General features: G+C 46.2%; 3 protein-coding genes across 3 annotated transcripts; 1 reads left to right on the forward strand and 2 right to left on the reverse strand.

The window, feature by feature from the left end:
- Positions 1-13,157: 13,157 nt before the first annotated feature.
- Positions 13,158-23,746, reverse strand: LOC136334098 (anomalous homeobox protein-like; the record flags this gene model as incomplete). The annotated part of the gene is made up of 7 exons (XM_066273879.1): positions 23,713-23,746; positions 23,431-23,537; positions 20,648-20,836; positions 17,899-18,027; positions 14,651-14,773; positions 13,660-13,843; positions 13,158-13,266 (listed from the first exon to the last, which is right to left on the reverse strand). Coding segments are annotated over exons 1-7 (875 nt in total), but the record flags the coding sequence as incomplete, so codon positions are not given.
- Positions 23,747-27,157: 3,411 nt separating this feature from the next.
- LOC136334100 (disintegrin and metalloproteinase domain-containing protein 20-like) lies at positions 27,158-29,511 on the reverse strand. Its single transcript, XM_066273885.1, is given in 2 exon segments — positions 27,158-29,346; positions 29,349-29,511. Coding segments are annotated over 2 exon segments (2,352 nt in total).
- Positions 29,512-50,423: 20,912 nt separating this feature from the next.
- Positions 50,424-52,791, forward strand: LOC136334102 (disintegrin and metalloproteinase domain-containing protein 20-like). Its single transcript, XM_066273887.1, is given in 3 exon segments — positions 50,424-50,490; positions 50,493-50,591; positions 50,594-52,791. Coding segments are annotated over 3 exon segments (2,364 nt in total).
- The last annotated feature ends 19,298 nt before the right edge of the window (positions 52,792-72,089 follow it).

The following is a 72,089-nucleotide window of genomic DNA, read 5'->3' on the forward strand; positions in this document are numbered from 1 at the left end:
GGGACCCTTTAAAATATCTCTCACACAAGTCACCCCTTGGGACTTCTCTGGCCCCTGTCTCGGAACAGCGGACATTGTCTGGGAAGTGCTGTACTAAATAAAGCTTTTGCTATTCCACACTTTGTGGCTATGCCCCTTCCTTCTTCCTCAGCAGAGAAAAATACCTTACATTTTGGTGCCGAAAACCCGGGAGGAGTTGAAGTCCACAAGGACTTTCCTTCCCCTCCGAGAATGAACCAGGATCTCCGACCTTCTACCCACTTCGGCGCATGGTGCTGAAAGTTCGCTGCCTCCAGCCTTCCCCTCAATTCTTTCCACCGAGATTCCCTGTACAAAACCGTAGCTACATCAGGGACCTCTTTCTGTCCGAGTGTGTGTGTGTGCCTGTGAAGACATCCCGAGCACATCCACTTTCCCTATTTGTCCGTGGCCAGAGCTTGAGTTTTGGGACTCCAATTATCATCTCTGACCACTCCAAGGACTGAGGACAGCCGTGGGGGCACAGGAATCTAAACCTAATCCAAAAACACTCCTGGAGTTGCCTTATCCGAAATCTCTCCCCCTCTCAAGAAGAAGAAATTGTTCTCCACTGTGGCCAGGCCACAGAACCCACTGGATAATCGGACCAGGTAACCTCCTGAAGGGATTTTCAGTTTTAACACCCTCACCAATTTAACTATTGCCAAAAAGGGTGGGAAATAGTTGGAGATCCCTTACATTCAGGGCTTCTAGTATTTGCACTCCTGTCCCAATTTCTGTGCCGCCTGCTACATGGCGCAGGCCTTTTTTTTTTGGCCAGAGAAACCTCAACTAAACCTTCCACTCCTAATCTTTCCTTCTCCGCAGATTCCCAACTCTCTCCCCCTCCTGCCTGACCCCTTGGGGTGCCCCTCTTTTGGGACCCCTTTCTGGTTCCTCTGTGGATGTCTTTCGTTCTTTTGCTAGGGTATCTTCCCTCTAAGAGCCCCCCTCCTCCCTTCGCAGGATCCTGTTTCTTATTCACTTGCAAATACCATTCTCTCTTTCTCCTCCCCTGATGGCCAGGGGCCCTTCCCTTCTCCACTGTGTTCTTAAGCCCCTCCTCCCTCAGGCCATTCTCATCCTGCCATTGGCCCTTATACCTGTTTGCAGGACCCCAAGGCCCAATCCCAATTTTCTTGCGGGAAGTTCTGGCCCTGTCCTGCCTCTGGCTCCAGCGTTTCCAGATGGATCTGGGTGCCGGGCTCCCCACGAGCCCCCTTCCTTTTATTCTCAATCCCCAAACTCCTATCCGGGACCTGTGAACATGGCATTTAAAATTTTCAATAATTGCAACTAGTAGAAAAAGGCCAAGGCTGTTCGCCAGGCCCACATGCAGCAGAAGATAACGCTCCAAACCCAGGCTCTAGTGGCAGCCCTGAGGCCGGCAGAGCAACAGGGGCAAGGCCCAGGAGGTGCCTGACCCAAGTTCAGGCCACAAAGAAAATCCCCACCAGCAGCTTGCTCTAAGTGTGGCAAGGAGGGTCACTGATCCCAGCAGTGCCCCTGCCCGTGGCTGTCCACTGAGCCCTGCCCTAACTGCAAGCAGCCCGGTCACTAGCAGAGCGATTGCCCCTTTGAGCAACAGGCTTTTTCCTCAAAGCCTCTACGTGAAGAACGAGCCAGCCAGGTGGGCACATTGCTCAAACTCCTAGCACACGGCCTGGACTCGGAGGACCCAGGGTATGCTGCAACTGGTGGCTTGCTCCCATGCAGGATCGCTGGCAGTCGGAACCACTGGACTCTACCCATCTCCAGCTCACCAAAAGGCTGGACCCTGCAGATCCCCCTATTACTCCTCTTTTTTTAAATCTTTATAGGACCGCATCTACAAAGTTACTCCAGTTACGGCCAAACAGACACCCCTCAAAGCCGCCGTTCTGATCTCCCCCTCCCCACGACACCCCTAATAGCAGGAAGTAGGCAGACGAATAAGTGGTGCCCCTAATTAACACAAAAGACAGGAATCTGGGGTGGTTGGCAATGGAGGACGGTTATGTGGGGGACCCAGACCTGGGAATTTTGACTAGGACCACCCACAACCAAGTGCACCACAAGAAACTTCCCAAGAGCACTTTAGAAAATAGCGACTGTCTGCCAGGCAGTGAGATTTCACCACATCATATTAGCTCGACCACCCCAGGGACCTTTTAAATATCTCTCACACAGGTAACCCCTTGCGACTTCTCTGGCCCTCATCTTGCGGAACAGAGAACATCATTCAGGAACTGCTATACTAAATAAAGCTTTTGCTATTCCACACTTTGTGGCTATGGCCCCTTCCTTCCTTCTCAGGAGGAAAAAATACCTTACAAGAAAGGCAAAAAAAAAAAAAAAAAAAAGGAAAAGTAAAAAACCCAGATATTTCCTTGGACCATGTTTCTATTTTTCATCTAGAAAAGACTACCTTTTTTTTTACCATCAACAATCTAATTCTGCACCTCAAAGTGTTTCCTGCTCATTTTTGCCTCCCATGGTGCCTCGCCTACAATGGAACCATTTCCCTCTCACTTCCCCAAAACACATGACCAGTACTGCCTTGGAGAAACTCCTCCCAAACTTGAACCAGAGGGCTGGGGGGATGATGGACATCTCAGAACACAATGGATTCCTCTAATGTGCCATTAAGCCTATGAATATTGGAGCCTTCTATCAGATTTGACTAAATGGAACTTTGAGACTACTCCGTGGAGCAGGTATTCTGAGTTTTATAGAATAAAATCTCCCGTTAGCTTTACTCTCTTTCCCCATCCATATCTAGCTTTCTGCGAACATGAACACAACAATCATTACTGAACAGACCCTAAAGTCTTTACATAGAATCAGGGCCCTGTGGACCCTAGATGACTTAAATTGAGCACTGGACAAACTCCCAAACCAAAAGGGAACTTGACACAAAACACAAAACACTGGTCTACAGACCCAACCGAGACTAGCAAACACCAATGCCAGAAACTGACACAGCACCTTGAACACCAGAGTCCATACATCATGCTTTAGAACTGGGGCTCCTTGTGGGCCCCACATTGGAACAAGGATACGAGGCTACATGCAAAGGGACCTCAGACCCCAGATGCACAACAGAATACAAATTCAATGACAAACCCTGGAGACAGTCTCCTTATCTGTAACCAAGAGCCCATAATCAAACTTCAGACATGGAGCCAAATGCCTGAACCCACTTGCTGCATGACAGATGCAGTACTTGAACCTGATACTTACCATGAAAACACAGCCAGGACTCCAAAAAGGAAATCTCATGACTCCCTAAGTCCAAGCAGCAAGCTTGAAAATATATTTCACTACCAATGTAAATGTAGAATAGAGAAACATCACTAGCAGCCCTACCGCATTCTAACAAACCCTACAAAAATAAACCAAGTAACTGACAGAGAGAACAGAAATAATGGTTATCCTTAGCCGACACATGTCCATGATCTCAGCTGCAGGACTCTCCAGGAGTTAGTGCCCCAGCCATTCATGTCACATGCCCCAACACTGTGGGGAATAAAATTTTAAAAAATGTACTTATACTTTAAAAATTCTAGCAACTGGGCTAATAATAAAGTGAAATAACAAGGGATGTTATTTCAATGTATAATAAAGGCTCAAGGGGAAAAGATATTCCCAAGAATACAAGACAATGAGGTTATACTGGGTGTATAGAACATTTCAAAAAACTGAATAACAGAATCGAAACTTTTTGAAAAAAAATATATTGATTGATTTTAGAAAAAAAAGACAGAAGAGATAGAAAGGGGGAAGGAACAGGAAGCATCACCTCAGAGGAGTTGCCTCTAACCTGCGCCCTGACCCAGCAAGCCTCGAGTTTCAAACCAGCAACCTCAGCATTCCACATCAATGCTCCATCCACTGCATCACCACAGGTCAGGCTAGAATCTTAGTTCACAAAGGTGTCATGGATAACATGCAGCTAATTTGAGAACATGTGACACATCTGACAGATTATTTTTGTTGGGAAATCACAAAATCTATTGGACACAAGAAATAAGGTAAGGGGGTCAACAAGCTGCTCCTTGCAGTCTTCCTGTCTAACACTAAGGTGCTTGTACTTAAATTCTCATCTGAAACTGGCATGTGCACAAGGTGACAGAGAAGCACACTTCAAACATATTTAAAGAGACCATAAAGCAACAAAAAACAACCTTAAACAGCTCATGGTTTGAAAGAACATAAAGTGTGTGTCTTGCTGTCATGGCCATGAACCTAAAAAATATTAATAAGAGGGACCTACGAGCTCTTTATGGTCTAAGGTATAAATGACATTTTCTAAATAACCCTCAAATGCATCACATTTGGAAATATAAAGTAACTTCAATTGAATTATAATTAAAATACTACATTAAAAAAACCCTATAGGGCACTGGCCATGTAGCTCAGTGCAGATGCCATTTTCCCAAATGCCAGGTGACTGGTGTGAGCCCCATTGTCGGCACCTAAAAGGAGCAACCAATGAGCACATAACTAAATGGAACAACTAAGTGGAGCAATGAGTGAATGCTTCTCTCTCTCTGTCTCAAATGAATGGATAAATTTGGAAAACCAATGAAAAGTGGAATGATGAATCCACATCGTGGCCACTGTGTTTCTCTCAGCAGGAAGGCAGAATAAAAAGGCCCATATCTCTATTAGGACCATGTTTGTATTCTTCAGCTGGGAAGGATGACCTTTCTTGACCATAAACACTCTGGATTCTGAACCTCAGTGCTTCCCACCCATTTTTTACTCCCATGGTGCCTCTCCTACAATGGAACCTTTTCCCTCTTGTTTCCCCTCGGCAGTGCCTTGGGGAAACTCCTCCCAAACCTGAGCCAGAGGGCTGAAGGGACAATGAACTTCTCAGGACACAATGGATTCCTCTAATATGCCATCAAGCCTATGAATACTGGAGCCTTCCATCAGATTAAACTAAATGGAACCCTGAGCCTTCTCCCTGGAACACAGACTCCATTTTTTGTTTTTTTTTTGTTTGTTGTTTGTTTGTTTCTGAAGTGAGAAGCACTGAGGCAAAGAGACAGACTCCCACATGCCACCTACCAGGATCCACCCGGCATGCCCACTAGGGGGTGATCTGCCATCTGGGGCATTGCTTCATTGTAACTGGAACCATACTCAGCACCCAGGCCAATTTAGCTCCAATGAAGCCTTGGATGTGGGAGAGGAAGAGAGAAATAGAGAAAAAGGAAAGGGTGAAGGATGAAGAAGCAGATGGGCGCTTCTCCTGTGTGCTCTGGCTAGGAATCAAACCCAGGACTTCCACATGTAGAGCTGATGCTCTACTGCCATGGACCAGCGTGGCTCTTAATTCTGGGTTTTGAGAGAGAATGGTGTGGGATTAAGAAAATATACTTATTAAGAAAAAAGGATGGGATCAGGAGGACTCTTCAATGTTGATGGCAATGTCCGAGTGCCCCATAGCCCCAGTTTGCTTTATTATATAGCCATATACAAATCAAGGAAGTTCTTGATACAAAGTTATACATCCAAGGCTAAAACAGGAACTCTCCCAAGGCATAAACAAGAATCCCTCCACCATGCCTAAGTGAAATCAACCAACATCTGAACAAAGAGTAAGAGGAAGGGCATGTAAATTGCTTCCAGCAACTTAAGGAAGCAAGTGAAGTGGGTGCAAATCCTCATAGCCAATATTGAAGTGGTGGGGGTGGGGGGAGAACTTAGCCTTTTGCCTTTTGCTAAGCCTCAAATCTACAATTGTTTTTTGCCATTTATGGTCCACAACAGTCTACCACTGAGCCAAGTGGCCAAGGCCACATATTGTTTTATAGAATAGAATCTCCAACTCACTTTGCTTTCTTTCCCCATCAGTATCTACTTTCCTGCCAATGTGAACATAACAACCATTACTGAACCTTAGACAGAATCAGGACCCCAAAGACTCTAGACAACTGAAGCTGAGCACTGGACCAACTCCCAAAGTAAAGAGTACTCAGCACTGAACACCAAACACTGGTCTACAGAGCCAACTGAGAGTAGGAATCACCAATGCCAGAAACTGACATGGCACCGTGGACACCAGAGTGCCCTAGAACAGGGGTCCCCAAACTTTTTACACAGGGGGCCAGTTCACTGTCCCTCAGACCGTTGGAGGGCTGGACTATAAAAAAAACTATGAACAAATCCCTATGCACACTTCATATATCTTATTTTAAAGTAAAAAAACAAAACAGGAACAAATACAATATTTAAAATAAAGAACAAGTAAATTTAAATCAACAAACCGACCAGTATTTCAATGAAAACTATGCTCCTCTCACTGACCACCAATGAAAGAGGTGCCCCTTCCGGAAGTGCGGCGGGGGCCGGATAAATGGCCTCAGGGGGCTGCATGAGGCCCACGGGCCGTAGTTTGGGGACCCTGCCCTAGAACATGAAGCTGCTCGTGGGCCCCACACTGGAACTCGGATATGAGGCTACATGCAAAGGGACCCCAGACCCCAGATGCACAACAGAATACAGATTCAATCACAGACCCTGGAGATAGACTCCTGATCTGTAACCAAGAGCCCATAACCAAACTTCAGACATAGAGCCAAACGCCTGACCCCACTTGCAGCACAACAGATGCAGGAGCTGAACCTGATATTTACAATGCAAACAGAGCCAGGACTCCATAAAGGAAATCTCATAGCTCCCTAAATTCAAAAAAGAAGCTAAAATATATATTTCACTACCAATGTAAATGTAGAAGAGAGAAACATAACTCACAGCACTACCACATTCTATCAAACCCCACAAAAATAAACCAAGTAACTGACAGACAGAACAGAAATAATGCTTACTCTTAGCTGACATATGTCCATGATCTCAGCTGCAGGACTCCCCAAGAGTTAGTGCCCCAGCCACTCACATCACATGCCAGCTCATCAACACTGTGGGGGATGAAATTTAAAATTTCCTCATACTTTGAAAGTTCTAGCAGGTGGGCTAATAATCAGGTGAAATAATCAGATGGACAAGAGATATTCAACATATAATAAATGCTCAAGGAAAATTCATATTCCTAAGAATACAAGACAATGAGGTTATATTGCATATAATGGATATTTCAAAAACCTGAATAACAGAATCTTAGATTTTGGGGGAAAAATTATAGATTGATTATAGAGAAAAGAGAGGAGACAGTGAGAAAGGGAGAAGAAGTTGAAAGTATCACCTCAGAGTAGTTGCCTCTCATGTGTGCCTTTACCCCGCAACCATAGAGTTTTATACCAGCAACCTCAGTGTTCCAAATAGATACTCTATTCACCATGCTATCACAGGTCAGGCCAGAATCTTGGATTCTTAAAGGTGATATGGACAGGCCCTGGCCGGTTGGCTCAGCAGTAGAGCGTCGGCCGGGCGTGTGGAGGTCCCAAATTCGATTCCAAGTCAAGACACATAGGAGAAGCACTCATCTGCTTCTCTACCCTTCCCCATCTCCTTCCTCTCTGTCTCTCTCTTCCCTTCTCACAGCCAAGGCTCCATTGGAGCAAAGTTGGCCCAGGCTTGAGGATGGCTCCATGGCCTCCACCTCAGGTGTTAGAATGGCTCCAATTGCAGTGCAGCAACACCCCAGATGGGCAGAGCATTGCCCCCTGGTGTGCATGCCGGGTGGATCCCGGTCGGGCGCATGTGGAGGTCTATCTGTCTGCCTCCTCCCTGCTTCTCACTTTGGGAAAAAGGTGACATGGATAACATGCAGCTAATTTGAGAACATGTGACACATCTGACAGATTATTTTTGTTGGAAAATCCAAAACCTACTGGACACAAGAAATAAGGTAAGGGGGTCAACAAGCTGTTCCTTGCAGTCTTCATGTCTAACACTAAGGTACTTGTACTTAACTTCTCTTCTGAACCTGGCATGTGCACAAGGTGACAAAGAGGCACACCTCAAACATATTTAAAGAGGCCACAAAGGCCCTGGCCGGTTGGCTCAGCGGTAGAGCATCGGCCTAGTGTGCGGAGGGCCCGGGTTCGATTCCTGGCCAGGGCACATAGGAGAAGCGCCCATTTGCTTCTCCACCCCTCCACCCCGCGCTTTCCTCTCTGTCTCTCTCTTCCCCTCCCGCAGCCAAGGCTCCATTGGAGCAAAGATGGCCCAGGCGCTGGGGATGGCTCTGTGGCCTCTGCCTCAGGCGCTAGAGTGGCTCTGGTCACAATATGGCGGGCCCAGGATGGGCAGAGCATCACCCCCTGGGGGGCAGAGCATCGCCCCTGGTGGGCGTGCCGGGTGGATCCCGGTAGGGCGGGGAGTCTGTCTGACTGTCTCTCCCTGTTTCCAGCTTCAGAGAAATGAAAAAAAAAAAAAAAAAAGAGGCCACAAAGAAACAGAAAGCAACCTCAACAAGCTTCATGGTTTGAAAGAACATAAAGTGTGTGTCTTGCTGTCATGGCCATGAACATAAAAAATATTAATAAGAAGGACCTACAAGCTCTTCATGGTTTAAGGTATAAATGACATTTTCTAAATAACCCTCCAAATGCATCACAATTGAAAATATAAAATAACTTCAATTGAATTATAATTAAAATACTACATTAAAAAAACCCTATAGGGCACTGGCCATATATTGAATAGCTCAGTGCAGATGCCATTTTCCAAAATGTCTAGGTGACAGATGTGAGCCCCATTGTCAGCACCTAAAAGGAGCAACCAATGAGCACATAACTAAATGGAACAACTAAGTGGAGCAATGAGTGAATGCTTCTCTCTGTCTGGAATGGATAAATTTAGAAAACCAATGAAAAGTAAAGTGATGAATCCACAACGTGGCCACTGCTTCTCTCAGCAAGAGGGCAGAACAAAGTGGCAAAGAAAGACCCAGATCTCTGTTAGGACCGTGTTTCTATTCTTCAGCTGGGAAGGACAACTTTCCTGACCATAAACGCTAGACTCCCAGCCTCAGTGTTTCCCACCCATTTCTGACTCCCAGAGGACTTCTCCTAAATGAAATCATTTCCCTCTCACCTAGCGTGACAGTGTCTTGGGGAAGCTCCAAGGGCTGAGGGGACAATAGACTTCTCAGGACACAATGGATTCCTCTAATGTCCCATCAAGCCTGTGAATACTGGAGCCTTCTATCAGATTAGACTAAATGGAGCCTTGAGGCTTCTCCCTGGAGCAGACATTCTGAGTTTTATAGAATACAATGTCGGATTCCCTTGCTCTCCTTCCCCATCCATATCTAACTTCCTGTCAACATGAAGCTAACAACCATTACTGGACAAACACCAGAGGAAACAGACAGAATCAGGACCCCACAGACTAGTCGACACAACCTGAGCAGTGGACTGACCCAATAAACCAGAAGCGGACTCGACACAGTAGGGAGTCCTGTCACATTGGTTCTGTTTTCTGAGAGCATGGGAAATGGTCCCACCAGAGAGAACAGAAGATCCTGTCTCATTGGCTCTGGGCTCACTGAGATGTGGAAGGGCCCCTCTTTGTGAGAAGAGGGGGTCCTGTCTCATCAGCTCTGGGACCAGGAAGTGTGAAAAGAGGTCCCTCCCTGAGATAATAGGGAGGGTGTTCTATCATTTTTGGATCGTGTGACTGCAAAGAAAGTTATTTCCCTGAGAGCTTGGGCAATTCTGTCACAGCTGCTCTGGGTCTGGTGATTGTGTGGAAGGGTCAAAAACAGAGAGTGGACAGTCCAGTAATGTTGGCTCTGGACTCTGTGATGTAAGAAGGGGGTCCTCCTAAGGACGGTAAGGAGTCCTGGTACATCAGTGCCGGGTCTTATGACTGTGGTGAGGAGGCCCGCCTAAGAGGGGTCACATGACTTTGGATTCTGCCACTATGAAAAGGATTCCCACACGAGAGAGATAGTGTGGGGACAGGTTCCCTCAGGTTACAGTTGGGGACCCTTTCACATAACCTCTGGGCCCATTCATTGTGAAATATGGATCCTCCTGAGAGTATGGGGCACTTTGACATCATTTCTAGGTCATGTGACTGTGGAGAACCCCAACCTGAGAGGTTCAGGGTCCTGTGATGTTCACTTCGAGTCCTGTGAGGGTGGGGAGGGTCCCACATGAGAAGGTGGGGTGTCCTGTCACCACAGCTCTTACTCCTGTGAGAGTAGGGAACGTAGCGGTCCTCCAACATCAGCACTGGACCGGTATGTGGTTGTCTCATCTTTGGTTCTTAGGGCTGAAATGGTTTGGTTTAGTGATAAAACACCTAATCAAAATAATATGATACATAAATATAGTTTAAGATAATGTAGTATCTCTGCTTTATAGGAAGAAAAAATTTCATGTCTTATCTGGTGCTGCACAGCACAGAAAACAAAATGAAATAGACTAGTTTGGGTTCTCACTCCTCCTCCTCTTCTCCCCCAGGGGAGCTCTCCTAAGCTCTATGGGACCCCAGGAGCTGTGCACCCAGGGGACCAGTGGGCAGTGAAAGCTCAGCCAGGGCTGATCCCCTGAACCTGTCTCCAAGGTGCCCTATTGTCTGACTTACCAGTGACCAAAGCTGCCCACATGGGCTCTCCTGTTGCTTCTTCTGTTGTAAGACTTTCCTTCTACCACTGTCCCAGCTTTTATAAACATCCTATAAACATGAACAAATAAATAAAGGCCCTGGACAGGACAGCTCTTGTCAGCTGGAGCATTGCCCCAGGTTACAGGTTCATTCCTGGTCAGGGCACATACAGGAGGCAACCAATGAAAAGCACAATTAAATGAAAAAACAAATGAATGCTTCTCCCCACCCCCAACTCCTCTCGCTGTACCTGTAAAATCAATCAATAAATTAAAAATGAAAACCCTGCTTCTACTCACCCGCATGCCTCAGGCCCACCCTCCACTTAACTAATATCCCCTGAACCATGTTACTGACTTCATCTCGGGACTGTGACATGTGGACAGAGATAGAGCCCATATGAACAAAGAGAGAACACACTCAACACATGAGAAACAGCTGCCACAGTAGCTATTGTATTACAGGCTGGATTTCCTGCCTCTTCCTCTCTTCTCTCACCTCATGCACTGACTAGAAGCAAGAGGAGGAACTGGTGGAAAATTACTTCTTGCTCGGGACAGGCTACACAGGAAAACCAGGACTCCTCGGAGCCCTGCACCTACCTTCTCCATGCTCCCTATCTCACCTGGCCACTAGGGGAGCCACTAAGGAGTCCATGGGGAGGTTTCACATTCAAACAGAGGAAATGGTCATTCTAAAGTTGACTTACTCAACATGTACTGACTATATATAGCCCCCAGAGTGTTAACAAGTATTTTCCCCATAACAATACACTGGAACATGAAGAAGAACCCAGAAAGCACTATGGCCCCACACATTCATCGATGGACACCATTCCACAGTAGTCTTCAATACTCTGTGGATTAACTCCCTACATTTGAGAGGCAGGATTATTCTTCCTCCCCAGGATGATCATTCAGGTTCCAGAAATTATCTGAACTCCAAAGATCAGTGATTCTCACCCTGGGTGAGGGTACCCCCAAGAACATCCCCAATGTATACAGACTCTTTAGATCATTGTGACCCCAGGCTGAGGCCCTAGCTCTTAATGGCTGACGGTAAATGCAGAGAATGGATGCTGATAAACATCTGCAACACACAGGACAATTCTGAAAAGGTAAAATAAAACACAGAAGCGTGCACAAGTAGATACAAACAGGCATTCCATTATGAAGGTACAATCACTGAAACACTGGGGTAATGACATGTGACAAGAGAAAATGATGAAACAGAAAAAAATCCCCAGTAGTATATGCACCTCCATACAAAATTCTTGTCTCAGATATCTTTTTAGTTGTATGAAAACAATATGCATTATCGGCCCTGGCCGGTTGGCTCAATGGTAGAGCGCTGGCACAACGTGTGGAAGTCCCTGGCTCGATTCCCAACCAGGGCACACAGAAGCACCCATCTGCTTCTCCACCCTCTCCCCTCTCCTTCCTCTCTGTCTCTTCCTTTCTCGCAGCCAAGGCTCCATTGGAGCAAAGTTTGCCTGGGTGCGGAGGACGGCACCATGGCTTCCACCTCAGGCACTAATATGGCTCCAGTTGCAGTAGAGCAATGCCCCAGATGGGCCGGCCATCCAGCTTGAGCATGGGCTCAGCAGCTTAAATGGGAGGGTCGCTGGCTTGAGCATAGGATCATAGACATGCCCCCCACTGGCTTGAAGACCAAGGTCACTGCCTTGAGCGAGTGGTCACTCACTCTGCTATAGCCACCTCCCTATCAAGGCACATATGAGAAAGCAATTGATAAACTAAGGAGCCCCAAAGAAGGACTGATGCTTCTCATCTCTCTCCTTCCTGTCTGTCTGTCCCTATTTGACCCTCTTTCTATCAAAATAAAGAAATATGATTACGGAAACCTAAGAAAGTTTAGCACTTAATTTATTTACAAGACCTTCAAGCAATCATTATTCCACAATACTGAAAGCTGGGATTTACTGTGAAGACCCTAATGGTAGATTGATAAAATACTGGTTGATCTTAAAGGAATACTAGGCAATCGATAATGCAAAGTACCATATTCGTTGCTCCATAAGACGTACTATTTTACCCCAAAACTGGAGGGGAAAATGCCCGTGCAATTTATAGAGCAAATGTTCATTTTTTTTTAGCTGCTGCAGGTTTCCGACAACTTTATTTGAACATTAAAGTCTCTTCTCACTTGTTAATAACAGTGCTAATGGTTGTTAATACTGCTGTTGAGTTTACATTGTTGAAATACTATTGTGGTATATTTTATTAAATATTTTAACACCATTTAGTTCAGAATATTTTTTTTCTTATTTTCTTCCTTAAAATTATAGGTGCATCTTATGGTCAGGTGCATCTAAGAAGTGAAAAATTCGGTAATATTCCATAAATGCTTAGTGTCTCAGATGGCTATCCTAGGGTTTTGTCAACAACCCCCTCCAGCCCAGTAATCTATGCAACAATTCACATGGCAGGTCCTACAACTCCCCACTTCACAGGTGAGAAAAGCAAGGCAGGGAGGTCACGGGTGCTTGGCTAAAGAGAGACACCTTTGGGTAGTGGTCTGCAGGTCATGTGCCAGGCCAAGTCTCCCACTGAGGGTGGGAGAGCTGAACAGGGAGAAGATTCTCAGCCATTGGGGGGCGACCGTACCTGGGAGTCAGTGGTTTCCGCACTATCTTATCTCCAGAAAAGTCCGAGGCCATTGCCAGAGGCTTCCAGGGCACCAGGGACAGTGCAGTCTCATCTTCCTCACCTCCTGCTGAAAACCAATCAGACGGGAGAGGAGGCGGGACGAAGCTCAAATCCCAGCCTCCTGCCCAGCAGGTAAACGGCCGCTCACCTGGCTGGCGTCACCCCAATATTTTCTGTCACCTGATCCATCTTTGGTGTGAACTACGACCCCCTCCATTCTCGTGCTGGGCTCATTTCCCAAATCTACTGACTTTTGGCCATGGCCACACAGCGGCCTCTAAACACAAAACGCGGGTCGCAGCCTCACCTGACCCTCAGCGTCCACGTTCTCGAACCACGTTCAAGTCCCGAACGTGCAGATCCCCAGCGCGGCGCGGCGCCCCTGGAACCAGAGTGCCCTACCCAGGCCAGGCCCTGGACACCAGGTGCAGCGACGGGGCCGGGCCCTCGGGCCTCTCACCTGACCACGGAGGCCGCTGCGCACCCCGGAATCCGACGCGGCGGTGGTCTGAGGGCTGCAGGGGCTCCTCAGCCGCGTCCCCAGCCGGCTCCACGCGCTGCAGACCGGCCCCCTGGCGCTGCCAGTAGTTGGCGAACCAGCTGTAGACCTGGTCTGGGGTCAGGCTCTCCGCTTTCGGGGTCTCCTGCCGGAAACGAACGTCAAGCCCCGATTCCATCCGCGCCTAGGGGGCACCGAGCTGGCAGGGCAGCAGGACTCGGGCGGCCGTGCGGAGCCGAAGCCTCCATGTCTGGCACCAGCCGCTGCTCCATGGAGACCACATGAACTCTGACCCGTGCCCTTCCTAACTCAGGAGCAAGCACAAAACCACGCAGTGGAGGAGGGCGCGTAGCTTTGATGACTCGATGGGGTAGATCACATGGACCAAATACAGCAGTGCTTTGTTGGCTAGACATGGAAGAGAATGGGCACAGGATACAGGACCAGATCTCTGAACAGGAGGAAACTCCCTCCCGCCCCATCGCGCCTTCCCCTGCAAAGTTCCCTCCCCTGCCTCCTGCTTCCGGCCTCAGCTGGTACTGGGCTCCACCGGCATGTGCCTCCCCAAATCTGGAAGCTCCAGGAAGGCAGACTCAGCGCGCCTCACCCTGGTACCCCGTGCCTGGCCATCGCGGGTGCTCAGTGACCATCTGTTGAAGCCACACGCGACCCCACGTAAAAAAAAAAAAAAGCCCTGTTAAGTGTGCAGGCTGGACCTTCTGTGGCTGCCAAACATTGAGCTCCAGTACCCAGGATGGTTCAAGGATAGCCGGAGACCACGAGCGCCCTAGCAGAGAAGCCACTGGGAAGACGTGTGTGTGTGTGTGTGTGTGTGTGTGTGTGTGTGTGTGTGTGTGTGTGTGTGTGGCGGGGGGGGGGACCTCTAAGGGCAGGGTGTCACTTAAGGGTGGAGATCAGCTAAGGGGAGGGTTGTCTGATCTAACTTTCTTACCAGCTCAGCTTTGCTGGGGCTGCTGCTTACACCCAAGGCGAAGTCTTGCAACTTCTGGCGAACCTCTCTGGGGAAGTTCCGGCTCTTCAGGCCTTCAGGACACAGGTGGTAGGTTCCTGGATGAGGGCAGTGAGGAAGTGGTTACAGTTATCCCTTCTGCTGGATACACCTCATGTGTTGCAAAATACTAGGCACCCCAGCACTTCCTCTCATCTCACTGGCCGCTTCTTCTCCTCCCTCTCTGTGCTGCAAAGTCACAGGGGCTCATCTCCTGAAAGAAGGACGTGCTTGCCTGGTCCCACACTGCGCTCCACACATGCAGAGGTCTCAATAGATCTTCCAAGTACCACTCAATGAAATGCCAAAGCTGACAAATGCCCATAACTGTTGAGGCTGGATGATGAGACTGAGGTTGGTTATGCTCTACTGTTGTGTGTATTTAATTTTTGCAATAGAAAACAGTGATATATCTTATATATATCCTGTATATCAGTGGTCCCCAACCCCCGGGCCTTGGACCGGTACTGGTCCGTGGGCCATTTGGTACCGGTCCGCAGAGAAATAATAAGTAACTTACATTATTTCCGTTTTATTTATATTTAAGTCTGAACGATGTTTTATTTTTTAAAAATGACCAGATTCCCTCTGTTACATCCATCTAAGACTCACTCTTGACGCTTGTCTTAGTCATGTGATACATTTATCCATCCCACCCTAAAGGCTGGTCCGTGAAAATATTTTCTGACATTAAACCAGCCCATGGCCCAAAAAAGGTTGGGGACCACTGCTGTATATATGCTGTCTCCACAAGATTTGATATCCAAATACCAACTGAACAGATCCCCACAGATGTCAAAAAAATCGCACTCAGGCCCTGGCCGGTTGGCTCAGTGGTAGAGCGTCGGCCTGGCGTGCAGGAGTCCAGGGTTCAATTCCTGGCCAGGGCACACAGGAGAAGTGCCCATCTGCTTCTCCACCCCTCCCCCTCTCCTTCCTCTCTGTCTCTCTCATCCCCTCCAGCAGCTAAGGCTCCATTGGAGCAAAGTTGGCCCAGGCGCTGGGGATTGCTCCATGGCCTCTGCCTCAGGCACTAGAATGGCTCTGGTTGCAACAGAGCAACACCCCAGATAGGCCGAGCATCGCCCCCTGGTGGGCATCCCAGGTGGATCCCGGTCGGACGCATGCGGGAGTCTGACTGCCTCCCCGTTTCCAACTTCAGAAAAATACAAAAAAAAATCCCACTCAGCCCAAATGGAGCTTGATCCCAGCTCTCCAAATCTACCCTCCCACACACACATCCTGTGCAACTCAGTGAAAAACCACCAGATTCCAGCCACTCAGTCCAGGAGCGCTGGAGTCTGGCCTCAGTCTTTCTTTTCCTTCTTCAACACTTTCAAGCCATTAGCAAATCCTCCAAAATCTACCTTCACAAAACCCTTTCTTCAGTCACTTTCAGAGACTTCAAGAACCTACGGCCTCTGCTCCTGCAGTGACCATCTTCTATGGGTCTAACATCACATCATAATGCCCCTGGGGACTGCCATCTGCTTGCTCAGGTCTCTGCTCCCTCCAAAGATTGCAGGGGCCCCCGCAACACAGCAAAAAACAATATATCACATTCCCATTTTGTGTGTGTGTGTGTGTGTGTGTGTGTGTGTGTGTGTGTGTGTGTGACAGAGTGACAGATATGGACAGACAAGAAGGGAGAGATAAGAAGCATCAATTCTTCCTTGTGGCACCTTAGCTGTCCATTGACTGCTTTCTCATATGTGCCTTGACCAGGGAGCTACAGCAGAGCCAGTGACCTCTTGCTCTAGCCAGCAACCTTGGGCTCAAGCCAGAGACCTTGGGCTTCAAGCCAGCAACCTTTGGGCTCAAGCCAGTAACCATGGGTTCTGTGTCTATGATCCCACGCTCAAGCCAGTGACCCTGCACTCAAGCTGGCTACCTCGGGGTTTTGAACCTGGGTCCTCCATGTCCCAGTCTGATGCTCTATCAACTGCGCCACTGCCTGATCAGGCCATGATGATTTTAAAACCCCTACTCCTACTTAGTATCTATTGTGTGCCAGCCAACCTTCTAAGCACTACACACAGCTCATTACTGCTTGTAGCATTCTCTTCTTGCACTCTCTTTAGAGGTCCTGCTGTCCTGAGGGCCAGTGCTAAAACATGAACCACCTGTAGAACCTGACCTGAGGAATGTGTGCTAGGTGACATCCAGAAGAGGGTAGTGAGGTCAGTGGCGTAGCAAACATAACTGGTGCTGAGGGCACAACACTTTATTGGCACCCCCTTCCCCCCTCCAGAAACACATATAATAATATAATATATAGAATTTACTCATAATAAGAATATAATACAAATAATAATAGAACGTAATACCTACCTTAAAATACCTATAATATGGCCCTGCCCGGTTGGCTCAGTGGTAGAGTGTCGGCCTGGCGTGCGGAAGTCCCGGGTTCGATTCCCGGCCAGGGCACACAGGGGAGGCACCCGTCAGCTTCTCCACCCCTCCCCCTCTCCTTCCTCTCTGTCTCTCTCTTCCCCTCCCACAGCCAAGGCTCCATTGGAGCAAAGATGGCCCGGGCGCTGGGGATGGCTCACTGGCCTCTGCCTCAGGTGCTAGAGTGGCTCTGGTCGCAGCAGAGCAACGCCCCGGATGGGCAGAGCATCGCCCCCTGGTGGGCGTGCTGGGAGGATCCCGGTCGGGCGCATGCGGGAGTCTGACTGTCTCTCCCCGTTTCCAGCTTAAGAAAAATACAAAAAAAAATACCTATAATATATTACGAATAGTCACTATCTATGCTTCTACTACGCTTTTCTTGTTTGTCTTGGAGACCACTTGTCGCCCCTCTGCAAGTGGCACCCAGGGCATGATAGATCCCCTTGCCCTTCCCTCGCTGTGCTACGCTACTGACTGAGGTCACATCCCTGCCTGTAGAGCCCTCACTGAGGGCAGTGGCTCTTACTGCAGCTCGAACTTTCTGCCTGGGTCCTGGGAACCACTCCCTCTCCTTGCCTACTGGCAAAGGTGGGAATGCAATCACATAGCAGCTAAGCAGGTGGAGGGTAGACCTGTGTCAGGCACGTTGTCCGATAATAAGCCTATAACCTTTGACCAAGTACTTCATCTGGCTTTTCTTGCCCTTATCACCCTGCCTGTTCCACCTAAGCCTTTCTGTGGTTTTGGTTGGCACAGCCCTCGGGAGCCCCAGGGAGTAAGAACAAATCCCAGTGACCATACCTCTTCCTGCAGCAGAACTTCTGCACCGAGATCAGTTTGGCCACACCGAGCCTCTTCATGACCAGAGGGTAGTGAATGTTGTTCCAGAGCTGCACCAGCTCCTGGCTGCCTCCTGGCACCCGGCATCCCTGCCAAGAAGAACCTGCTGAGACCTCGCCACCCTCTCCCACCCTGGAGCACAGCCATCTAACCCAACCTGATCCCTGGAAGAGCTAGCTGCTCACTGATGTGCCAGGCAGCAAGGACATGACCAGATGGCCAGTGCTTTGATCCCCATCAGCCTAGTACTCTGTCCCCGGTGGTCCAGCTGGCCAATGACGCACATCAGCACTTCAGCCCTCCCACAAAGCACACAGATGAGCAGAGCTCTCAGTGACTCCTTACAGGCAAGGAGCATGAGGCAACAGGATGGCTGATGTCTGGCCAACGGCTACAAGAGGCTGAGCTGTGCTAGGAGTGTCAGCTCTGAGGCTCGGAAGCTTGACTCATGTCTTAGATGAAAGACTTTTCTCCCACCAGCAGGACTGGCTCCTGTCCTCAGCAAGAGCTTTCTGAGCCAAGTGGGATGAAGGGGGCCTGGTCTGTGTCTAGTGTGAGTTTTTCACATAACCAGACTTTGAACATAGCCAAGGACGCCTGACACGGGCCTCCCCTAGACACCATGGTCAGTGTGTGTGTTTCTTGCCTTTAACTCCAGTGTTGTCCTGGCAAGAGAGGTAGTGAGAATCAGAAAAATCCCATTTTGCTGGGCTGTTATTTGTAGTCTCCTGCCAGGATCAGCCATCAGCCTCAGGCACAAGAGTCAGAGAACACACAGGAACCTCCTGCCTGCAGGATGTGGCCCTGGGCAGTAAGTACCCTTTGTTGGTGTGCTAGCCCCATCATTACCTCCCAGATCTCAGCTTCATGTTACTTCCTCAGAGACATTGCTGGTATTTATAATCCCTCCCCTGGGAGTTTTTCTCACTGGTGTCATTCACACATTTCATCACTGCTGTCTTCGTGGTAGTTATTACAACTCTAACTGTGTGCTCCCTTGTTTCTTTACTTCATCCATTTATTTGGACAGATTAAAAAACCATGCCCCTCCCATGTCCCAGGCTTTATGCTGAGTGTCATCGACCCAGTAGTGAGAACAGAGGCAGCCCCTCCCTCACGGGGCCCACAGTCCAGCGAGGGGAGGCAGAGGAACCACAAACTTACAAATAAGAGGATTCTAACTATGACCTGAAGGAGTCACAGGGTGGAAGGTGGGGTTGCACTGGTAGATAAACCTGGGCGGGGTGCCGTTTAAAGCAGAGCCAGAAAGGTAAGAATGCACCAGCCCCTGGCAGAGGGAATGACAAGTGAATAGCTCCGGAACAAATAAGGATCGTAAGAGTTCTAGAAGCAGCTAGGAATCCAGCGTGGCCGTGAGGAAGAAGCTGAAGGGAGCGTGGGGGGTCAAGCAGGAGAACGGGCAGGCTCAGCTCAGTCCTGGGGCACACGTGGACTCACCTGCACTTTTACAACCTCCTCCAGCTGCTGTGTGAAGGCAGATCGAGGGGCCGGAGAATACCCCACAGCTTGGAGGGGAGGGAGTGGAAACACGAAGAACTGAGTACCTTTAAAGAAAACTCAGCATGAATTGTGCATGAACTATACTATGAGGTGAAACTGGACAAAACAGGCCCTCAAGTCCCTTACTGAAACCCTTTGAGCTGTTTGTATTTTAGAATTCAGGATTTCTGAGATTTTCGTCTAGGGCAGGCAGTAACCTACAAACATGTTAATATTTAGGCAGAAAAATGAACCACTGTCACATTAAGTGGATAAATGAAAACCATAAATTCTTTCACATTTACATGGGTCAGGTTTTGATCCCAAACAAGTGGAGGTTCCCAGGACCACCAGAAGAATGAGGGATATTTTTGTGGGGGTTTGTGTGTGTGTGTGTGTGTGTGTTTTTAAATGAGAGGAGGGGAGATAGACAGTCTCCCACATGCACCTTGACCGGGATCCACCCAGCAACCTCCATCTGGGGCCGATGCTTGAATCAACCAAGCTATCCTCAAAGCCTGAGACTGACACTCAGATCAAACGAGCCACTGGCTGCAAGAGGGAAAGAGAGAGAGAACAAGGAAAGGGAGGAGAAGAGAAGCAGATGGTCGCTTCTCAAATGAGCCCTGACTGGGGATAACCCAGGATGTCCGCATGCCAGGCCAACACTCTATCCACTGAGTTGAACAGCGGGGCCTATTTTTGGTTTCAATTGCAGCTTGACCTGTGGTGGCACAGTGGATAAATTGGTGATCAGGAACACTGAGGTTGCCGGTTTGAAACTCTGGCTTCCCTGGTCAAGGCACAAATGGGAGTTGTTGCTTCCTGCTCCTCCCCCTTCTCTCTCTCTCTCTCTTCCCTACAATGAATAAATAAATAAATAATTGAATAAAATAAAAAACTTTTTTAAAAATGTCTCAACTGCTGACCTTGGGCTGAGGGACTGAGGTCATGGGTCTGTTTGACTCACTGATTGGTATGCTGGCCCTCCAAGCCAGGACCACCACCCAATAAGAATCTGATACATGGATCATTTTAAAGTCAGATTTCTGAGCTAGTTAGAAGCTAGTAAAGTGAGAGTGGACCATCCTGGATGGTTTATAGCACCCCTCCCCAGGCTCTGGCTGACTTCTGCACATCCTGTCTTGTTTAGGCTGGTAGTGGCTGTGGCCTCTCTCTCTGCGCTCCCCACCCCCTGACCAGTCCTACCTCCCACAGCCAGCAGAAAGCCTGGTGCTGTCCCTGCTGGGCCAGCACATGGGCACACACCAGGGCCACATCCTTGTTGTCCAGGAGGAACAGGCGGAGCTGGCTGTCCAGCACAGCCATGACCAAGGGCTGCACCTGGGCGGGATCATCCTGGAGGTCTGGGCACAGCCTGCCTGTGAGGGTCACCAGCTATTCCAAGGGGAGGCTGATGCCCCCACTCCCTCAGCAGCTTCAGGAAGCTCTGCATCCTGTGTTAAGTTACACCTTCTACAAACAAGATGACAGTCGTGACCATGGCCAGCGCTGACCACAGGCTGATGATCCATCAATTCTCAGACCAACTCTGAGGCCCCTCTTGCCACAGGCACTTGTAAGATGGCAACAATGAGAACTCACTTGAAAAGGCAGGAGGACCAGACGCCCACTGGATTTCCTTTTACTCCCTCCAAAACACCTTCGTCCTGGGTTGTGCACTCCAACTGAGCTAGGTGCTGTCACTCCTCTGAACATTTCATCTGTTCCCACCCCGCACTGTGCCCCTCACACAGGCACCATCCTGGTACCCTACCCATCCGATTACCACCTGTTTCATAAATGTGGTAATTGTTTCATTTCACTCTCCCTCTGGGCTGCGTGCCATGTGTGGTGAGGTCATCAGAGTTCCCAAGCATTTTCCAGATGGATGCTGAGGCTTCTCCCAGCCCTTAGAACAGGGGTTGGGAACAGGGATGTGGCTCTTTTGATGGCTGCATCTGGCTCACAGACACATCTTTAATAAAAAAATAATAACTTTAAAAATATAAAACATTCTCATGTATTGTAATTCATTCATTTCCTACCGCTCATGTTCATGGTTGCGGGTAGCTGGAGCCAATCACAGCTGTCCTCTGGGACAACACCAAATTTTTATTGGATAATGCGTCACGTACACGGGTCGTTGTATGGCTCTCATGGAATGACATTTTAAAATATGTGGCGTTGCCCTGGCCGGTTGGTTCAGTGGTAGAGCATCGGCCTGGCATGCAGAGGTCCCAGGTTCGATTCCCGGCCAGGGCACACAGGAGAGGCGCCCATCTGCCTCTCCACCCCTACCCCTTTCCTTCCTCTCTGTCTCTCTCTTCCCCTCCCGCAGCGAGGCTCCATTGGAGCAAAGATGGCCCGGGCGCTGGGGATGGCTCCTTGGCCTCTGCCCTAGGCACTAGAGTGGCTCTGGTTGGGGCAGAGTGACACCCCCTGGTGGGCAGAGCGTTGCCCCCTGGTGGGCAGAGCGTTGCCCCCTGATGGGCGTGCGGTGGGGCGCATGCGGGAGTCTGACTGTCTCTCCCCATTTCCAGCTTCAGAAAAATACAAATATATATTTATATATATATATATATATATATATATATATATATATATATATATATATATGGCGTTCATGGCTCTCTCAGCCAAAAAGTTTCCCAACCCCTGTCTTAGAAGGTGCCCTGGGCCAGGGAAGGGCACATGCCATTTACATTGCTGCAAAGAGGAGCCATGGGGCCTACAGAACAGGACTAGTACCATCTGATTTTAACAATTTTGATTTTGAAAAACCCCCCTCAAAATTACTGTTTAAAAAGCACAAAGATTTAAATGTTGCCTTAAATCTCTCTCTCACACACAGAGCCCTACACAACAGAATGCGACCTTGCAGGGCCTTACTCTGGCTCCCTCGCCTTCACAGCTGTTCAGAGTTGGCACTGAGGACAACAGGTGGAGAGACTTGAGGTAACTTGAAAAGGTCCCAGGGTGGAGACCCCAGCAGGCACTGACCCATTACACCCCAAAGCCCACTCTGCCATCACCCAAGTGGTAGCAGGTGGACTTGGAGGATTTATGAAATCTTCTCTTTTATACAAATCTATGTATACATACGCCTATTTTTAACAGCACAGAGACTGCTTATCTGGCTGGTCCCACAGACATCTCCTGGCGCATATGCATGGTCCTGAAAACTATCCCATGAAAGGAGGGGCTGTAACTTGTTCCCTCGCACCCACAGATGTTTACACAACTTGTTAGTGATTGCTTTTAAAAAATTGTGCTTTGTTTCTATGAACCAGACTCTTGGGGGTTAACGGGCGGCGCTGCAGGATGTCTAAGTTTTTATAAGATGATGCCACACTTTCCACTAAGGCCGTGAGACGCTCCATGCGCAGCGCTTGATCCCCTGTCCACGCCCCTCAGTCCTCCCGGCTCCCCGCCCACCCGGGGATGAGCTGTAACCTACACCACCACCGCCACCACTTCACTCCCCCTGACTCGGGCCCAGCGATTCTCCCTGTCGAGGGAACCAAGGCTCCAGGGCTTCGACATGAACGGGAAGAGGAGTGCTCGGCTTGGGACTCCGGTTTCTTCCAGCGCGGACTCCATGGGCTCCAGGAGAGGCAGGAAGGAGGCTAAGTGCTGGCACATGCGGACAGTACCCTAGACACTGAGGAGACCTGGCCATGGGTGGGCATGGAGGGGACAGGAGGAGGGCAGGTGGCTCTACCCTGTGGGCTGACCCCTACACACCCCTGGCCACGGCCCAACACCACATATGTTTTGTGGTGCACTGCTCCACGAGAAGGCCGAGAGCCCTGGCTGCCTCTATCAGCTCTGAGCTACGGGGTTCCACCTCCCCTCTGCCCCCGCCCCACTTCCACTGGGCCGGTGCACACCTGCTCATCCTCACCTCCCTAGAGGAGATGTCACTGCAGCTGTGTGGTTGCTACAAAGTGTCCAATAGTGGCCAATCCCAGAGAGCCCCAGTCGGCCACCCTCTCGGGGTCCATGCACTCCCGGAGCACTGAGAGGTTCTGGGGTTCAGGGGCACCGTCGAGCCTGGCTCTGCGGGTCTTCAGTCCATGAATGGAGACAGTGGGTCCTGGGGGCAGCCGGAAGTGGAGGAGAGGACACCACCACCCCGACTTCTCTCAGGTGTGGGAGGGGGGCAGGAGCAAGCGGTGACCCCTGCGTGACACCAGGCCACCCACCCCGGTGGGCCTGGAAGCCAGGCCCTGCCCGGGTCAGAGCTTTGGGTGGATACCCTGCTCACTTGCCTTCTGTGACCTGCACTGCCACCTGGATGACCATGCCTTTCAAACCCAGAGCCCAAGCACACAGAAGCCCTAACCCCTCACCCCTAACCCTAAATTCCTAACCCTAAACCTTTAACCCTAACCCCAGCCCCAACACCAACTTCTGAGTTTCAAACATGAGTCCCACCCCTGAGCGTGAACCCTAGATTTAAGCCTCAATGATGCACACTAAACCAGAACCTTAAGTCTCAACTCTGAGTCTCTGCCCTGAGCCTCAACCTAAATCCTAACCCTTGATCCATGACACCAAACTCTGCATCTTATCACCACTCACAGCCCAAAGCCCTAAACTCTGAAATCATGCTCTTCCTGTTGAGTTGGTACTTGTTTTACACCTGACACTCTGAACATAACCCTGTTTCCAGAACCACTAATACTAGGCCTTCAACCTAACCTCTCAACGCTAAGTACATCCTGTTATTACCCATGTATGAGCCAATAGTAGTCACCCTAATGAAACCCATAAACCAAGCCGATGTCTTGGCACTGGCCCCACTAGGGACTCTGACTGTCCCAGCCCTAAGGTAAACCCAAAGTTCCTGAAAGTAAGTAACCTACTACATGGAAGAGAGACTGCAGCCCCAAACATTGATAAACATAGAAACGCCAACTGCCATACAGACAGGAACAGACTGAGTCTAACATGACGCCAATGTGCAGCCCTTCCACCTGTCCCTTCAAACTCAGTACGTCCTCCTGAAGGTCTGCTGTCAGCCACCAGGCACAGAATCCGCCCACGGGTGGACCCCAAACATCCGATGCTAACGTAAGGCACTGGACCCAGGGCACTGATAACAACCAGAACCCAGACTCTGCCCGCACAGCTGCTACAGGACAGCAAGCAATGACCTGGAAGCCAGACCTCAGCTGCCGGGCACCACAAGGTGGTCAGAGCCCGGTCACAGCCCCTGAGCCCACACGCCTGATGGTGCACACCTGGCCACGGACACAAAAACTGAAGGACAGGCCGAATCTGGACCCTGAGATGGGACCCCTGGTGGCAAACGGCAGGCAACAGATTCAGAGGATGGATGAGGGATGGGAGCCCACCCCAAGCTGACACATTCGGTGCCGGTCATCAGGCAGCGCACCCGGAGGCCAGACCGCTGATGCTGATCACCGGACAACAACCCTGAGCCTGTGCGCCTGAGGATGCACACCAGGCACCTGAGACAGAGATCAGATGGCAGACTGAGGCCAGACCCTTGATGACCCACGCTGGAACCCAAACCTGGAGCACAGTCCACAGACCCTGTCAGGCATTATTTAATGTTTTATTGATACTTTAAAGCTCTTTCTTGTAACATAATCTAGTTTTGTGTACCTCTTTTATTGTTCTTATTTAAGTACTAAATGCATGAAATAATAAACTACCTTTGGTATGTCTTTCTTTTATGTATACTTAAAATGATCATTAGGGCAGAAAACTAGTTGTTAAATTATTTGAATCCCACTACTGGGTCCACTTAACATTGGTCCCGGGTCATTCAGATTTCCTGGGAGCAGACAGACTAGTAGAGCAGTGGAACCCCTGGACTTGGAGCTGTATGTGTGTGAGCCAGGCAATTCATGGCATTCCCTTCAGGAAGACACCATGAGTCCTAACAGAAGTCCGTGGTTTAAACAACCTGTCCTCCAGGACGCTCTCCACGTTCCTAACACAGTGCTCCTCACAGTGATGACTTTCTACATGAGAGATTTTCTGTGCAGGTTGTGGTATTTATCAGTCTGCCATTGGAATTCAAGGTCGCAGTTTCAACAGGGACAGTGAGGAGTTGGTCTGACATGAACAGAGTCTATTTATTTGTTGTATCTCATTAACTTGAGAGAGAAAATTGCATCATTTAAATTGCTGCTGATGGCCAGGAGATCAGGGGTCATGGTGCCTCTGTGGTCACGGTCTGGGACTTCCCAGCAACCAAGACACACAGAGCAACCCTGTCCCCTTAGTGTTTCAAAGTGTTAGAGGATTGAGAGTGTGCATGGAGGGGACAATGGCAGATGCCATGATGGACCACAGGGCCAGCTGTATCAGTGACAGTTAAACCTGACCTACTGACTCTCACATTGTGATGTCCATCTGCAATGGAATTGGATATTGTCTCAGGTCCCTGATAACAGAGTGAACAGAACAGGGACATTCATGTTTCCCAATTCCACTGCTAATGTCCACCCAGCATGTCTGCCCACCATGGACATTCCAGGTCCTTGAATTTGCAAAATATTGGCTTTCAAATCCATGTGGTGTGCCTGTATTGAGTGGAGGTACTATGAATTGTATACGTTGGTGTGAAATAAAAATTTTATTAATTGGGCATTACCCTATGAAACATTTCATTGAAAAGTCTTTAGATACAGCGGTGTTCTGGTTTTCTAGCCCACGGTCTGTTGTGGAGACCATGTCTGATCTGCACCACGACCCAGGGGCACTTTCTCGGTCCTTCTCTGAAGTGCACAGCGAGGAGGAGGGGGAACTAATGTACGGAGGACCCCTCTGAAGGCCAGGGTCAGGGATGGCCACTTCCACCTCATTTTCTGACCAAATGTCCCTGGACCACAGCCTCTACCAGGGGAATCTGCTCTCCGGGCTGGCACAGGTATCACCAGGCACACTGTGACCCTCAGTCTCAGCCGCAGCCCAAAGCCACACCAGTGTGACATGGGCAGGCTTGGTTGTGAGGAGCACACAATTGTCCTGAAACCACTCTGCATAGAGAAGATGAGATTACCTAAGACTGAGGTAACCCTCCATGATAAAGAGCAGTGTTGTGGGGGACTGTCATGAACTGGCCTTAAAGGATCCTGTGGCCACTTTCACTAATCCTGGGACAACTGCCCACAGGTCAAGACCAGCTACTGACCAGGTCTTCTCTGCAAGTCAGAGACTCAATCTCAGTTTAGGATCTTAAAAACTTACAAAAACAGCCTGACCTGTGGTGGCGCAGTGGATAAAGCGTCAACCTGGAAATGCTGAGGTTGCCAGTTCAAAACCCTGGGCTTGCCTGGTTGAGGCACATATGGGAGTTGATGCTTCCTGCTCCTCGCTCCTCCCCCCTTCTCTCTCTCTCTCTCTCTCTCTCTCTCTCTCTCTCTCTCTTCCCTCTCTATAATGAATAAATAAAATCTAAAAAAAAGGTTAAAATAAAAAAAAGACTTAGAAAAAGAGTACAGGACACCATCATCTGGTTTTTAAGCTTTATGTGAAGGTGCTGGCCAGCAATCTGTCAGAGACAGCTGGTGTGAAAACGCCCATGTCTCTCGCTGCCCCGTGATGTACAGCAGGACCCCTGTGATGTCCAGGAATGTGGGCTTTGGCTCAGCCAGCTGGTGATGCTTGTTTTCTTACAGATGTCCTATATAGCCTAGAGTTGTACAAGGGTCACAAGGCTGATTTGCTCTTTAGTCTTCAACTGTCACTTCTGTGACTAGTCATCCCGACAGTTCTCATGTTCATGCCCACAGCAATGAGGAGTGAAGCTATGAAGGCGTATATTCGACAGAAGACCACTCTCAGATACAGCACTGACAGGTCACTCTGTGTTACTGACCGCATTCTTCTTGGAGGGGGGCCACTGTCCACACTCCCTCCAGCTCCTTTGTTTATACACCGTGGGGGGTCCCAGCCTAACCGGCAATGACAGTGGCCTTTGTTGTTGCAAACTCCCCTCAGATTGCATTTCTTGGGAGGGCAGTGATAATTCATTCCAGCCACAGTACCATTGCAGTGATTATTCAGACAGAATTTTCCACCACCACAGGGGGTACCAGGTCTCACAGCACCAACATCAGTTGTTCCTGTCCCCCGGTGTGACCCCACTCCAAAACACAAAGACCCCTCGAACACACTCTGATGGAATCCAACATGTTCTTGCAGCTTAGGCAGATGAGTGACATTGGTGCACTGTAGGCGTCCACACTGAATGTCTTCCTGAGCACAAGACACAGGATGGAACTGAGCATGAGTCCCACAGTGTCCAAACCTGTGGCCCTTTGTATTGATCACGTAGCAGGCGTCTGGAGCGTTCCGTGCACCTTCACCAAAGATCTGCTTGCAGTGCATGTTGCGGTCAGTACAGTTCCCATGGTAGCAGTAGCCTTCCTCAGTGCACGGGGTTCCATCTTGCAGATAAAAGTCATCAGGGCACATAAAGGTGTGCCCAAGGCAGTACTCCGGAAGGTCACAGATGTTCTGGATTGGTCGGCAGAGCGTTCCTCTGGGCGAGTAGGTACAGTTTGTGCAGCATCTGCCTGTGTTACACACGCTTCCGGGTGTAAAGGTACAGTCAGCGTTGCAGCAGGGGTTGTGATGACACTGCTTGAAGGATCCACAGTCACAGTGCTCAGCTTCATCCACCACAGAGTTTCCACACCGAACATATGTCAGGCTTTTATTGTGATAGATAAAGTCAGTATTGAACAGACAACTTTCAGTATAAGGGGCAATATGCTGTACGTGCCCAAAGGAGCAGTTACTGAAGGCGTCTGTCAGTACTGGGTATCTGGACATGATGCAGGTGGTTCGTCTTTGACAAACACAATATTTATTATCATAATAGATACCATAATTTCTTGCAATATGTTGGGTGGCTATAATAGACAACAATAAATAATGTCTGCCTAGTTGACCAACCATGAGGAGATTACGGACCGAGCACAGTCCATATAGGGAAGGCTGAAAAGTAATGTCTTCGGGCTTGTCTTTAACCACAAGCATGGATGAGTGTGGCTTAAAAATATTATAAATGTTCTTTGCATAATAGTCATGAAAGAAACTCCCTGGCACCTGAAAGTTGTCCATTGCAGTTGGATCTGCTGTATTATAAATGATCATTAAACTGACATAGTATCTCATATCAAGACCTTGGAGCATGGAATCAACTATGCTAGCTATATTTATCAGATACTGGGCGCATTGTGACACATTGCTGAATAGAGTATACGTTGATCTAGAACTCATTACACAGCCTTTTATATTCATTTTATGTGATGAATAAAGCTTACTACTGATCCTGGGGGCTGCACTGGCGTTGGCTGGAGAGAACAGGGGGTGCCTCTCTTCCTTGTACCCCAGAGAGTACATGGGTCCTATTGCCTTGGTGTCTGCCACTATCTGGGAAACCAGATGTTCAAAGGTTCGGGAGTCCTTGAGGGGTTTGATTTCATAGGCAAGGTCATCCACCTTCATAATACCTTCTAGGCCCCCATAGCACATGTCCACAGTGACCATGGAAAGAGGAACCCCCTCCAGGTAGCCAAGGTAGTAGCAGTCAAGGGGGACGAAAGGGTACTCCTCCTGTAAGGCCCCCTGGTCATCCTGAGTCATCATCAGCAGATCTCTGGACATAAACAGTTTCTTGTGCCTCAGGCGGATAACGTGTCTCCGGCCCCCGAACCTCAGACTGTAGGAGAGCCAGCCTGGCACCTGACCGCCTTTGCCATGGTGCACTTGCTTCTGGGGAATCACCACCTCAGAGGAGATGTAGCGCCATGACGGTCGACCTGGAGAACCCTGGACTGGAGACCACACCACCCAAAGCACTGGTAGCAAGGAGGCTGCCCACAGGGGGACCGAGTCCTCAGCCAGCCTCATGTCCTGCTTGGGGACAACCATCAACAGGAATAGAGAAAGACAGGGCTTTCAGGCGGGTCCCTACCACCTAACCAGGCCACAAGCAGATTGTGACATAGAACCTTCCCTGGGCCTGTCAGCTGGGGTATAGGTAACAGTCACAGGGTGTGGCAGTGGATGGGGCTGGACATGAGCTTCTGAGGTTGAGGGGGGAGGAGAGGTGTCTGTGACGCCCATTGGGGAGTGGATGAGAAGAAGAAAGCAGAGCACATCCGTCTTCCTCTGGATTTGAATATGTGTCTCTGTTACAGCACAGTTACATTGTCTACCAATGCTCACCCACAGGACGCCTGAGCCACTCTCTGTGGGTCGCTGTCTTCCTTGTTACGGGAACCATCTCTGTCCCAGTAGAGCCCAAGCTTTATGTCAATCAGGCATCCCTGATTTAACTTCTCTGTGCAGTGGGACACTACTGCTTATCAGCGGGGCTGGCAGCCTCTTTGAGACTGCTCTTGAGGCAGCTATGAGGATTCTACTTATCAGTGCTGACACTAACTGCCACTGGAGGGAAGACATGACTGACACACAAGTTAGTTGCAAGAATCACAAAGGAAGTTTATTACTCACAAATCCTTTTGGCATGCCTGGGTACAGCTTAAGGGGGCCCCATTGGCATGCTCCTCTCAGCTGTCTTTGGTCAGAGCTCTGAGCAGCATTTAAACAATCCATGTTCATGTAGGATTCTGGGCAACTCCCTCAGCAGGGGGCTCCTCAGCTTTAGTACCTTTTCTGCCAAGGCCCTTTAACAGGTGTCAATCTACAGCATTATTACCTCAAACCACCCTTTTGGGAGTTTCTCAAAGGAAGCCCTTTTTATGTTAATCTACTAAGATGTTACTATTCACTTTTAAGATGTTCCTAGGGAAGCTTCTTGTTTATATTCACTTACAGAGTTATGACATCAAGCCACTTCTTATCTATGTATAACTTCACACACATTCTAACTGGGCCCTGCTCGAAACTCAGAGTCTGTTTATCACATCTGCACACACTAGATTAATACCTATCCAGACAGCATAACTTTATTTAATTTCCTTAATTAAATTTAATATTATATCTTAATTACTTATATACATATCATCCATATTTTGTTATATTTCTATATATTTAATTACTATAACATTATATTACTACAACAATCTCCCTGCTTCTTTGTCATGTGGAGGTAGACTTTGTTAATTTTGTCTTTACAGATGTTGAAATTATTTAATTCTGTAATTGCACGTGTCTTATTTTGGTTTGCAGTTAAGATATTTTCAAACTATGAGCTCCTTCTGACTTTTGCTTTGAGGTTTTTTTGAGCTTAGAGAGTAAAACCTTCCCAGCATTCCATGTGATTGCTTCTTACTGCAGCTGGTGACAACAGAAGACATTTCCAGCCCAGTGTGAACCCAAGGTTGTTTCCGTGGGTCCCTCCGTGTGGTTCTGTCCCGGCCTTTGGTAGTTTCCTCACCTGCATGTGCTGGTCCTCTCTCAGCTAAAGACACATGGGCCTTTGCTGGGGCCTGATGTGAAGGAACTAAAATTTCACATATTTTTGTCCAATTCTGTATTTTTCAATGAGAGGATGGAAAATTCATGAGCAGGTTGTAATAAGAAGCCACTGATTTGTTTTGTATTTTTATTCCTTCACAGGGTGACAATTTCCCTTTTAGCTAAAATGTATTGTAATAAGGTGTCAAAAAACTTTAAAATTTAGTAATGGCAATGTCCTTTTAAAGAGGAAAAGTCAGGTTTCTTGCCCCCTCCTTTCTGTGGAGAATGGAGGAAGAATGCAGAAGTTTTCTGGCTTACAAGGATAAATGGGTCATTTAGTCATAATTTAACTATAGTTGTCTGGAAGAACTGAGGCCACTACTTGCTAGACATCGAAGAAGATAAAAGTTTTCTGAAAACTTCCTCTTCCCCTTCAATAAAATCCTATAGGAGACAATGTATACACATCCTACACTGATTTTAACTCTTCCTCCCCTCCGGGAGGCCTGAGCATAATGTATATACCTCTAGACAAAGGGATTATGAGCCCACTCCCCTTGCCTGAAAGACCTGCATGTGCTTTTTAATAATTATTCCCTTTGAAATTCTTTATATGTATAACACATGTAAACTAAAGCTAGCCTCAATAATTTTAGCAAAAGTGATTTCCTATTTCCTTAATCTAAGCTAAAACTTTTCGCTGTTGTGGCAATGACCCTAGAAAATTTGAGAATGTTTTTAATATGTAAAATAACATTTATCACTATTGTGTTACCTTGTAAGTTTTAATGTGTAGGAATGTTTTTTTTTCTTTTAATAGATCCTATAAATATTGTAAGCTTCTTAATAATTGACTATTGTGTCATACTCCCCTCCTTTTCCCCCCAACCTGTATGTGATTAAGTCTATATAACTAGCCTCAGAGCTATATTCAAGGCTGCACAATTTGGGTTAGATATACCCCGTGTAAGTCATATGTAGCCGGCTTATTAATAAATCTCCTCCTAAAATTTCTTCTGTATCCTGCCTTGGTGTCTCTATGTAACCCACAGAATTAAGGTACAGTACATTTGGGGGCTCATCTGGGATGTTAGTGTTCCGCATCACTGGGTAGAGACACCTGGACCAGCTGGCCTCTCCGGAGGATTGCCTGACCCCAATAGATCTCTAGAAGGGGCTCCCCCTGAGACGTTCCAGGGCTCCAGTTTTCCTAGGACAACTTCTCAGCAGACATCTATGGTTCCTAAATTTGACGATTCAGCAGATAAATCAAGGAGTGTAAATTTTGACCTCCAGAGTTAAGTAAGGCAAATCTTTTGCTTTACCGAATTCTAGCTTTTTGTCTGTTTTGAATTATAGCTTTTCTGTTTGTGACTAGTCAGTTTGAAACTATTGCATGAAGGATTGAACGTGATCAAATTCACACAATGGGCTCTCCAAGACCAAGATGTTGGGGAGAGTTTGAGTCCTGCCTTGAGTTTTTTTTATTTAGAAAATTAAATTTAACAAGATAACATAGATGAACAGGAGTTTCATAAAAACATCTCTTTAGCATTTTAACAGTTGCTTATGTTGTACACCCATCACTCAAAGTCAAACCGTCATTATTCACCGTATATTTGTCCCTCTTTACTCCTTTCCCTCCATCACCACCCCTCACTCCCTTCTTCTGGTAACCACTTCACTCTTATCTATGTCCATGAGTGTAAGTTTTATATCCCACTTATGTGTGTAATCAAACAGTTCTTAACTTATTCTCAGTGTGTTTTAGAAGTATTTTTAATGATAGATTTTTAGAAAAAGAGTGAGAGAGAGGCACAGAAGCATTGCTTTGCTGTTCCACTTATTCATGGGGTCATTAGTTGATTTTTGTATGTTCTCTGACCAGGGATTGAATCTGCAACATGACATGTCAGGATCACACTGTAACCAAGTAGCTACTGGCCAGAGCCCATTTTTCATTGCCTTATAATTTGTCAAGTGTAGGTCTTTTACAATCTTGGTTAAATTTATTTCTAAATATTTTTTGAGCAATTTTTGTGAATGAAAGTGTTGCATTAGTTTCCATTTCTGATAGTTAATTATTGGTGCATAAAAGTGCAACGGAATGCTGCAGATGTGTTTTGTATCCCATTGCCTTACTGAACTCATTCCTCAGTCTGTTAGTGTCCCGGAATAGTCTATAGGGATCTGTATACACAGTATCATGTCATCTGCAAACAGTGAGGGCTTTACCTCTTCCTTTACACTTTGGATGCCTTTTATGTTTCCTTCTTGCCTGATGTCTGTGGCTGAGACTTCCAGTGCTAAGCTGAACAGGAGTGGGGATAGTGGACATCCTTGTCTTGTTTCTTATCTTAAGGGAAACTGCTTTAGTTTTGCCCACTAAGTACTATGTCTGCTGTGGTTCTGTTGTCTATGGCCTTTATTAGGTTGGGGTATGTTTCCTCTATTTACACTTTGCTGAGAGATTTTATCATCAACAGGTACTGGATTTTATAAAATGATTTTCTCCATCTATTGATAGGATCGTGTGGTATTTATTACTCATTTTATTTATATGCAGTGTATTGATTGATTATAAGTAGCATGCTGATTGATTGTATGTAGCACGTTAATTAATTTGTAAATACTGTACCACTCTTGCATTCCTGAAAGACATTACACTTCTTTTTTTTTTTTTTTTTGTATTTTTCTGAAGCTGGAAACGGGGAGAGACAGTCAGACAGACTCCCGCATGAGCCCGACCGGGATCCACCCAGCACGCCCACCAGGGGCATCGCTCTGCCGTGAGCGACCAGAGCCACTCTAGCGCCTGGAGCAGAGGCCAAGGAGCCATCCCCAGTGCCCGGGCCATCTTTGCTCCAATGGAGCCTTGGCTGCGGGAGGGGAAGAGAAGAGACAGAGAGGAAGGAGGGAGGCGGTGGAGAAGCAAATGGGCGCTTCTCCTATGTGCCCTGGCCGGGAATCGAACCCGGGTCCCCCGCACGCCAGGCCAACGCTCTACCGCTGAGCCAACCGGCCAGGGCGACATTACACTTCTTGATGGTGTATGACCTTTTCAATGTATTTTTGTATCTGGCTTGCTAATATTACATTGAGAATGTTAGCATCTATGTTCATCAGGGATATTGGCCTAATTTTTTCTTTCTTCGTAGTGTCTTTATCTGGTTTGGGAATTGAGATATAGTTGGCCTCCCAACATGAGCTTGTGACTTTTCTCTCCTCTTGAATAATTTTGGAAAAGTTTGAGAAGGCTAATTGTTTGTTGTACTTTGAATGTTTGATAGAATTAACCTGTGAAGTCATCTGGTCCAGGATTTTTGTTTACTGATAATTTTCTTATTACTGCTTCAATTTCACTGGTGTTAATCATGCTATTCAGGTTCTCTGATTTTTCCTGATTTGGTTTGAAAGATTGTATGTCATTAAGAATTAATCTATATCATATAGCTTGGTGCAGTCACTGTGGAAAGCAATGTAAAGTTACCTTAAAAAGTTAAAAATGAACACACCTCTTTTATTGAACCTAGAGTTCCATTTCTGGGAATATTTTCAAAAAATCACAAAACACTAATTCAAAAGGATATATGAATCTGTATGCTCATTGCAGGATTATTTACAATAGTCAAGATCTAGAAATAACCCACATGTTCTTCTCTAGATGTGTGGACATAACGATTATGGTACATTTATGAAATACTAATCAGCCATAAAAAGAAGGAAATGTAACCATTTGCAACAGCATTGATAGACCTAGAGATTATTTTGATAAGTGAAATAAGCCAGTCAGAGAAGAATAAGTACTGTATGATTTCACTTTCACATAAAAAATATTGAACTGGAGAGGCTGTGGAGAAAAAGGAACCCTCATCCACTGTTGGTGGGAATGTAAAGTAGTACAACCATTATGGAAGAAAGTATGGTGGTTCCTCAAAAAACTGAAAATAGAACTACCTTATGACCCAGCAATCCCTCTACTGGGTATATATCCCCAAAACTCAGAAACATTGATACGTAAAGACACATGCAGCCCCATGTTTATTGCAGCATTGTTCACAGTGGCCAGGACATGGAAACAACCAAAAAGCCCATCAATAGATGACTGGATAAAGAAGATGTGGCACATATACACTATGGAATACTACTCAGCCATAAGAAATGATGACATCGGAACATTTACAGCAAAATGGTGGGATCTTGATAACATGATACGAAGCAAAATAAGTAAATCAGAAAAAAACAGGAACTGTGTTATTCCATACGTAGGTGGGACATAATAGTGAAACTAAGAGACATTGATAAGAGTGTGGTGGTTACGGGGGGGAGGGGGGAATGGGAGAGGGATAGGGGGTGGGAGGGGCACAAAGAAAACAAGATAGAAGGTGACAGAGGACAATCTGACTTTGGGTGGTGGGTATGCAACATAATTGAACGACAAGATAACCTGGACTTGTTATCTTTGAATATATGTATCCTGATTTATTGATGTCACCCCATTAAAAAAATAAAATTATAAAATAAAAAAAAAAAAGAAAAACAAAAAAAAATATTGAACTACATAAAGTAAGAAACTAAACAGAAACAGACTCATAGATACAGAAAACAAAATGACAGCTGTCAGATGGATGAATGTTGAGGGGCTGGGTGATAATGGTTAAAAAATTAAGCAAAGAAAAAACATATGCACACAGACAACAGTGTGGAGACTGCAGAGGAGGAAGGAGGGAGGTAAGGAGTGTATGGAACATCGATCTGTTTCTCTATGTGCCCTGACTGGGTATCGAACCAGCAACCTCTGCACTTCCAGATGATGCTCTAACCAACTGAGCTAAGGTAAGGAGTGTAGAGGGGATAACTGGTGATGGAGGAGACTTGCTTAGGAGTGGGGGACACACAATGCAATATACAGATGATGTGTGGTGGAATTGTGCACCTGAAACCTGTATGGTTTTATTAACTTATGCTACTCCAATAAATTCAATAAAAAAATTTAAAACTACAAATGCAATTCCAAATTAGATGAGTAGATGGCAGAGGCGGGATTTCATCATTGCATTACTCCTTGTTGCTATTTGAATTTGCCATAGCAAAAGAGAAAATAAGATGCCAGCCACATGGAGCTGGGAGAGCATCCAGTATCTATGATGACACTATTTGCTCAGATCCTGGCTCTCTCTTATTTTCAGGGTTAACAGCCATGTAACATGTAAATGTTTATTGTGAAAACACATCCAGAGAGAATCTTCAAATCAGGCAAAAATGATGAGACAATGCCAAGCCCTTTCTGAAAATGAGAGTCAATTACATCACCAGCAATGACGCATTATAAAGATAATCTAAATTAAAAGGAAAAAAAAGAGTGGATATTTTTTAAGGGTCTTGTACATCCACGAGCTCTAGACTTATTGTTGTTGTTGCTAAATACTACCATCAATCAGCTAAACACTAATTTACCTGCTGTTTCACAACCACAGTGTTTCACGCTTCTTCATCCCTTAGTAAATTCTCTGTGGGTCTGGTCCATGTGTCCATACTCACACATGAGTATGACTATCTTAGGCGAGGTTACACATCATCTTCAGCATCATTGGAATGGAGGTCAGTGGACTCTTCAAAGGCTGTTCCTCTATGTTTTCAAGAAATAATCACTGCCCATTGTCCAATGTGCACCGGGACTCCATCAGAGGGAGAGGAGAGGAAAGAAGACACACACACTTGGAGAACTTTCACTGCCCTCAGTGCTCTTGAGGAGCAGTCTTCTCCTCCCTCCTTCCCCAGTGGTTTCCAATCTCTTGTCACATGACTGAGGTGCACACAGCACATGAATGATTAGTCAGCCCTCTGTCAGGTGCTCCTGAGACTCAGGCACCACAGGGACACGATCAGATACAACCTCTGGAAAGATTACAGAAGTGATATTTTTACATTAAAATGCTGAAGATTCAGTAAAACCTTAAACCTCCATGACCAAAGACCTTCCCTAGTGGTACCAATGTCTACTGCTCCACGAGCACCTCAGTCATCTCCTTGTGACCTGTGATGGGAGGACCGAGCATTTATGTATTTTTCTCAGGAACACCTCTCCTTTGTTCCAGGCTGATGTGATGAATCCTAAAAGGTTAATTGACCCTCTCCAATTCTGAAGCTGCCTTCCCACTACATCTGTTTAAACCTCTTATGACTTTCAACTAGAAAATTATGTCTGTTGGAAACAGCAGAGAAAAACTGTCCTTTACCATCACTGAAAGGAAACACATGATGTACTTTTAACAACAAATACTGCAGCTAACCTCCAGGGAGTCAATCCTGTGGTCAGTTACACTACCATCTTAACCTGCTCTGGGTGCTATAGCAACAGACCAGAGCCTGGGTGTTCATAAGCAACAAATTCACTTCTACCAACCGGGAAAATGAGAAATCCAAGAATAGATTCTGGCAGATGTGAGGTCTGCTGGAGCCCACGTCCTAGATGGTTGATTGTCAGCTGTAATCTCAAGGGTGGATGGGGGTGGGGGAGCTTTCTCAGTCCCATTTACTTGGGCACACACCCCGTACAAGAGAACTCCATGCTCATGACCTAAACATGTTTAAAGGCCCCACCTCCTAACTCCATCATATTTGACATTGGGTTTAATGTGTGAACTTTTCAGGATCACCAACATCATGTCCACAGCAACACCTAGGGAATCAATCATAATTATACCCAATTGGAAGGCTACTCCAATAGGGCTCCCCAAACTGAGGATCCTCTTAACCCCCTCGAATACACCTTCTAGTACTCAGGAAGGTAATGTAGCCACAGGTTCCTGCAGTGTGAGAGGCCCTGACACTCAGGGTACCATATTGACTGGACACTGACCCTCAGAAATGTCTAAATTCTTACTGCTGAAACCTGTATGTGTTCTCTTATGTGAGAGGACTTTTTGAGATGATTATATTAGGGATGACCAATTTCAAGATATTGACATGGGGGAGTATCCTGAATTATCTGGTGGGGACATTACTCTAATCACAAGTGTCTTTTGCAATGGATAGCTAACGAAAATCACATTAAAATATTGTCATCATTGAAAGAAGATATTGTGGTGGGATTCCACCTCTCCTTAGTGAATGAGGATCAAGATGACAGCATATGCTGGGGAGGATGGAGACCTGTGGTTGGTGGTCCTGGGGGGAAATTCTAATCATTATGGTAGCAGTTTTGTCTGAATGGTGGCTTGGCCAATGTGGGGACAGGTGGACAGAGATGAGAGAGAGCCTGAGTCAGCACACAGGTGACTGTACTGTACTAGTGTGTCTGCTTGAGGGAAATAACTCACAACCACAGGGAGGATGAGAGCACTGAGGATGGTCTGTAGAGAAACAAACTTAGAAAATACAGTAAATTGGTGAAGAAGAGTTTTGTGATAACTGCTGACATGTCATCTGAAAACAGACGTTATAGCCTCATTTGATGTCTTCAGTGAGAGTATGAGAAATTAGAGCCACAGAGAAGAAAGAGTGTCCTTCGATGAAGGTGAGAGCTTTGAGAGGAAACCTTGCTCCCACAGGAAACTCCTTCCTTCCCCACCTCCCTCTGCACCTGCCCCTGGGGCTGGTCTCAGGCTCCGTGGGTCCGGAGCGCCCCCTGGTGTCCTGAGCGCCCCCTGCAGCCCGGCCCTCTCGTTCCAGCAGAAAGGTTTGTGTCTGGGCTCACACTGACTTCCCCTCGCTGTGTCTCGCACAGTAATACACGGCTGTGTCCTTGGCTTTCAGGCTATTCATTTGCAGATAGGCTGTGCTTTTGGAATCATCTCTTGAGAAGCAGAATCTGCCTTTCACAGATGCAGTGTATTCTTTCGTGTGACTGTTGGCTTTGTTTCTAATACAGTATAACCTATTCACTCCAGTCTCTGTCCTGGAGTTGGTGGATCCAGTTGATATAAGAGTCACTGAACGTGAAGCCACAGGCCTTGCAGGAGAGTCTCAGAGACCCCCCCCCCCCCCAGGCTGTTGAAGATCACCACCAGACTCCATCACCTGCACTTCACATCGGACAGTTGGAGAAATGACAGACTCATTAGGATAGGGTCCACACACACAACATACACTAACACACACAAGTCTCCAGTTTCTCTGTAATGTTACCATGTAAAAGGATCAACACTAGAGCCCAGTTCAACCCCAACTTCATGGTGCTTTCTGTGGGTTAGCTCCTGGGTAAATAAAATCAGCAAAGTCCCTGGGGCAGTGGCTGCTCTCCCAAAGCTGCAGGGGCAGGGCTAGGATGGGGCTATAAGCACATGGAGCTTCCTATTTGCATGCACTCCTCCCCTTAGGGAGAGAAGTGAAGTCATTGGGTGAGACTACCCCTAAACTCAGAGGGACAAGCACCCTCTTTTTGAGAGTGGATATTTTTTTTTTTTTTTTTTTTTTTTTTGCATTTTTCTGAAGCTGGAAACAGGGAGAGACAGTCAGACAGACTCCCGCATGCGCCCGACCGGGATCCACCCGGCACGCCCACCAGGGGGCGACGCTCTGCCCACCAGGGGGCGATGCTCTGCCCATCCTGGGCGTCGCCATGTTGCGACCCTCCTGGGTGTCGCCATGTTGCGACCAGAGCCACTCTAGCGCCTGGGGCAGAGGCCACAGAGCCATCCCCAGCGCCCGGGCCATCTTTGCTCCAATGGAGCCTTGGCTGCGGGAGGGGAAGAGAGAGACAGAGAGGAAGGCGCGGCGGAGGGGTGGAGAAGCAAATGGGCGCTTCTCCTATGTGCCCTGGCCGGGAATCGAACCCGGGTCCTCCGCACGCTAGGCCGACGCTCTACCGCTGAGCCAACCGGCCAGGGCAAGAGTGGATATATTTTTAAGGGCCTGGTTCATCCATTAGCTGTTGACTTAAGCTGTTGTTGCTAAATACTACCATCACTCAGCTAAATGCAATTTAATTCACATGCTGTTCTACATCAGCGTTTCATGCTTCTCCATCCCATAATAAATTCTCTGTGCATCCTCGTTCCATGTGTTGATACACACAAGGAGAACTTCCTCACCATCTTCAGCATCCTAGAGCTGGATGTTGGTGGGCTCAGCATGAGCTGCTCTTTTGTGGTTTCAAGAAATAATAACTGCCCATTGTCCTTCTGTGCACCGGGACTGCATCAGAAGGAAAGGTGAGGAAAGAAGACACACACACACACACATTTGGAGAACTTTCACTGCCCTCAGTGCTCTCTGGGGGCAGCCTTCTCCTCCCTCCTCTCCCAGTGGTTTCCAACCTCCTGTCAGGTGACTGAGTGCACACAGCACACGAGTCATCAGTCAGCCCTCTGTCAGGTGCTCCTGAGATTCAGGCACCACATGGACATGATCAGATACAACCTCTGGAAAGATTGCAGAAGTGACATTGTGACCTTAAAGTATTCAAGCTTCAGCAAAATCTTACATCTCTGTGAACAGAATTCCTCCCTAGTGTCACTAATGGCCACTTCTTCACGAGCAACTCTGCCATCTCCCTGTGACCAGGTGATGGGAGGAATGAGCATTTATGTATTTTTCTCGGTCACACCTCTACCTCACTCGAGGCTGATGTGTTGAATCCTAACACTGACCTTCCCCAATCCTGAAGCTGCCTTTCCATGACGTATGATTGAGCCTGTTCTACTCTTCAACCAGGAATGTTGTCTGTGCCTCAAACATCAGAGAAAAACCGTCCTGGAACATCGCTGGAAGGAAACTTGGATTGTGTGCTGACAGTTTCCTGAGCTCACATAACTCTGCATTTTTCTTCCTCCATGAGCGATAACCTTCCTTTTGTGCAGGAGAGATTGTTTCTCCTAATAAAATGAAAATTTGAAAATACAGAGCCATCACTGGTAATCAGATGATCAGAGATCTTGAGAGACTCCCGGGGAAACTGTTACGTGGAGAGGGTCGCGCCCCCCTTCAGGGGAAACAGCATAAACAGCACCTGCAAGTGCAGATGAAGCCGCGGCTCAGAATCGGTGTGTCCCGAGCGCCACCTGGTGTCCAGCCTGTGCATTGCAGGGGGGGTCCTGTGCAGGCTCACAAGGCTTGGCCCTCTCAGCGTTCTAGTTCAGCATTAAAGTCTGTGTCCTCACTTTAGATTGCTGCCTCAGGGACATCTATGGTCACCTCTGAGAACCGCCTTTATCAAATCCCAACGACTCTGCAATGAGACCCCAATGCACAGCTTTATGAGCCACTGGAGATTCTTTTCCTGGAGCTGCCAGATGACCTGACATAGTGGACAGTCCCCTGGGTCTAGATGATGTCAGCCTGACTTCGGGGTCTGTTATGTCCTAAGGATCCTCCACACTAAAGTCTCATCTGTGTATCTCCACATGTGGCTCTAATCCCACCTCACTACGACTATTCAATAAATCACGCAGCACACACACACACACACAAACACACACAGGGATTATTTTAAAGTAACAGACTTGTAATTTCCCCTCTACCTTGTACCTAGCATATGGGAAGCGCCCCTACACTACCCTCACCTAGTGAGGGACCCACTTTGACAAACAGAACAAAGCAAACAGGATTAACGTGAAGGCTGGAAAGTGTTGACAAGTTGGCGTTTCCTTTTCTTCCAGAACCTGGGACCTGCAGATGCCACAGTGAGAAGGTCCTGGCTTGTCCTGGGGAGGCTCAGACTTAGAACACTTCACTTCCTTGACATTGGTGTTCTTGACAAACTTCTACTTGGCTCCTGCTAAGGGATGCCTATCAGGCAGACATAGCAGTGTCCAGAGGGAAGAGCAAAGCTTTTCAGATTCTGACAGGCCAGAATCCACATTCCACTCTCTGCGAGCACAGTGAGGAGGACCTGCGGGAGTCCATCACCATCACAGTGTGGGGAGGGGAGGGGAGGTTAGCACTGTGCGGGGTCCAGAAGTCACAGAACAGGGCTGGAATGTGGACCTGCAGGACATTAGAGAGCACAGAGAAAAATCAGTGCAGCCCTCAAAATACATCGGTGATGACATTATGTTTGTACAGTGACTATACCTTTCAGCTAAAAGGGAATTGTCACCCTGAGAAGGAATCAATATACAAAACAAACCAGTCACTTCTTATCACAATCTGCTCATGAATTTTCCATCCCCTCATTGAAAAATACAGAATTGGGCTAAAGTAGGTGAAATATTAGTTCCCTCACATCAGGCACCAGCAAAGACCGATTGTGTCTTTAGCTGAGAGAGGACTAGCACTGTTGTAAATTACCATACTTTACTTCCGCGGGTTTATGTAGAGACACTGTAAAGCCAGTAGCTACGACCATCATCACAGCCACCTGGCCTTTGCATTTGATTCAGACAGACGGTAATGAAACAGAGCCAAGAACTGGTGGGCCATTAACTCTAATCCTAGCTTGCACCCGGTGGGCAAGAAATTCACACAGTGGGAAAACACTTCCTTTCCATTCAGGGGTCCCAAAGCCACTGACTTATCCGAGTTTCCTAGAATCAAAGGTATCTACCTCACCAGCCTTATTCACCTCTGTTCCCCATCTCCTTCTCTCTGTATAAACTCTGCACAAATTGGCTTCTCCTTCAGCACTCCGCCATCTTGGCTGCTTCTCCTCTCCTCTATGTTGCCTTTCTCTGCTCTCTTTTATAATGTAGAAATTAAAACCTTTAATCCAATATACAAACAAGGAAGCTTCTGATATAAAGCCATTTATCTGAGGCATAATGAAATTCCTTCTAAGAGTGCACTACCCCTTATCATGCAACAGTCAAAGGTGTGGGGAAAAGCTTAGTTTTAAAACTAAACCTTAGGCTATCAGGATCCTGCCTGCTTATAGCCTGTCTCCCACACCCAATGCAAACTATAAACGATCAAGCATATATATCATATTTACAAACTTATTTGACCAACAGACACCAAGTCCAGATGAACTTTGAAGGTTTTTTTTTTAAAGGAGGAGATTTATTAATATGCTGGCTGCATATGACTAACATGGGGCATATCTGACCCAAACCAATGGAGCCTCGAGTATATCTCAGAGGCTGGTTGTTGGGCAGATAAAATATATTACAGTCACTTTGTTAAAGATGGCACTGCCCACATTGAAGCCTGTCACCCAGGTGATGATATTGCTTGCTCTTCTTGCTTCGGATGATTATATTAATGTTTGTTTGGGGCAGGCTGTGGGCAGGCAGGATCCTTATAGCCTGGGGCTTGGTTTTGGGACTAAGCCAATTCCCAACCTTTTTGAAGTGGGGTGGTGCACTCTTATGATGAATCCATTATGGCTCAGATAAGTGACTTTGTATCAGAGATTTCCTTGTTTGTATATTGGATTAAAGGTGTTGGTTTCTGTTGGAATCCATGGGAGTTTGAAAAGACCAGAGTAACAGGCTTTATTGAAAGGAAGAAAGGAACCCTGCTGGGTACTTCTCTGGGGAGAAGAGCACCGGTTACAGACTATGAGGTGAATTTTATAGTGTTTGGGAGAGCCTTACGGGATACTCAGTCAAAAGTTCTGGTATGTTCCCTTTTACGGTTTTAGGATTTCAGCTTTCTGGAATGCTCCTTCTTGAGAGGTTGATCAGCTTTCTGGAACTCTTCTGCCTCAAGGGAGATTATCCAGTAAGTAAGGGTGAGGTCAGGCAGCCAGATGGGACAACAAAAGGGCACTTGGAGTTGTGGTAAATTCATATATTGATCATTTCTCAGCTTTGTGGTATGATAAAAAGGAAAAGAGGTGAGGGGAAGGAAAGGGTATGGGGTTCAGGAAGGAGTTTATCTCGGGCCAGCCATCTTCTGGAGCTACTTCCTGCTGTTATCCCTATTGGGGGCCTCCTTCGTGAACCCCTCCCTGGGGCAGTTGGAGTAGAGGTTGTAAAAGCATTGGAATGTAGGTAATCCTGGAGATTTCTCTCATTCGAGCCTGCAGGAACTTGATAAAGCAAGGGGCATGCATTAATATTAGGCACAAAATTAGGCTAATATCGAGAACAAGGGGCTTTTTCATTATTGTTTGGAGTAGGGGTGTATTTATAGAGTTCTAGATTTTTCTGTTTTGCTAGGGCAGATTTCAGGGTTGGTGTGTAGGCTTAGGTAGATTTTTCCAATTTTTTGATTGGCAAAGGTCTGCATGTGGTTCTGTAAGAAACTAGTGAACAAACGTAAGAGGCAGGGTTCAAAAGTTAGAAAAATAAATAGGAGAGTGAGTGGATTGATGAAAGGCAATAGTCAAGACACCCAGTTTGTGTGAAGCCACTGATTCCCTGTTTACAAATTCGCTGGGCTTCAGAGAGAAAAAGAGTAGGAATAAGACAGGGAAGTGGCCAGTCCTCCTTTCCCTAGACCGACTTTTATAGAAATTCTTAAAGCAACAAGAAGAGGAATTACCTGTATAGATTGTTTGGTCCTTCCATTGACAGGTAGTGTACTAGGAATTGAAAGAGGCTCATGGGGTGGGATTAGGTTGATATTTGGGGTGAGATAGACTAGGGTACAGGTTTTGTCCAATTAGTAGGAAGACACATATAGGTATTATGCCAGTTTTTAACAGCAGTGGGAGTTGTTAAGATCTTAGTGTGTGGACCTGTACACATGAAAGTCAGTCCTTGGGTGATATAATGCTGGACACACATTTTGGACAGTCTTTGAACATTTTGCTGAGTAACCTGTAAATCCTGCAAGTACTTAGGGAAAGGGTGTTTACATTTCTACACTTTGCAATTAGAGTTTAAGTCCTATTGACCACTGCTTCTAGCTGGAATTAGCAGCAGGTCCCAGCCTACAATAGGCATGGGGCATTGAGATAAGAGGAATAAAGGACATACTATACATTAAAGAAAGCAACAAAATCAGACTGTCAGTACACACAATAGAGATCTTTGAGGGATAAATAAAACTTAAATATTCCTGCAAGGCATAGTAGATGGTCCTTGTGTTTACAAGAAATGAGATCAGCTTATCTGCTACTTGGAAGAAATACCTTAGTCTCATGAATGATGTCCTTGGGCCTTCAGTGGCAATTCCCAGCATGCTGGTCAAGGTCAGGTTACAGGTAGCTGGAGCAGGGCTAGAAGAGACTGAACCCTCCCTCCATGGATCAAGGGGGCAGCTTACCTTCTCGTGTCCCTCTTTACACAGCAGAAATGTGTCCCTTGGTGGGCCAGGAAGCCTTGCAGGCTTTTCAGTTCAATTACCTTTCTTTCCACTCTGGAGCAGGGCCCTGATGGAATTCTACAAAGCCCTTTAGGGTGCTGGAACCTTTAAGAGTGTATGCCAAAACCTGGTATTTCCCGACTTCTTTTGGGCCTTATTTTCCTTTTCTGTTACTTTCTTGGCCATTATAGACCATAAAATCCATGCTCAGAAGATCTCACTGAGGAGCTTGACTAAGAGAGCAAAATTGGGAATCCAGCATTTAAAGAAGTCTATTAGACTGAGGAGACAAATGATTTGATTTGCAGTGGTAGGTGGTTGGAGACTGCAGAGGGTCTGAGTTTTATCTAGGATGAGACGTCAAGTGGTGGGGGTTAAAGTGATGCCTAGGTAGTCTACAGACTGAGAGTGAAGTTGAGCCTTAGCAGAGAAGATGCAATTTCCCTTCATGGTGAGGAAGTTAAGAAGGGTGGTGGTGTGTCTCCTTGAGGCAGGCAGAGAGGGGCTGTAGAGGAATAGTTTATCTACATATTGTAAGAGAGCACTAGTTTTGAGATTGCATGCTGCTAAATCCTGAGCTAGTGCCTACCCAAACAGGTGTGGGCTGTTTTTGAACCCCTGGGGTAAGACAGTGTATGTAAGTTGTTGGGCTGCATTAGTGTCTGGGTCAGTCCAGGTAAATACAAACAGAAAGTAAGAGTCAAGGTGTAGAGGAATGGTAAGGAAAAAGTATTTTTGAGGTCTAGGACTGTGAAGTCAGTGGTGTTTGAAGGAATGTGTGACAGTAACTTGTAGAGATTAGGGACTACTGGATGGAGGGGAACTACTGCCTCATTGATTAGGTGTAAGGTTTGTATGAGGCAATAAGTCCCTGAAGGTTTTTGAACAGGAAGGATGGGTGTATTGCAGGGAGAGTCCGTGGGGATGAGTAAGTCTTGATTTAAGAGGTGGGTAATTATTTGTTTAAGGCCTTAGAAACAGACACAGTTACACATTAAACAAAGACTTCAGATACACATTATGAATTAAGGAATTTAAATGAACGTGCTTTACTTGTTTCAATTCAAATTATACTAGAGATATTTTCTGACAAAGAGACAAAACAGATTACTCACTCACACAGCTCAATAGACAACTTTGCTTTTTAAAGCATTTCGAGATGGCAGGGAGTTTTCAGCATAAAGGGGAGGAAGAGAGAAAGCAGACAGATGGACGGTGTGGGCAGCTGGATGGAAAAGAAGGAGGGTCAGAATCTGCAAGAGGAGGAGGAGGTTGAAGTATTAGTGATGGCACCACATGGTTAGAGGAGTCAAAAAGATTTGGTGCTCTGAAGAGAGGGGAGAGGATGAGGGGGAGAAGGGCATAGCTGTAGCCTGTGAGGAGGGGGGTTGGGGCGAGGAGAAGAAGGGCAGAGCCTGCAGTTTGTAAGGATGGAGGAGGGATTTAAGAACACAGTGGAGAAGGGAGGGGCCCCAGCCAGCAGGGGAGGAGAAAGAGAGACTGGTATTTGCATTTGAATGAGAAAACAGGATCCTGCAAAGGGGAGGGGTCTTATGGAGGGAAGAGACTCAAGTGGAAGAGATTTGCAGAGGGACCAGAGAGGAGTCCTGAGAAAGGGGTGCCCCGGGGGTCAGGCAGGAAGGGGAGAGAGTTGGGAATCCGTGGAGAAGGAAAGGTCATGAGCGGAGGTTTTAGGTGAGGTTTCTTTGGCCAAAACGGCCTGTGTGTAGAACAAGCAGTACAGAAATTAACAACAGGAGCCAAGGGAGAAAAGAGGTCTGCACATAAAGAATCTCTGATGCCCTCCCTGTCCAGTGGCAAAAGTTGTCAAGATTTCTTAGGATATTGTAATAGTAGTAGAAAGAAACCTGGCTAGGTGCCTAGACTTTCGAGAAAGTTTGTAGAAGCTAGTTGCTCGGAGTAGAAACTTCCCAAACTGTGAACCCCAGAGAGTAGGGTGAGCATCCTGTAGGAGTAGAGGAATAGTCTCTGAGGCCTGAGATCGGAAGGAGCTCATGTTCCAAGGGGAGTCTGGCTAGACGGTTTGGACTGGGAGGAGCCCACAATACAGGAGACTGGTGAGAGAAGGGGGCATCCCCGCCCCCTTCTGAGAGGAGAAAATCTAAGTATAAAGAGAATCTCAGACAAGAGGTCGTCACCCCAAGGCCGAGATCCCTGGACAAGGTAACACAATCAAAGACATTCACAAATCTTTTAGTGTATAGCTCCCTCCTTAGGAGAGAGGCCTGGCTAGGTGCGCCTAGATTTTCATAGAAGTCCATAAAGGAGTAAATACGGGGTCCGAAATCAAAACCATCTGACCAGGAAGGGGTGTTTTTGGAGAGAAATTTAGAGGCCAACCAGGGAGGAGAGTGGTAACACTCCTTACCTCCTGGTCCAGCAGGAGTTCAGGACAGGGTTAGACTGCCAGCCAATCAACCCTGTCCTGGGTTTTGGCACCAAACGTTGGAATCCATGGGAGTCCAAAAAGACCAGAGTAAACAGGCTTTATTGAAAGGAAGAAAGTTACCCTGCCAGGCACTTCTCTGGGGAGAAGGACACCGGATAAAGACTATGAGGTGAATTTTATAGTGTTTGGGAGAGCCTGAGGGGATACTGACTCAAAAGTTCTGGTATGTTCCCTTTTATGTTTCTAGGATTTCAGCTTTCTGGAATGCTCCTTCTTGAGAGGTTGATCAAGTTTCTGGAACTCTTCTGCCTCAGGGGAGATTATCCAGTAAGTAAGGGTGAGGTCAGGCAGCCAGATGGGACAACAAAAGGGCACTTGGAGTTGTGGTAAATTCATATATCGATCAGTTTCTACACTATAAAGTGGGGCAGACCGGGAGCTTGCTCTCTCTCAGTTCCTGAAATTTGTATTAGAGAGGAGAGCAGAGTAAGGCCATGTGAAGGAGGCCAAGAGAAGAAGCCAAGATGGTGGAGTGTTGAAGGAGAAGCCAGTTTGTGCAGAGTTTGTGCAGAGAGGAGATGGGGAACAAAGGTGAATGAGACTGGTGAGGTTAGAAACCTTTGATTCTAGAAAAGTCTGAAAAGTAAGTGGCTTTGTGAGCACTGAATGAATGGGTTTTGGAGCCCAGTGTGTGTTTTTACTTTCCCACCAGGGGCAAGCTAGGATTAAAGCTAATGGCCCACCAATTCTTGGCTCCGTTGTTTCATTACCATCTGTCCAAATCCAATATGAACCTGCATAGGCCGGGTGGCTATGATGGTGACAGTGAATACTGGCCATACACTGCTTATATACTCTTTGACCACATACAGGTTGGGGGGAGCATGACATCATGGCACAATCATTAATAAGCTTATAACATTTGTGTAAGGGATCCATTAAAAACATTAAAACTTTCTTTTTTTTTTTATAAATTTTTATTAATGGTAATGGGATGACATTAATAAATCAGGGTACATATATTCAAAGAAAACATGTCTAGGTTATTTTGTCATCAAATTATGTTGCAAACCCCTCGCCCAAAGTCAGATTGTCCTCCGTCACCCTCTATCTAGTTCTCTGTGCCCCTCCCCCTCCCCCTAACTCTCTCCCTCCCTCCCTCCCATGTCCTCCCTCCCCCCCCACCCATGGTAACCACCACACTCTTGTCCATGTCTCTTAGTCTCATTTTTATGTTCCACCAATGGATGGAATCATGTAGTTCTTGTTTTTTTCTGATTTGCTTATTTCACTCCTTATAATGTTATCAAGATCCCACCATTTTGCTGTAAATGATCTGATGTCATCATTTCTTATGGCTGAGTAGTATTCCATAGTGTATATGTGCCACATCTTCTTTATCCAGTCTTCTATTGAAGGGCTTTTTGGTTGTTTCCATGTCTTGGCCACTGTGAACAGTGCTGCAATGAACATGGGGCTACATGTGTCTTCACGTATCAATGTTTCTGAGGTTTTGGGGTATATACCCAGTAGAGGGATTGCTGGGTCATAAGGTAGTTCTATTTGCAGTTTTTTGAGGAACCACCATACTTTCCTCCCTAATGGTTGTACTACTTTACAGTCCCACCAACAGTGAATGAGGGTTCCTTTTTCTCCACAGCCTCTCCAACATTTGCTATTACCCGTCTTGTTGATAATAGCTAATCTAACAGGGGTGAGGTGGTATCTCATTGTAGTTTTGATTTGCATTTCTCTAATAACTAATGAAGCTGAGCATCTTTTCATATATCTGTTGGCCATTTGTATCTCTTCCTGGGAGAAGAGTCTGTTCATGTCCTCTCCCCATTTTTTTATTGGATTGTTTGTTTGTTTGTTGTTGAGTTTTATGAGTTCTTTGTAAATTTTGGATATTAGGCCCTTATCTGAGCTGTCGTTTGAAAATATCAGTTCCCATATAGTTGGCTGTCTGTTTATTTTGATATCAGTTTCTCTTGCTGAGCAAAAACTTTTAATTCTGATGTAGTCCCATTCATTTATCTTTGCCTTCACTTCTCTTGCCATTGGAGTCAAGTTCATAAAATGTTCTTTAAAACCCAGGTCCATGATTTTAGTACCTATGTCTTCTTCTATGTACTTTATTAAAAACATTAAAACTTTCAAGGTAATTCAATCAAAGACATTCACAAATCTTTTAGTGTATATCTTCCCTCCTTTGTCTAGAAGTGTGTTACTCCAGGGTTCCAGGGAGGGAGGGAGAGCCAAAATCAGTGTAGGTTGGTATGTAAATTTTGTCTCTTATTGAAAAAGAAAGGAAGTTCTTCAGATACTCTTAATCTTTTCAGAGAACTAAAGCTAAATGACCCAGTTGTCCTTGTAAATCAGGAGACTTTCATATCCTTCTCCCTCCATTTTCCAAAGAAAGGACGGGACCAAAAGCCTGACTTTTCCTCTTTAAAATGGCGTTGCGAATACTAAGTTTTACAGTTCTCTGGACCCTTACCACAGCACATGCACGTGAGGAAACTACCAAAAGCCAGGACAGATCCACATGGAGGGACCCACAGGAACAACCCCGGGTTCACACTGGGCTGGAAATGTCTTCTGCTGTCACCAGCTGCAGTAAGAAGCAATTGGATGGGACGCTGGGAAGGTTTTACTCTCTAAGCCCAAAAAAGACTCAAAGCAAAAGTCAGAAAGAGCACATAGTTTGAAAACGTCTTAACTGCAAACCAAAATAAGACATGTGCAATTACAGAATTAAATAATTTCAACATCTGTGAAGACAAAATTAACAAAGTCTAGCTCCACATGACAAAGAAGCAGGGAGATGGTTCCCGTAACAAGGAAGACAGCGACCCACAGAGAGTGGCCCAGGCGTCCCGTGGGTGAGCGTTGAATGTAACTGTGCTGTAATGGAGACACGTGTTCAAATACAGAGGGAAATGGATGTGCCCTGTTTCCTTCTCCATCACTACCCCGTGGGCATCACAGACACCTTCCCTCCTCCCTCAACCTGAGCAGCTCATGCCCAGCCCCACCCACAGCCACACCCTGTGACTGTTACCTATACCCCAGCTGACAGGCCCAGGGAGGGTTCTATGTCACAATCTGCTTGTGGCCTGGTTAGGTGGTGGGGACCCACCTTCACTGCAGACCCTGCCTTTCTCCATTCCTGTTGACGGTTGTCCCCAAGCAGGGCATGAGACTGGCAGAGGACTCGGTCCCCCTGTGGGCGGCCTTCTTGCTACCAGTGCTTTGGGTGGTGTGGTCTCCAGTCCAGGGTTCTCCAGGTCGACCGTCATGGCGCTACATCTCCTCTGAGGTGGTGATTCCCCAGAAGCAAGTGCACCATGGCAAAGGTGGCCAGGTGCCCGGCTGGCTCTCCTACAGCCTGAGGTTTGGGGGACAGAGACACGTTATCCATCTGCGGCACAAGAAACTGTTTATGTCCAGAGATCTGCTGCTGATGACTCAGGATGACCAGGGAACCTTGCAGGTGGAGTACCCTTTTGTCCCCCATGACTGCTACTACCTTGGCTACCTGGAGGGGGTTCCTCTTTCCATGGTCACCGTGGACACATGCTATGGGGGCCTAGAAGGTATTATGAAGGTGGATGACCTTGCCTATGAAATCAAACCCCTCAAGGACTCCCGAACCTTTGAACACCTGGTTTCCCAGATAGTGGCAGACACCAAGGCAATAGGACCCATGTACTCTCTGGGGTACAAGGAAGAGAGGCACCCCCTGTTCTCTCCAGCCAATGCCAGTGCAGCCCCCAGGATCAGTAGTAAGCTTTATTCATCACATAAAATGAATATAAAAGGCTGTGTAATAAGTTCTACCTCAATATATACTCTATTCCACAATGTGTCAAAGACTGCCCAGTATCTGATAAATATAGCTAGCATAGTTGATTCCATTCTTCAAGGTCTTGATATGAAATACTATGTCAGCGTAATGATCATTTATGATAGAGCAGATCCAACTGCAATGAACAACTTTCAGGTGCCAGGAAGTGCCTTTCATACCTATTATGCAAAGAACATTTATAATATTTTTAAGCCACACTCATCCATGCTTTTGATTAAAGACGGGCCCGAAGACATTACTTTTCAGCCTCACCTATATGGACTGTGCTCAGACCATAATCTCATCATGGTTGGTCAACTAGGCAGACATTATTTATTGTTGTCTATTATAGCCACCCAACAAATTGCAAGAAATTATGGTATCTATTATGATGAAGAAGATTGTGTTTGCCAAAGACGGACCACCTGCATCATGTATAGATATCCAGTACTGACAGACGCCTTCAGTAACTGCTCCTTTATGCATGTTCAGCATATTTCTTCTAGCCTTGAAAGTTGCCTGTTCAATCCTGACTTTATCTATCACAATAAAAGCCTGACATATGTTCGGTGTGGGAACTCTGTGGTGGATGAAGGTGAGCACTGTGACTGTGGATCCTTCAAGCAGTGTTATCACAACCCATGCTGCAATGCTGACTGTACCTTTACACCCGGAAGCGTGTGTAACACAGGCAGATGCTGCACAAACTGCACCTACTCGCCCAGAGGAACACTCTGCCGACCAATCCAGAACATCTGTGACCTTCCGGAGTACTGCCTTGGGCACACCTTTATGTGCCCTGACAACTTTTATCTGCAAGATGGAACCCCGTGCACTGAGGAAGGCTACTGCTTCCATGGGAACTGTACTGACCGCAACATGCATTGCAAGGAGATTTTTGGTGAAGGTGCACAGAACTCTCCAGACGCCTGCTATGTGATCAATAGAAGGGGCCACCGGTTTGGACACTGTGGAACTCGTGTTCAATCCAAACCAGTAACTTGTGCTCAAGAAGACATTCAGTGTGGACGCCTACAGTGCACCAATGTCACTCATCTGCCTAAGCTGCAAGAACATGTTGGATTCCATCAGAGTGTGTTCGAGGGGTCTTTGTGTTTTGGAGTGGGGTCACACCGGGGCACAGGAACAACTGATATTGGTGCTGTGAGACCTGGTACCCCCTGTGGTGGTGGAAAATTCTGTCTGAATAATCAGTGCAATGGTATTGTGGCTAGAATAAATTATGACTGCCCTCCTATTAAGTGCAATCTGAGGGGAGTTTGCAACAACAAAGGGCACTGTCATTGCCGTGTAGGCTGGGACCCCCCACGATGCATAAACAAAGGAGCCGGAGGGAGTGTGGACAGTGGACCCCCTCCAAGAAGAATGCGGTCAGTAACGCAGAGTGACCTGTCAGTGCTGTATCTGAGAGTGGTCTTTGGTCGAATATACGCTCTCATAGCTTCACTCCTCATTGCAGTGGCCATGAACACGAGAACTGTCAGGACGATCACAGTCAGAGAAGTCACAGCTGAAGACTAAAGAGCTAATCAGCTTTGTGACATTTGTACAACTCTAGGCAACATAGAAGGACATCTGTAAGAAAACAAGCATCACCAGCTGGTAGACCCAAAACCCACATCTCTGGACATTGCAGGGGTACTGCTGTATATATATCACAGGGCATTGAGAGGTGTGGGCTTTTTTACACCAGCTGTCTCTGACAGGTCCCTGGCCAGCACCCTCAAATAAAGGTTGAAAACCAGATGATGGTGTCCTGTACTGTTTTTGTAAGTCTTTAAGAGCCTAAACTGAGACCGAGTCTCTGGTTTGCAGAGGAGACATGGTCAGTAACTGGTCTTGACCTGTGGGCACTTGTCCCAGGATTAGTAATAGTTCTCACAGGGTCCTTTAGGGCCAGTTCATGACAGTCCCCCACAATGCTGCTCTCGATCACAGAGGGTCACCTCAGTGTTATGTGATCTCATCTTCTCTATAAAGACTGTGTTCAGGTGTGCTCCTCACAACCAAGCCTGCCCATGTCACAGTGCTGTGGCTTTGGGCTGCAGCTGAGACTGAGGGTCACAGTCTGCCTGGTGATCCCTGTGCCACCCTGGAGGGCAGGTTCCCCTGGTGGAGGCTGTGGTCCAGGGACATTTGGTCAGAAAATGAGGTAGAAGTGGCCATCCCTGACCCTGGCCTTCAGAGGGGGCCTCCATACATTAGTTCCCCTTCCTCTTCACTGTGCACTTCAGAGAAGGTCCGAGGAAGTGCCCCTGGGTCGTGGTGCAGATCAGACACCGTCTCCACAATAGACCGTGGGCTGGGAAACCAGACCACCACTGCATCTAAAGAGCTTGCAATGAAATGTTTCATAAGGTAATGCCCAATTAATAAAATTTATAGTACCTCCATTTAATACAGGCACACTACTTGCATTTGAAAGCCAGTATTCCACAAATTCAAGGACCTGGAATGTCCATGGTGGACAGAGATGCTGGGTGGAGGTTAGGATATACAGTTGGGAGACATGAATGTCCCTGTTCTGTCCACTCTGTTATCAGGAGCCTGAGACAATATCCAATTTTAATGCAGATGATCATCACAATGTGAGAGTCAGTAGGTCAGGTTTAACTATCATTGATGCTACTGGCCCTGTGGTCCAATGTGGCATCTGTCACTGTCCCCCTGCCCCATGCACACACTCAATCCTCTAAGACTTTGTACCACTAAGTGGGCTGGGGTGTTCTGTTTGGCTTGTTTGTTGGGAAGTCCCAGACCAAGACCACAAAGGCACCATGACCCCTGATCTTCTGCCCTTCAGCAGCAATTTAAATGATGCAATTTTTCTTTCTCATGTTGAATGAGATATGACAAATGAGTAGACTCTGCTCAGGCCAGACCAACCCTTCACTGTCCCTGTTGGGACTGCAACCTTGAATTCCAATGGGAACAGCAGACTGATTAATACCACACCTGCACAGAAGGTCTCTGATGTAGAAAGTCATCACTGTGAGGAACACTGTGTTAGGGACGTGGAGAGCGTCCTGAAGGACAGGGTGTCTAAACCATGGACTTCTGTTAGGACTCGTGGTGTCTTCATGAAGGGAATCCATGAATTGTCTGGTCCACACACGTGTGGGTTCATGTCCAGGGATTCCACTGCTCTACTAGTCTGTCTGCTGCCAGGAAATCTAAATGATACAGGACGAGTATTGGGAGGACCCAGTGGTGGGATTCAAGTAATTTAACAACCGGTTCTCTGCCCTAATGATCGTTTTAAGTATATAAAAGAAGGTATACCAAAAGATAGTTTATTATTTCATGCATTTAAACTTAAATAAGTACAATAAAAGTTGTACACAAACTAGATTATGTTATAAGAAAGAGTTTTAAAATTTTATTTATTTATTTATTATTATTATTATTATTTTACAGAGGCAGAGATAGACAGGGACAGACAGACAGGAACGGAGAGAGATGAGAAGCATCAATCATCAGTTTCTCGTTGTGCGTTGCGACTTCTTAGTTGTTCATTGATTGCTTTCTCACATGTGCCTTGACCGTGGGCCTTCAGCAGACCGAGTAAACCCCCTGCTGGAGCCAGTGACCTTGGGTCCAAGCTGGTGAGCTCTTTGCTCAAGCCAGATGAGCCCGCACTCAAGCTGGTGACCTCGGGGTCTCGAACCTGGGTCCTTCCACATCCCAGTCCGATGCTCTATTCACTGCACCACCACCTGGTCAGGCATAAGAAAGAGTTTTAAAATATTAATAAAACATGGTAAATAATAGCTGACAATAAAACAATAAAACTGTTATTTAAGATGTTTCCAAGTACAGCATGTCAATCCATGGTCGTTCAGCAATTGTTTTCATCATGTTATATGTTTATTTACTGACATAACAAATGTGAGGGAATTAAAATGTAATATGTCATCTAAGGTAAAATTAATTATATTAAACAAATAAATAAGTATTCCAAGCATAGTTCCATCAATTTTTTTTCTGCTATAGGTGAAATGAAAATTATTTAAAAAAAGGAAATTATTGTGAGTGCTTAGAATACATTGTTATGCAGATGAACTTTAAAAAAGAATAAAGAATATAAATGAGTGATTTTCAATTTAGGCAACTGCTGCGGTGCCCACCTTAGAGACAACCCTGATTACAAGTGTCATTTTAACAACCAGTTTACTGAGCTCAACAAAAAATTGGGTATCAGTTTTGATGAACTGGTGCAAATGGGCTGAATCCCACAAGTGGATGGACCACTTCAGATCACTGAGCTCTGACCCTGACCTCTGACCCAGCATCAGAGCTTCCCTTGCTTGGGGCTGTGGGTGCATTGGAAAACTAATGCATTGAATTGGACTTTATAGTATTAAAAGGGGACACATGATTTTTTTACATTTTATTTCAAATTAAATTCAATGGAGTGACATTGGTTCATAAGAACAATGGCTTTTGCTTGACCAGGGTGTCGCGGTGGATAGAGTTATGGACTGGGACACAGAGGACCCATATTTGAAACCCAGAGGTTGCTAAATTGAGCATGGGTTCAGCAGCTTGAGCATAGGGCCTCTGGTTTGAGCGTGTGATCATAGTCTTGAGCCCATGGTTGCTGGCTTGAGCCCAAAGGTCGTTGGCTTAGAGCCCAAGGCCACTGGCTTGAGCCCAAGATTGCTGGTTTGAGCAATGAGTCATCCCTGTGAAAATCCCCTGGTCAAGGCAAATATGAGAAAGCAATCAATGAACAACTAAAGATCTGCAGTAAAGAATTGAAGTTTCTTGTCTCTCTCCCTTTCTGAGTGTTTGTCCCTCTCTCTGTCTGTCACACACACACAGACACAAAAGTTTTATATTCTACTTATGTGTGAAATTATATTGTGTGAAATTATATTGTCCTTAGCTTTTTTTTTTTTTTTTGTATTTTTCCTAAGCTGGAAACGGGGAGAGACAGTCAGACAGACTCCTGCATGCGCCCGACCGGGATCCACCCGGCAGGCCCACCAGGAGGCGACGCTCTGCCCACCAGGGGACGATGCTCTGCCCCTCCGGGGGGTAGCTCTGTTGTGACCAGAGCCACTCTAGCGCCTGGGGCAGAGGCCAAGGAGCCATCCCCAACGCCCGGGCCATCTTTGCTCCAATGGAGCCTGACTGCTGGAGGGGAAGAGAGAGACAGAGAGGAAGGAGAGGGGGAGGGGTGGAGAAGCAGATGGGCGCTTCTCCTGTATGCTCTGGCTGGGAATCGAACCCGGGACCCCTTGCATGCCAGGCCGAAGCTCTACCACTGAGCCAACCGGCCAGGGCTATTGTCCTTAGCTTTTTCTGATTTAGTTATTTCATTTGGCATAGTGTACACAAGGTTCATCCATGTTGGTCTAAGTATCGGCCACAGATGGTGGTTGCCTAGTAGATCCTGGTCAGGGTGCATGCAGGTGTCTGTCTCTCTATCTCCTCTCCTCTCACTTAAAAAATAAGACTCTTCTTGTAAAGACCTAAAAGGAGGGACAAAGAGTTATAGAAATAGTGTATGTCATCCTGGAAAACACTTAAATAGTCACAAAAAAGAGTTTGTTAGAAATGTTTATGTTGGCACTGGCCAGTTGGCTCAGTGGTAGAGCATCTCCCGGTGTCTGGAAGTCCCGAATGGGTTTCCCATCATGGTCATTCCACACCTTCTTCCTCTCCCGCAGAGAGGGCTGAAATGGTTTCAGTGAAATTGGTCTCGAGTGCTGAGGATGTCTACATGGCCTCTGCTCAGGTGCTAAAATATCTTGGTTGAGTAGCAATGGGGCAGAGGCCCAGACGTGCAGAACTTCATGTGGTACTGGGTTTGCTGGGTGGATCCCGGTTAGGTTGCACGCGGGAGTGTGTCTCTGCTGCCTCATGTCTCATTTATTTATTTATTTATTAAAAATTTTTTTAATTTTTTATTTATTCATTTTAGAGAGGAAAGGGAGAGAGAGAGAGAGAGAGAGAGAGAGACAGAGAGAGAGAGAGAGAGAGAAGGGGGGAGGAGCTGGAAGCATCAACTCCCATATGTGCCTTGACCAGGCAAGCCCAGGGTTTCAAACCGGCGACCTCAGCATTTCCAGGTCGACGCTTTATCCACTGTGCCACCACAGGTCAGGCCTCATGTCTCATTTCATATAAATAAATAAATAATAAAATTTTAGGCTTCTGCGGGTGTAGATCAACAGAAATAAGGAAAATGTTATTGCAAACTGGTGGAAAGGGGACTGCCTGGTCAGGCTACAGCATGTTCTTGTCATCACCTCTGGTGAATTGGCCCTTCATGGAGTCTGCATAGTTTGGAGCAATTCCATCGGGATTAATTTTACCAACCCTCTGTAGCCTCTTACCTGGAATCTGGTGGACTCAGCTCATCCTGACACCACTGACAGTGAATTCAGAGGCCTCACAGGAGAGTCCCAGAGACCACTCAGGCTGCACCAAGCCTCCCCCAGACTCCACCAGCTGCATGTCACACTGGACACCTGGAAACACAATGATGTCCTGGTCAGAAAACTATCACATGTCCATTGATTCTCTGAGTCACACTCACTCACATACCCAGTTTCTTGTTTTCTAAAAATTACCTCTTACAATAGTGACAAAGAAAACTCAGAAGAGTCCAAACTCCATGGACTGCAGTCCGTGTCCTGTCCTTGTCTGAAATGGACACACCAAGGAATCCTAGGGTGAGTTTGTCTCCAGAGCTGCAAGGTCAGGGCTGGACTGTTTTTATGAGCAGAGGGGGCCCTATTTGCATGTCCTCCTACTATATAGGGACATCTAGGGTGGAGACGTACAGAGAGGCCAGTGCCTCAGTTCAGGTCATTGTTTGTCATAATATTTCAATAAATAAATACAAAATCATATGTATGTTTGGGACTGTCCATGTGTCCTCATTCGGTAACAGTGAGGTCGGCATCTGGGCCTGTGCTCCTCCTCACTGCCCCAGAGCTCTCCTGAATCAACTCAAGGCCAGAGTGAGTCCTGCCCCATGAGGTTCCAGAAGCCCCTGTATGTAATGAGAGAATGAATAAACATCTGTATTTTAGTGTTACCTACACTTCAGGGATGGAGACAAGTACACACCTGGGAAGAGACCACAGGCTGTAGATCATGTGAGAGTGAACATTGTATACATGGTAATGTTGGTGCCTTGGCCCTAAGTACCTCTGGATTCTTAACCTTCAAGACACAAAGAAGACTGAGTGTTCCGAAGATGTTTCTGTGTCACTGGGATCAGAGGCCCTGAGAATTAAGACATTCATGGAACTGATTTAGAGGCTGTGGGAATGTTAACTGACCACAGAGAGCATGTTATAAAGCACTTTAGAACCGATTTGCAGACTCAACAGAAAATTGGGTATCAATTCTGATGAATTGGTGCTAGCTGGTTGAATCCCACAAGTGGATGGACCATTCAGATCACGAACTCTGATCCCTGACCTCTGACCCAGCACAGAGCTTCCCTTGCTTGGGGCTATGGGCGCACTTGGAAAATTAATGCATTAAATTGGACTTTATAGTGTTAAGAGGAGACACATGCTTTTTCTTTTTTACAATTTATTTCAAATTAAATTTAATGAAGTGACACTGGTTCATAAGAATACATGGCTTTTGCCTGACCAGGGTGTCGCACTGGATAGAGCATCAGACTGAGATGCAGAGGACTCAGGTTTGAAACCCAGAAGTCGCTGAACTGAGCATGGGGTCACCAGGTTGAGTGAGGGTCACTGCTTGAGCAAGAAATCACAGGCCTGATCTCAAGGTCGCTGGCTTGAGCAATGGGTCACTTGCTCTGCGGGAGTCCCCTGGACAAGGCACAGATGAGAAAGCAATCATTGAACAACTAAGGATGTGCAATAAAGTATTGATGCTTCTCATCTCTCTCCCTTCCTGTCTGTCATCTCTCTCTCTGTCTCTGTTGCACACACACACAAAAGAACACATTGATTTCAGGTTAACATCTCCATAGCGTTTGAACTGTTGAATGCATTGTGTTCCCATCACCCAAAGTGAAACTATTTTCCATCATCCTGTATTTGTCCCTCTTTACTCCCCTCTGACCCCCCACTCCCTCCCTCTGGTAACCAGCTCACTTTTGTTTATGTGTATGAGTCTCAGTTTTATATTTTACCTATGTGTGAACTTATGATGTTTTTAGCTTTTTCTGATTTACTAATTTCACTTGGCATAATGTTCGCAATGTTCAACCATGTTGGTCTGAGCATCGGCCTCAGACGGTGGTTGCCAGGTGGAACCTGGTCAGGGCGCATGCGGGAGTCTGTCTCTCTGTATCCTCTCCTCTCACTTAAAAAAAAGAGTCTTCATGCAAAATCCAGAAGGAATAAGAAAGAGTTATAGAAACCGTGTATGTCATCTTAGAAAATACTTAAAGAATCATAAAGAGGAGTTTGTTAGATGTATTTGAGTTGGCCCTGGCCGTTTGGCTCAGCAGTAGAGCATCGCCAGATGTGTGGAAGTCCTGCGTGGGAGTCTCATTCAGGGCACACAGAAGAGGCTGGCGATCTGCTCCTCCACTCTTTCCCTCCTTCCCCTCCCACAGATATGACTGAAATGTTTTGAGTAAAGTTCTTCCCGGCCCCTGAGGATGGGTCCATGGCCTACACTCAGGTGCTAAATAATCTCAGTTGCCTAGCAATGAAGCAGAGTCCCAGAGGTGCAGAGCATCACCTGGTAGGGGGCTTGTTGAGTGGAACCCTGTCAGAGTGCAGGCGGGAGTCTGTCTCTGCCTTCTCGCCTCTCATGTAATAAAAATAAATAAATAATATTAAAAATGTTAGGTTTCTGCAGGTGAGGTTCAAGAGAAATTAGGAACATGTAGTTGCAAACTGGTGGGAAGGAGACTCCTTGTGTCCCACACACACAGTGTACAGTGTCTCTGTTGTGTAAGGTCACAACCTCACAGGCCCAGGGGATTAGGTTTTCAACATTTTTGGCATTTTACCTGAATTGGTGACCTCATGTATTATTATGGATGCATAACTTTTGGGACTCTGTTTTTGAAATCTCTTGGCTTGCAGAAAGAGTGGACACCCTACCTGGAGGAGACATGGAGATGGTGCTGTAAGTGCATTGGACCAAGAACCCACCTCAGTCCCTTTACACCATCATCCTCATCATCATCATTTGCTTAGTTATAATCATTCCTCCTCTATTTTTCTGTAGACATGGTGGCTGTCCATACATAATGACTGTCATATATATATACACACACACACACACACACACATATATATATGTGTGTGTGTGTGTGTGTATATATATATATATATATATATATATATATGTGTATATATATATATATATCTCATTCATTTATCATGGTTCTTAGGGAGAATAGGTTGTCAGATTCTATATTATGTTTGACTGCTGACAACTGATGGCTCATTTTTGCTTCTTCTCTATCATTCTGATCTTCTCTGTTAAGGATGTGATCTCCCCTTCAGGTGTAACTGGGAGATTGAAACCACACAAGCCTCTCTATACAGAATTCACCTCTGACTCCAACAGTCCCTGTACAGAATAGAAGCTCTGAGCCAGTCTTCCTGACTTGATCAAAGCATGTCTGACTTGCTGATGGCCCTTCTCTGTGCTTCCTGGAGAGTTCAAGTTTTGTGTAGTAAGCACTCCTGTCCCCATGGTGTGTGTTTTTCATCAGCCAGGACACACATAACAAGATATTGGGGTCTGTATCTTCTGTGTGGTGTCAAGTTCTGTTCATGCTTTGAGCATGATGTTACATCAATGACCTTCACCACCCTGAGTTGTTCTTCTCGAGCTTTGGGCTCATTCTCTCAGGTTTCTGATGTCCAGCAGCACTTGTCCTGCTGCCGGCTGGCTGGATGGGATGCTGAGCTGTGGGGAGCTGAGCTGCACTGTGAGTCCAGCAGAGCTTCTTGTTCAATTCATCAGATGTAGATCAGAGGTTTTGATGACTATTTTGTATTTGGGAACAAAAGAGGCAGAAAGAGGTTCTTTTTGCCTTTGTCAGTGAAAGAATGTTGTCTCTCTTTAAAGAGACTTTTCTAACCCACAGACTTCTGAGGTAAGTGCAGAATCAGGATCCCAGAAGTCCATGGAGAAGAAACCACGAAGGCAAGTAGCCCTTCAACTCCAACCGCACCTGCTCCTGATGGTCCTTGTGTTCAGGGACCCGGAGCGCCCCCTGGTGGTGGCGGCCCCTCCTGCAGGGAGGTTTGTGTCTGGGCTCACACTGACTTCCCCTCGCTGTGTCTCGCACAGTAATACACAGCCATGTCCTCAGCTCTCAGGCTGCTCATTTGCAGATACAACATGTTCTTGCCATTGTCTCTGGAGATGGTGAATCAGTCTTTCACAAAGTCAGAGTGGTATACATTATCACTGTCTTGATTAATACATGAGATCCGTTCCAACCTCTTCCCTGGAACCTGGTGAACCCAGTTCATGCAGTAGTTACTGAAGGTGAATCCGGAGGCGGCACAGGAGACTTTCAGAGACCCTCCAAGCTGCACCAAGCCTCCCCCAGACTCCACCAGCTGCACCTCACACTGGACACCTGCAAAGACAAAGACGCTCAGGTCAGGAAATTTTCGCTCTTACTTACAGTCACATTCACTCACATACTCAGTGTCTTGTTCTCCATAATTTTTGGTACCTCTTAACATAGCGACAAGGAAAACCCAGCAGATCCCAAACTCCATGGTGAGTGGTCTCTGTTCAGTCCTGACCAGAGAATGTGTACACTTCGGAATCCCGGACTGGGCTCCTGTCCCAGATCTGTGTGTGGGCTGGGCTGGTTTTTGAGAATAGAGGGGTCCCTATTTGCATATTCTTCTACTATATAGGAAGCTCTGAGGTGGAGACATACAGAGAGGACAGTGCCTCAGTGCAGGTGAATGTCTGTCATACTATTTCAATAAAAATATACATAATATTACATATGTTTGGGACTGTGCAAGTATCCTGCTATGGTAACAGTGAGTTCACCATTGGGGCCTGTACTGCTCTCCACTGACATCACTGCTCCTGTGAACCAACGTCAGGGCAGAGGTTGCACTTTGAGAATGCAGAAAACTTGTATGTAATGAGAGCATGAAATAGCTATGTATCCTAGTCTTACCTTTGTCAGGGCTAAAGACAAGTTCACACTGGGACGGGAACACAGGCTGTAGATCTTGTGAGAGTGAACTTTGTGCACATGGTGATGCTGGTAACTTGGCCCTAAGGACCTCTGGTTTCTGGACCAGTAGGAGACAAAGAAGACTGAGTGCTGAGAAGGTGCTTTCCTGTCACTGAGATCAGAGTCACTGAGAAGTTAGAGAGACTCATGGAGCTGATAGGGAGGCTGTAGGAATGTTAACTTACCAGCGAGAGGACTTTATAGAGCTGTGTGTGTAGAACCAACATTAGAACATGTGAGCGAAAACATGGACCTGGCAAGTGCGAGGACGCTGAGGGGACTGAGCTCCCAGTGTGTCTAGGATGAGTAATGGGTCCTTACACCTGGATGGTGGTAGAGCTTTAAACTAGTTCTCCGGTGCATTTGACCAACCACTCTGAGGACATCCAGGAACAAGATGTGGAGGTGATGCTGTCCCCTAGTGGTCACTCTGAACCATGCAGGCTGCATGACTGTTGTGACTTAACCAGCCTTCTCTCTGTACTCCTAAGACTCGGGGCTGGAAGAGCTCACCTTTAAGGGCAGGATTTTACTGTGTGAAGGGCAGGGGGGCATGAGAACATGGACAATGAGGATATTTTGTATCATTTGCAATGTCCTCTAGTAACAATAATGAGAGTATTTCTCGTCAATTTTCTATTTGCAAGTTTTGAGGTTGCACTTTAAGCGGAGAAACAAGTCAAATGATAGTTTTACAGATTTTCATAGAATATGACTTTATAATGTGTGGATATCACTCTATATTTGAAGATACGTTTGTATCTGTGTGTCTCTGCTGTTAACTCTTAAGCGGGACTGTATTGAGATCCCCTGGTCCTCCTGAATTCTCCCCTATCTTCTCTTCTGAGATGTGGTTTTCATCCCCCTTGAGGGCCTGTCAAATTGTTTCAAAACTTGAGTGTCACAGTGCCCTGTGGTCCATCCAACCTGCGTTTTTAGGATGGAGCGGACATCGGGTAGTGAAAGCATCAGATGGGACTACAGGATGGGACTATCACTCCCCTTGAAATACACAAACTTTTCTGCACACCTGTCCTTATTTAGAACATCAGCCCCTCATATTTATGGCTCCACTAACAGGGATTGAGAAAACAGCATTGGTCTCCGTAAATTTTTGTAAACACTCATCCTCATTCAGGATGCAAGACCCATTTGTAATATGGATTTCAATTGTGCTGGCTTAAAATCCTGGAGAGGAAGCGAGAGAGAGTGATGTGATGGTGTCAGTATTCTTGCAGGTGTCTCATAAGTTTCAAGAAGGTCGCATATAGATGTGAGATATTAGTGCACTTATGTGGTTTCCTGGCCTCCTAAATTCAACTCCAGGTGGTCCTCAAAGACAGAAAGACACCCCCTTCCTGTAGAACCGAGACACCTCTGAATTGTCTTTTCACAGATGATGTCACATGGTTTATAGGGGGTCTGGGTGTGGAATATCAATAGAATAAAAGTAAACATTCTTTTGCTGAAGAGACACCCAAAAGGGCTCCTTAATCATTTCAAGACCATGACTTCCTACAGAACTGTGTGTGAGTCTTTTCAAACAGCTGCCAGAATTGTTTCTTTATTTGCAAACACCCTACTGGGTGCCAGGTTCTAGTTTCCGTGTGAAGAATGTAGAGATGGAAGTGACAAGGCACAGTGGCCTTTCCAGCCATTCGTGGAACAAGCGACTACCCTTTGTGGATATAGCCAACACCTTAATTTCCTCCACTAAATGGCTTGGCTGAGAATTGCAGTCTCCTCTTGCATCCCTCAGTCACTCCAGCCTCTTTCTGTCTTATATCTGAAGCTCATCCTGTCACAAGCTATATTACATCTGTTTTCCCTAATATTTTTCTCATGGCTCCGTGCTATGCTTCTTGCAGGTTTCAAGTCAAATGTGTCTCATCCTCAAGGAAGCATCAAGGCACCCTACGTAAAACTACCCTTTTGCTTTTCCTGACTGTTTTTCTTCATAGCCTTTTTAGTACGTGGGTTAGAACATAATTCCTTGTGTATTTTTTTTGTTTCTCAGCAGAATGGAGAGTCTTGGTGTGTGTAGTGACTCACGGGACACCTGGCACATAGAAGGTACTTAAGAACACATGCTCAGTGAATAAGTACAGCCCGTTGTGTGGCTTCACTTCACTGGGTGCAGCCTGAACCCATACCCGTGGGTCACAGGGACTCATAAGAAGAAAGAAGGGAAGAAACGACCCTGGCAGGTTAACTCAGTTAGAGTCATCAGCAAACACCTAGGTTGTGAGTTCAATCCCTGGCCAAGGCACATAGATATAGGAGAATGAACTGTGGAAAAAACACAGCATTGTGAGAAAGATAAGGATAACACCTGCTAGGATAAATTGTGGGTTCATGGTGTATTGTGGGAATGAGAGAAGTGTGGTGGAGACAGGGTCATAGGCGAGGATGGAGAACTGTGCACCACTAGGGGTATATGGGTCATGAGAAAGAGGAAATTGTGGTACAGGAAAGAGAATGGTGGGATAAACTATGTATTGTGGGAGACCGAAGACATTGTTAAAAAATTGGAGGCAGGATTTTCACTTCAGTCTATGTTCTGAATAAGATAAGATGCTTGGTACATTTTCCACGACAACTTCTGTCCCATAAATGCTTATGCCTGAATCTTACACCCCCTTATGAACTGTAACACAGGTTGTGTACAGCCAAGCCCCTATGTACCTACCTGGCCAGCTCCTCTCCTTGGCCACCACAAGGAAGGGTTGCCATCTTGAAAGTCTCTCCCACACTTTGTGGCTCAGCCCACGACTCCGCCAGCATCTGCCTTTTTTCCCCCAAAGCAAAATGTTAAACCTGTCCTTCTGCGCCCTCCTGCTGCGCAAAGGGAACATTGCACTGCTGCACTGGAACCACAATCAAAATTTGTGATCGAATCCGCACTTTGGCGCCCTCTCGTGGTGCATGAAGTACATTGCAGCTCACTCTCTCCGTGTACCCAGTTCGCCTCCTGCTTCTCCACTCGGCTACCTTCTGATATTATCAATAACAATACCTGAGACCATTTTTCTAAAAGCTATTACTTGGCTCAGCTGTCTTCAGGGTCTGCAAAAAGTAATACTCTGCTTTATGTACGTGACTGGTCTGCAACTAAAATGCATGTTAAAGTATTACATCCAACTGACACATATAGACACACACGGAAAAAAATTTCATTTTACCAACTGATGGGAAGGTGGAGACATAAGCAGATATGTAAGTGTGAATCCCATTACAAGGGATACTGAGACTGGCATTGCCTAATACAGCCTGAGAGATCTAAGACTGAATTTCTGATCAAAGCTTCCTTATGGCAGCCTCTCGTGGTGCACAAAGAACATTGCAGTGCAGCCACTCCATGTGCCCCACTCACCTCCTGCTGCTCCATCCTGCTAACTTCTGACATCATCAGTAACTTTAACCGAGAGCATTTGATATAAAGCTGTCACAGAGCACAGCTGTGTGCAGTCCCCTCAGAAAATGGCATTCTGATACTCTCTCCTGATGGGTCAGTTGATTAAAGCTTCATTTTAAGGCACAGATGTTTCTGATTCTATCCTTGGTCAGGGCACATGCACCTGTCTCATGTCTCTCTCTACATTCTTGTCATTCTGAAATACATTTAAAAAATATATCTTTACAATAAAATAATATCCTGCTTTTCTACAGATGGTTGGCTGGCCTGCTTCACCGGTAATTATTACAGTATTTCTGCCTAAAACACACACACAAACATACACACACACACACACACACTTTTTATTTTCTAACTGATGGGAAGTTGGACAGCTAGGCACAAATGAGAGCATAAATAAATTCACAGGATTTCTGAAACTCATTGCTTAACACAGCAAAAAAATTATAGGCTAGATTCCCATTTAATCAGCCCTTTTGCGCCCTCCAGTGGTACAATGGGAACATTGCAGCACCTCTCAGAGACCAAATACTGAATTCATCTTAAGGGCACATGCTTCTTGCACCATCTACTGCAGCATGAGCAATATTGAAAAACAGCAGCTCCCTGTGCAGTGCTCACCTGCTGCTTCTCCACTTGGCAGCCTTCAGGCACAAATAACTTTGCCAGAAAGCAAAAATTTGCAGAAAGCGTTATACAGACAAAATCCAAGCCAGACTGGGAGACCCGTTACAACAAATTTTTAATTTTACAAAGGATTTGCACTTGGCATTACATTGCAGCATCTACAGAACTTGCTAGGCATGCAATTAGAAAAGTGATTTTCACCCTTTTGTGTCTTGGGGCACACAAACTGATTGTTAAAATTATGCAGAACAGTAATCTGACAAAAATGAGAGTTTAGTTTCTGTTTATTCTCACCAAATTGCTATTGTTGTTTTGTTTGTTGTCATTTTATTAGTTTGAATATCTAAGGGAAAAAGGGTTAGTGCCCCTCACTAAATAGCCAGGTATTGTACGCTTTAAAAATTCTGGAGGCACACTGTTTGAAAATCCCTAGTGCAGAAGAAATTCATCCATTCCCAAGAGTTCACTCATGGGTCAAATCTCTAAACACAGGAAAGAGTCTCAGGGAGATACGGTAACATTATGGATGGAGCTTCTAAAGTGCTCCATCCTAACAGAAAAGAGATGGAAAAGCAAAACTGTCATTCTAAAGCATGAGAAATGTGGATTCTGGGAATATGGGTCATGATTTGGCCAAACCTTTCTCACAAGTCTCCCTGAATTTTTGGAAAAGATTTGACCTCATTCAGGTTGTGGGAAACTTTTCCAATATGGATTTTGATTGTGCTGGCATCGGAATCTGGAGAAAAGAGAGAAAGAGTTATAATGGTGTCAATGCCCTGGAAGATTCAGAAATGACGCATTTAAGAACAAGATCACAGTGAATTTGTAGTCGCCTATACACTTGTATTCAAGTCAAGCAGGTCCCAAGCAGGAAAAGAAACCACACTGTCTAACTATAATACCTCCAAGTTGCCTTTTCAAAGATGGTTTTCACTGGGGAACAAATTTTTTTTATTTTCTGTTGCATGAGGTTTTAGAACTGTTTTTATATATATCTGCATCACTGATTCTAAATCTGAAATCCGTTTATTGGAGCATGCTTTAGTTTTTATGCAATTTTAATTTTTTTGTTACAGCTAATGGCATGCATTGGTTTTTAAATTGGAGTTAAAAGGCAATGACTCTTGGATTGAACATAACCACAAGGCAATTAATGTTTTACGAACATCACTTTTACATAATTGTAGTTGTTTTTAAATGTAAAAGATTATTATCTGATTAAAAACACCCTCTTATTTTGTTTTAAGATTGAATTGGCTTCTTTGAGTAGGCGTAAATGTAAGAATAGTCCTGACACCTTCTGTTATATATGTGGATGTTACACACTTCAACGTCAAAGGCACAATATTTTATCATTTGTAACACGTGCATATATTGTCTATTTTCAGCGGTTCCAATTGGTTATTCAATTCATCTGTAAGAAGATTATATTGACATAAAAATTGTCCTTGACTTTCTGATGTATAAGGAGCATAACTGGATCATTTGTGTGGATCTTCTATCTTTTTTTTTGTATTTTTCTGAAGCTAGAAACGGGGAGAGAAAGTCAGACAGACTCCCGCATGCACCCGACCGGGATCCACCCGGCACGCCCACCAGGGGGCGATGCTCCGCCCACCAGGGGGCGATGCTCTGCCCCTCCAGGGCATCACTCTGTTGCGACCAGAGCCACATCAGCGCCTGGGGCAGAGGCCAAGGAGCCATCCCCAGCGCCCAGGCCATCTTTTGCTCCAATGGAGCCTCGGCTGCGGGAGGGGAAGAGAGAGACAGAGAGGAAGGAGAGGGGGAGGGGTGGAGAAGCAGATGGGCGCTTCTCCTGTGTGCCCTGGCCTGGAATCGAACCCTGGAATCTTGCACGCCAGGCCGACGCTCTACCACTGAGCCAACCAGCTAGGGCCTTTGTGTGGATCTTAAAATGGTAAATTTCCTGCTAGGATGACAGAGAGGTTTCACAAAGTATCCTTGCTTTCTGTGTTTGTGGGACAGCTGAGCTCGGGAGAAACACTGGACACGGAAGGAGTGGCCAAAATGTGAAGCTCTGGAAATAGGGATGCAAAATATTGTGAATTAACTTGTAGTTAATCTAGACACGATCATTTCCCTCCAATTCATATCAAACTTGGCTTAATTAAGCAGTTTGTTCAGGCTTTGAATAGAGAAAGTGAATACTTTCTTTTTTTTTTTGAGAAAGTGAATACTTTCAACATATTATTTCTGCTTCTCCTGACTTGTCTTTTAAGAAGATAAAAGCAGGTGTATTCGATGGACTTCAAATTTGAACCCTCATACATGATGAAGAATTTTCCAGGAAGATGAATAAGGAGGAGAAAACAGCATGGCTGTCTTTTGTGGCAGTTACAAAGAACTTCCTTGGCAACAAAAAAGCAAAAAACTATGAACTTCTGGTTCAAAGGATGCTGTTGGTTTTTCACGACATTGGATGTAACATGAGCATTAAGATTCACTTCCTGAATAGTCACCTTGATAAGTTTCCCGAAAATCTTGGAGCTGTTAGTGATGAGTAGACTACTGTTGGAGCATCAAACGAGATTGTCCTCAACAAGCACACAAACATTAGAGCTATAAACACAAATTTTTACCTGAATAGAATTTAAATAAGTTTTGTGCAAATTTTATGATTAAAATAATTGTTTTAATATGTTCTATTTTGAAATTGTAGATAAATTCTGATTCAATCATATTTTTAGTGTATTAGTGTATTTATTGCATTATATAAATTTTTATATTTTCACAAAGATTATGCCCAAGAAGACATTCTACTTCATTATGTTAAAGTAAATGTTGAAAATTTTACAATAAGATGAAAACATAAAATCTTGAATTGCAAAAAATCTGTAGCTTACAGAGAAAAACTAAAGTCAGATTTGAGATCAGCACACTCGAGTTAGATAAGAACAAGTGTTCTTGTGGATGCAACAAAAATCTCATTCCCCAATGTTATCAACAGAATAAAAGCAAACATTCTTTCTTCTAAGAGACATCCTGAAGGGCTGCATAATCTTTCCAAGAACATGCCTTTGATCAGAACTGTGTGTGACTTTCTGAAACAGGTGTTCGAATCGTCCCTTCATTTGTGAACACCCCGATAGGTACCAGGTTCTGGGTTGCATGTCAAGAATTCAGAGATAGAAGCCAGAAAGCAGAATGGTCTTTGCAGTCACGCATGGTGCAAGTGACTGTCCTCTACGGTAATCATCAGCACCACTGCTCCCTCCACTAAAGGGCTTGCCTTAAAACTGCAGTTTCCTCTCATGTCTCCCATCCACTTCATCCTCTTTCTGTCTTATGCCTAAAGCTCACTCCACCACAGCCATTATACGTCTCTTTTCCTCCAGATTGTTATCATGGCTTTGTGCTACACTTCCTCCAGGTTTCGATTCAAATTTTATCTCATCCCCAAAGAGGCATCCAGGACATCCTACCTAAAAATTCCTACACCCTCCCACTGCTTTCCTTCATAGAATCCTCGGTATGTGGAATAGAGCATAATTACTTGGCTTTTTCTCTGTCTCTTGAGAATGAAGAATCTCAGTGTGAATAGTGACTCACAAAACACCTGGCAAATGAAAGCTGCTCAAGAACACGTGTTGAGTGGGTAAGTACTGCCCAGTTTGTGGCTTCACATCACTGGACACAGCCTGAACCCATAGCCTTTGTTCACAGAGACTAATGAATAGAGAGAAAAGCAGGAAAGGCAGTGACCACTTAGCTCACTTAGAGCATCACCAGGAAACAACAAAGTTGTGAGTTCCATCCCGGGTCAGAGCAGAGATGATTTTGGAAAATGAAGAGTGGAAAAAAGCAAAGCATTGTGGGAAAGATAAAGATTACAGATGCTACGGGAAATTGTAGGTACATAGTGTATTGTAGGAATGAGAGAAATGTGGTGGATACAGGTGGTCATAGGCGAGAATAGAGAAGTCTGGTCAGTACAAGCATATGGGTCATGGGAAAGAGGGATTTTTGGATCAGAACAGAGAATGGTGAAGTAGGATGGAATTGGGGAAGACAGGAGACAATGTGGGAGATACAGAGGCAGGCCACTCAGTTCCGTCCACTATGTTCTGAATAGTACATGACACTTGGGAATGTTCCAATGGCACCTTCACTTTCCACACATGCCCATTCTCCCCACCTACACTCTCTTATGTGTTGTAACACAGATTATTTACAGCTGAGCCCCCATTTCCATGGCTAGTTCCTCTCATGGCCACCACATGGAAGGGCTGCCATTTGCAATGCCACTCTAACATTTTTATCTCTGCCAGCCTTTCAGCCTGAACCTGCCATTCCACAGAGGCTGCGTTGCAGTAGACTGGTTCAGCCAAGGCTCCTCCCATGAGCTCTACTCTATCCACACTCATCCTGCCAGAGACCTGCCCCTGACTTCTATGCTAGGCACCCCCAAACAGCCAAAGCCCAGCCCTGAATTTTATTCTGACCACACCCATGCTACCAGGGCCATGACCATTTGTTACTATCTGTTCCACCCCTGAGTTCTAGTCTAGCCATGCCAATCCAACCAGGGATTAGTTTCCTACTCTTTTCTGGACACACCTACTCTTCCGTGGTTGCGTTCTGAGCTCTATTCGTTCCACGTCCACCCTTCCAAAACCATGCCGCTGAGTTGCATTCTAGCCAGTGCCCCTCCTGCTCAGCCCGCACTTACAGGTCTGCCCCACCTAAGCCCCTCCCACAGAAGCCAATCCCCAGTTCTACTGTGTTTCTACTTTCTCCTGAGAGCCCCCTCACCCCTCCCTTTCCTACAGGCCAGGGGGGTATAGGATCGCTTAACCCAACCCAGCCTGATGTTAGAAGGGTGAGACTTCGGGTCTGTTGCGAAATTCACCCTTTCTCCCCTACCACCTCTGAATCCAAAGATAAATTAATGTTTGTATTAGATCCTGGACATTAACTTCAGCCATTGTGACACTACCCCCACTCAAAGACTTTTATTTATTTATTTATTTATTCATTTTAGAGAAGAGAGACAGAGAGAGAAAGGGGGAGGAGCAGGAAGCATCAACTCCCATATGTGCCTTGACCGGGCAAGCCCAGGGTTTTGAACCAGCGACCTCAGTATTCCAGGTCGATGCTTGATCCACTGCGCCACCACAGGTCAGGCACACTCAAAGACTTTTAAGGTATTTCCTTCATTAGATATTGATAAAAATGGGCAAAAAATGGAGTTCAATTCTCAAAGATGATTGGGATGGGTTTTACTGTTATTTGCAATGTTTTACTTGACCTCCAAGCATGGCCTGGGACACTTTAAAATGCCAGGATAGGAAAGCAAAGGAAGCTGGAAATGGCAAAATACCATTTTTGGCCCCTTTCCCAGGAAGCACTGTGCTAACAGCAATTCAGTCGGAGGTCTCTCGGCCTTGAGGAAGGATTTGACCCCAAAGAGTCTGTAAACTTACTCTGTCTTCAGCGTTAGTACCACCAGCATTGCCCTTCGAGGTGTTCAATTACAGTGTGAGCATACCAGTCTCCAGGTAACAATCAACTAATGCATCAGCCTTTAGCTCCGTGGGTGTGTGCATGTGTATGTGTCTGTATCAGACAACATGT

The sequence above is a fragment of the Saccopteryx bilineata genome, chromosome 4 (assembly GCF_036850765.1).
Source record: "Saccopteryx bilineata isolate mSacBil1 chromosome 4, mSacBil1_pri_phased_curated, whole genome shotgun sequence".
NCBI lineage: Eukaryota > Metazoa > Chordata > Mammalia > Chiroptera > Emballonuridae > Saccopteryx > Saccopteryx bilineata.